Genomic DNA, 72,089 nt, shown 5'->3' with positions numbered 1-72,089 from the left:
TTTCCTTCTGTGTTCATAGCTCGTAGCACAGTGACTACTCCACAGTAGGTGTCCTATAAATACTATTGAATAGAAAAATAATCAGAAACGGTGACTGCTGTCCAGTCCTCCACATCCACTGCTCACATGAAAGGCTGCTACCAAAATGAATTTGTCCAACCCTGAAGCCACAGAGGCACTGTACATGTTGGAAGGAGTCTGGTTTAGGTAAATTTCCTATCTAAACCAAAGAAAGCATTCCCATCTTTCAAATCATGCATGCCCCATTATCCTCAACTCCTGCAATGATTTTCTGGACTGGTGCTGTTGGAGGACCTGACAACAATACTAAAGAAGGCCAAACCTACTGATTGATTGTTATTGTGCCAGGCACTATGTGGAAGCTCATAGGCATTATCTCATCTCCCCATTACATTGATATGAGCTGAATTTGGAGAATTCCGTGTTACCTACAAGGAAATAAGATTTAGAGAGTCTGAATTTTTGCTGAATATCATACCAGTGATGATTGTCAGAGCCAGCACTGAAAGGATGATTGTGGGAGCATTGATGAACTAGAGCCTGTGGAAAGCACCTTGTAAAACAACCCATAGAACTCAAACATAATTCCGCCATTGTGGACTCTCAGGTAACATCTCTTCCATATAATTGAATTAGTCTTAGCACTACCCATTTTATTACAAAAGCTCAGCATTTCTTTTTTATTTTTTTTAATATTCTGTCATTTATTTGAGACAGAGAGAGAACATGAGCAGTGGGAGTGGGCAGAGGGAGAGCAAGAAGCCCACTCCCAGCTGATTAAGGAGCCCAACTCTCAGCTCAAACCCACACTCTGGAATCATGATTTGAGCCAATGGCAGGCACTTAACTAATCAAGCTACCATGCAACCCTAAAAGCTCAGCATTTCATTGAGCATGTTTGCAGGGATAGAATGAAAGGTCACATCACACTGATAATTGTCTGAATACATAAACCTGTTAGAGTTGTATTTATCTACAGTGTAGAAAAACAAATCAAAACAAAAAACCACCCAACATACATACAAACACAAAAAATCAATAATGATGATTGACTGTTGGATGCAGGAAGGGGAAGTTGCAAGTTTCCTTTGATTTATCCTTTTTCTGTTCATGTGTCATTGTCCACACAAACATGGCTCTGGTGTGTAATTTTACCCACTCCAGTCTTATGTTGGTGTGCTCTTGAAGAAATGGGTGTGAAGTATAGACTTTTGGTTACATATCAAGAAGGACAATGTTAGTATAACTAGGTCAAATGATAAAATATCCTAAAGGGCTTACTTTACAGTGCCTTAATGGTCTCTTTTTTATCCATACAGTGATTTTATTCATCATATTTGTACCTGAAACTGCAGAGCAGAGGGAGTCAATCAGTAAACATCCTAGTGCTGACCAGGAAATATCCATGTCCACTGGCTAAAGGTTACAGTTCTGGGCACTGTAACTGCAGTGTGGTAGCTATGAAGACTTGGTTTACTGACTCGTGGCCTTAAGCTAAATGAGTACATTGTGAGCCTGTGGTTTCCTTTATGACAACCTTCCCTTTTGATCTGATCTCAGCTTAGCTCAGAGATGGGATCAAAATTGAAGATATTAATATGGGTCTCAGCAACAGCGCTGAAGTTCTCAGTTTGTGTTGTTCCTCTGGGTGATATTTATGGGTCTTGACCTTTATGCTCAATCCTTGTAATATTCAAGGATTAACACTTCAGCTGTATAATATTTAAATTGGACATTCTGTCATTCTTTGGTGATGTTCCAGTTTTATAAAGATCATTTGTTTATAGGTTTCTGGCTTAGAACATGCATGTAAAGTTTTTGAGAGAACAAAATCCACCAGGCAGATTATTATGATGTCTGTAGCAGGATAATTCCCCATGTTTGGAGTGCTTTCAGATGTCATTGTCCCAATATTCAAAGCAATTAGAATCAAATAAGTAGGAAAGACCCTGCTGAAAGAGTTACTGAGTTTTACCTTCCCCAGTAGTGTTCATCTGGGTATAGCAAGTGAGGTGGCCTACAGCACAGATTCAGCCTTTCTCAGCGAAGAGATAATCGAGGGCTATCTTAACTTCAAGAACTGCTTTGGACAGAAAGTACATTTGGGTGCTGCCCTGGTTTTCCCTTAGGCCTGACTCTTTGTTTAATATGCTCCCATTGTTTATCCACCTTCATTTCTCTGTCAGAAGCAGACTGGTGCCATATTACAAGGACATCAGGGCAGCCAACGTCTGGCAATGAGGGGCCATTTTTTGTAGAATTGGAATGGACTTTATCTACACGTACCACAATCTTACAAATACAATATCTAGAAAACTTAGTGTGAACTTGTTTGACAAGGCGTCCATGTAATCTGACATGCCAAATAAAACAACTAGTTTTACAAAACCATTGGAATGCTCCAAGTCAAAGAGATTTAAGCAGACCAAAACTCCAAAGAAAGTAAACTAAGACACCTGCCCACCCGGGTCCCACCAAAGCATTCATTCTTTTGGCAGGAGAAAACCAACTCATCAACTTACTTTTGATTTGAAAATTCTTCATTCCAACGTTAGTCCTGCCCACATGTAACATTCCTTCCCAAACATCCCCTTTTGCAAACCTCTACAACTTTCTCTTTTACATTCATGTATTGTCCTGAGTTTACCTTCTTTAGATAACCAGCCTCCCTTTAAGACAAAAATCCCTCTTTCCCCCTCAAAAAACATATTTCCATTCCTCATACTTTTTCTTACTAAAAACGTACCTCTTACTTTCTTTGCTTTCCAAATGTTTCTTTTTATTTCCAGTAGTCTGCATTACATATGCTAGAATTTTTAACCTGTAGAAACCTTCATATTTAAAGCAAGCTAGTCAGAAAGCAGTTGTGAGCTGTTCATTAGCTGCATTCTTTAGATTGCTGAATTTATGAATACATTTCATAATTTCTAGAAATGTGTTCTGCTTCAAAAAACAATCTTTCAGTAAAGCACCAAATATGACTATGAACAGGCCCGACTTTATCCTTGCTTTCCTAAAGCCAATCATTTACAAGCCCTTTTCCATAAATAGAGGAATAAGAAGGAAGGTTCAAGAAACAGGAGTACTTTGTTTTCTTTTTTTTTATATAAATTTATTTTTTATTGGTGTTTAATTTGCCAACATATAGAATAACACCCAGTGCTCATCCCATCAAGTGCCCACCTCAGTGCCCGTCACCCAGTCACCCCCAATCCCCCGCCCACCTCCCCTTCCACCACCCCTAGTTCATTTCCCAGAGTTAGGAATCTTTCATACTCTATCTCCCTTTCTGAAATTTCGCACTCATTTTTTCTCCTTTCCCCTTTGTTCCCTTTCACTATTTTTTATATTCCCCAAATGAATGAGACCATATAATGTTTGTCCTTCTCCAATTGACTTATTTCACTCAGCATAATACCCTCCAGTTCCATCCACGTTGAAGCAAATGGTGGGTATTTGTCGTTTCTAATGGCTGAGTAATATTCCATTGTATACATAGACCACATCCTCTTTATCCATTCATCTTTCAATGGGCACCGAGGCTCCTTCCACAGTTTGGCTATTGTGGACATTGCTGCTAGAAACATCGGGGTGCAGGTTAAAAATTCAGGGTTAAAAAATTTAAAAAATTAAAAATTTACTGATTATTTTCAAAAATGTTCTTATAGTATCTTAATCAAGTAATTTTGATTAGGGAATTTTGTTCTGCTTTAGGAAATGTTCACTAAAAGTACTTTTTATATTGGAATTTCATTTGAAATTGAAGCCTGAGTGAGAAGACACTGTGGTGTGAGTCTAAGCATCCCCTCCTCAAATTTGAACATGCCCTACAAACCTGCTGAACTTGTCGTAGTACCCCTAAATTTTCATTCATTTAACATGCTGAGTAAAATTCTATATCAAAAGTTATCGTCAGAGTTTCTTGCAGATAGGATCATAACTTCCTTTACTAATAGGAATAAAGTGTTGGGTATAGCAATTGGACTATGTCAATCAAGCATCGAGATTCATTCTTTCATTTGATCCTCATTGAAAATACGCCTTTCACATATCAGTTAATAGGGAATCACTTGTCTTATTTTATCCAATGCCTCTTCAGTGTTCAGAAAACCAAAGGAAACCTAGTAAAGCCTAGTAATATGGGGTCAGTTCATGGAACTGTTTCACCTGTCTTGCCCATAACAAATGGCATTTTTTTTCCCACTAACATCACAATCTATGAGCATTCTAAGATCTCATCAGTAATTTCTACCTCAAACCGACTTCCATCCAGATCATGTCCAAAGTTTGGCTTCAAACTCCTACAGTTTTCCTTCATGATGGAATGGCAAGATCAATGGCTGGTTGCCTGGTCCTCCAAACTTCCCTATTGTCACATGTGATCACTAGGCTGTTACCTTCGTGACTGGGTCTGCTGAAGGTCACCATCTATAAGTAACATTAAATGTCATTATGTCCATAGTAATGATGCAGTAATAGCATGAATTGCATTTGTTTAATGACTCAATTTGAATGTCTGAACTTTGACAACAGCAAATTTGAACCCTGATAACATTGCAACAAACTTCTAATGCAGTCTATCTCCTGATAAAATATAAAATAAATAAAATAATAAATAAAATAAAATAAAATAAAATAAAATAAAATAAAATAAAATAAAATAAGACATGCTCATCTCTTACTCTAGAAAATGATATTTCCGGTTGTTCCATCTTTATCTGCCCAAGGCCAACTACAAGCAACGAAGAGAAATTCACATGAACAAATGAAATGGAAAAGGCAACAAGAAAGAATTTCTTGAGTCTCTTCTGTAGACTGAAGTGCCTGGGGGAAAACTCACAAGCCCAGAGGGTTGAGAAGATGACTACTTCCAGAAGTAGCATTTTTTTGGCTTGGCAGGCTCCCCAGCAAAAAGGTAAGAAGTGAAGTGCCTGTAGCAGGACTTGTCAGGACAAAGTCAGGAGGGTGGGACTGGTTCTGGGTTCTTAGAAGAAGTGGTGGCTTAGATAGTTGCCTGGCATTCTTCACAATCTGTCACAGATCTGAGCGAGTCTAGGGCTTTCTGTGTCCCATGAGTGCTGGGCAGATGCGGTAAGAGGATTCTCAATCTGAAAATAAATTCCTGGGATCCCTGGGTGGCGCAGCGGTTTGGCGCCTGCCTTTGGCCCGGGGCGCGATCCTGGAGACCCAGGATCGAATCCCACGTCGGGCTCCCGGTGCATGGAGCCTGCTTCTCCCTCTGCCTATGTCTCTGCTTCTCTCTCTCTCACTGTGTGCCTATCATAAAATAAATAAAATTAAAAAAAATTTTTTGAAAATAAATTCCTGGTAAACGTATCTGTATGGGGTGAGTCAGAACGTTTCTCACACCCACTCACACATTCACATACTACAGGAATCCCACACTACAGAAACACTGCTCAGTAATATGAGGACAGGTCTGCTGGACTCAGCCCATATGTCTATGTGTCTCTGATTTGCTGTTATTGGGAACTCAGATGGGAAACCTGACTCTACTCTTTTGTCAACAGCACAACAGAACAAAATCAGACCCTGAAATATCTCTTTGACATTACTGAATATGCCATGTGCACAAGAACTGGAGGTTTTTTGTTTTGTTTTGTTTTTTAAAAATAGATTGAAATGTCATAAAGCAAATAGGGCTCAAAGATCAAATTTCATTTATAATCAGGTTCTTCCAAGAAGGGAGTAGGCCACAGCTGCTAGGGATACATGGGTCAGAGCAGTCTCTGGAAACCGGCTTCTATTCACCCTGAGCCTTGCAACTGCCTCATAAGCATGATGTCACATGTAGGATCAATTTCAAAGCAATGTTATGAGTATTATGTAATGATTCACTTTACAATTATTAGACATCTAATGTGCATTGTGGACTTGAATTATTTTTTACTCCTCTCACAGTCTCATGTGATAGCTGTTATGATAAATCTCCATTTTACAAATGAGGATGGTGGCAGTGAGACATAACTCATGAAAAGACACCCATTCGGTAAATATGACAACATGTATAAATAATATAAAGAAAATCCACGTAAAATGAGATATAAAAATGATGATGCAAGACACCTATCTTTTACTTTTACTTTGAAATTTCTCTATGTATTTGTGACTAGAATTAGGATTGCTTGGTATATTATATATAGGTTTCAAGTGAGATTTGCATATTTGAAACTTTCTCTTCTTTTGGTTAAATTATTACTGTGAGCAATATTCTAGGTATTTAAATGATCTATGAGAATAGTATTTTCTTGAGTATGTGTAATAATCAGCCTCCTCTACCATTTAGCCCATTTATTTAACTTTATATATTGAAAATTTATCAGGATCTTACCAACTTTTCATGAAAATCGTTACCAGTGGCCTATGAAAATCAACACCTCCTTATCTTACTTACCCCTTTGGATGTGAACTGAGGTATTTAATCTTTTTGTCTCAGTTTCTACATCTATGATTGCTGAAATATCTATCAAAATTGACAAAGTTACATTATCAGTTCAAAAATGAGAATGAACATAAAATATATGCGCCTGATAAATGATAATAAACATAAATTAGATATTGTGGATAGCAATATTATGCCCTTTCTAAAATTTTCAAGGTGTATTTTTATTATTATTGAAAAGGAAGAAAAAATGACTTTCTGAAATACTTTCATTGTAAAAATTCTTGTTCCTACTTTTATTTTAAATGTATAAAATCAATAAATAAGTAAGGAAGAAAAACCCATCCTGTCTATCTGACAAATGGTATCTTAAAACTTGAATATTTATTTTCATATTCTTTCTTCCACTAAGAAAGACATGGATGTAGCTGAGATATAATGTAGGAGTATTAACTTTAATATTTTTTCATTTTTGAGGTAAGCATTTTCCCTTTTATTAATCAATCTTAAAATGCTGATTTAAAGGCCTCATGTATTCTGACTTTTGAATGAAGAATAAAACATTTGCCTCTTTTCATTATTTTAATATTAAACTTTTCACTAACTTTTCTAAGTCTTATACTGAAAAGCTGATTTAACTTGTCTCATCAGGACTGTTATCAGAAGACACTATGGTACGAAGTACATTTCTCTTCCATTCATGACACAAGACAATGCAGTTAGCAAAGATATTTTGAGAACCAAAATAGTAATGTAGCAAAGATGTCTTCAGAAGCAGAATCCACACTTGCCATGCATTCCTTTCAGAAAGGGTTGGTTCTTTCTCATTCAGGTGTTCCACTCAGATTCTGGCCTCCAATTTTCCTCCATAAAAAAAAATATAAAGGACTAGGAAGGTTCTGATCAGGCTCAAGAAAGCAAGGGTCTCCCCACAGAGAAACAGCCAAGGTCATGAACAGTGTAGGTTAAAATGACCATAAAGAACATGAGCCCAGTTGAGGTGGGAGAAGGGCTGAAGGATCCCATGGAATTCCATCTCTTGTATGTACCTGGTCTGCAAATCCTTCTTTCCTCTGAGGAGATCTCAAAGTTGAACACTAGACTGTGGGGCCTTCAAATAGGGGACAGAGTTAATGAATATGTTGATGTTCGTTGGGGAATTTATCCTTAAGGTGAATAGCTCATACAGGAAAGTTGCAAGGAGAGATCTGTATTCCCACAGATGCCCACTGCAGATTCTATGGTTAGAAATGGACTTTTCACTGTTTTATGCTGAAAAGTCAATGAATAATTTATTGGCAGTTTACTTATTCTTTGAAATCAGGTCCTGCACTTGTGTTTGAGCACATGGTAAGGATTTGTGTCACTTAATGCTCACTATCTGTTCTGTCTCCGTTGTGGGGAACAGTGCCTTTTTCCTTGTAATGTCCTGTAGTGAAGAAGTGGTTTAGTCGTTTAGTCTTGATTTCTGTGGAAATGAGAATGGTCTCTACTTGTCATAAGCTGCTTTATAAACATACTTTCTCAGTATAATAGTTTAAAATACTACATATTCTATAAATATTAAGTTTCAGAAGAGCAAATAATTGGGGTGCCTGGGTACCTCAGCTAGTTAAGCATCTGACTCTTGATTTCTGCTCAGATTATGATCTCAGGGTCATGTTATTGAGCCCCACATCAGGCTTGTGCGGAGGTGGATCCTGATTAAGATTCTCTTTCTGCATATGCCTCTCCCCTTCCCTTCCCCCTCCAAAAAATGACCTAATATTAATGAGTACTTTGTTATTGATAGACTTTTTTTCCCCCTAAACGTTGATTACCTTTTCCATCTTCACAGCAATCACATGATACAGTGGCTTTAAATTTTCACTTACTAGATCAGGAGAGTGAGGTACAGAGGAGTGATGAGGGACTGAAGGAATGTCACAGGTCTGCTAAGCAGGACAAGTGGATAAGGTCTTACTTGAAGATAATTAGAGAAAAAGGACAAAGATGAAGATAAAAATCCCCATGAGCAGCTCACCATGAACAGCAACTGTCTCTATGAAGGAAGGACTGAAAAGATAGATCAATTCTAACAAATGTGACAGGCTGGATTTTAATTGACCTTATAAAAGTTGCAGGCATTTCTGTGGTCTCCTTTATTAAGAGTTGGAATGTCGGTGTATCATTTAAAGCTCTCGTTTCTTTGGAGATGTTGTGCTTAGAAGACCTATCCAGGGTAGAAAGAGCTAGTTTGAAGTCACCAAGTATAAGTCAATCGGAGAAGGAAAAACAGTGTATGTTCTCATTCATTTGGGGAATATGAATAATAGTGAAAGGGAATATAAAGGAAGGGAAAAGAAATGTTGGGAAATATCAGGAAGGGAGACAGAACATAAAGACTCCTAACTCGGGGAAACGAACTAGGGGTGGTGGAAGGGGAGGAGGGTGGGTGTTGGAGGGGAATGGGTGACGGGCACTGAGGTGGACACTTGACGGGATGAGCACTGGGTGTTTTTCTGTATGTTGGTAAATTGAACACCAATAAAAATTAATTAAAAAAAAAAAAAAGAGTTGGAATGTCGGGAATTCCTGGGTGGCTCAGTGGTTTAGCACCTGCTTTTGGCCCAGGGCAGGATCCTGGAGTCCCGGGATCGAGTCCCACGTCAGGCTCCTGGCATGGAGCCTGCTTCTCCCTCCTCCTGTGTCTCTGCCTCTCTCTCTCTCTCTCTCTCTCTCTCTATCACGAATAAATAGATAAATAAATCTTAGAAAAAAGAGTTGGAATGTCAACAATGTACCCTTGTGTATTACATTAAAGAACATCAAGAACACAGAATTGGATTCATCATAATACTGGTTCATAAAGCACTATCATCATTTATCTCCACAGAGATCTCATTATTTTATTCTACTTTGGTGACATAGAAATAACTCAACAAATACCTCAGAATCCCTGACTTAACCGAAAAACAAAAGCATTGGAAATAATCTGCATGTCTTTTTTATGCTAAGTGTATCAACTAGAAAAGCACAAAGTTAATGATAATGACTCAACACGTGTCCAGATTCCTGTTTTGTTACTGAAGGAACAGGGCACATTCTGTTCTGTTAGGTATGGGAACTTGGTGGCTTTGTGGAAAGTGAAGTGAAAGGAACTAGACAAAATCTCCCAACTCAGGGGGGCACTTGACGGGATGAGCACTGGGTGATATGCTATATGTTTGCAAATTGAACTCCAATGAAAAAAAATAATAAATCTCCCAACTCTTCAACTTGCTTTACTACTTTGGGGGAAAATGCAATCCATTTATTTGACTGCTTAATTGTATACTTTTGCTCCTCTAGATGGAGAGTCTACCTTTCTTACTTTTCCCTGGGCATTAGGAGGTGGACCCTCTTGGAGCGCACAGATGGTTTTTATTCTCTGGTTGCTGTTTGGAAGCAGCCAATGGAAGCATCAGCAAGAAACTGGGAAGTAGGAGCAGCCTGAATGTAGGGTTCTTTCCCTGAAGGGGGCCTACCTCCTCCCAGGGCCAACCTATAGTGCCATCTTCCCCATACCCAGAAGCTTATGCTCAGGAACGCAGAAGTGCAAGTGAGAGAGGCCCTTTATACCACTCTATCCACTGGAGAAGTTTGTTTCTTTATTTCAGGGCCCTGGACCCATAGGCTTGGAAATCTAGTGTCCATGAAGAAATGCTTCGGTAGGTGACATGATGATGGTTCCTTGAACTTCAATTTCCATTGGCTAACTTTCCATTGGAAATCAGAGCAGAGATTCCCATTACTGTAATCCACAGGAGTGAGGTTCCTGGGGCAAAGAGCAATGGGAAGAAAAGTGGAGCATTGATCCTGAGGAGGAAACAGAAGTTTTCCCAGAATCCAGTCTTTGTGTCCCTCCATATCCATGCTTGTTCTTTCCCTGGAGGAGAAATCCGTGTCTCCAAAGGCAGGGAAAAATGCGAGGTCCTGCTTAAAAGTCTATCTTCTCAGTTTCCAGATGAATATTTGAGGCTGAACATCTAGCAACCTTCACTGAGCAGATCATGTTTTCAGAAATTGGAAGTGAAACAACTTTGTTGTATGTTTGTTGTATGTTGAACATAACAGTGTTTACATGCAATTCTGCTTGATATGATCTCATTCCTGCATCTAGACGAAGGAGATGTAAAGAACCCTGTAAAGAATTTACAGTAATGTTAACAAGAGGACTATTTGTAGTACCTGACACTTATCCTATACAGGGGAAAGACATAAGCAGCTCAAGAAGGTCCTCTCAGCTCTCCAAGCATGAACTTTGTCTCTAACTTGGCTGATGGAATCCGTGAGAATCAGCAGAGAAAACTAGATTTTTGTTTTGTAAATGAAGCTAAGATTGTGAAGAGGGGAGAAGTAGTGGTCAAGAGAGAGATTATTACACACATTTCTAAACATCAGATTTCATATATTGTATCTAGGTGCTCATTAATAATCAAGAACTTTAACATTATATGGTCTCATTCATTTGGGGAATATAAATAATAGTGAAAGGGAATAGAGGGGAAGGGAGAAGAAATGGGTAGGAAATATCAGAAAGGGAGACAGAACATGGAAGACTCCTAACTCTGGGAAACGAACTAGGAGTGGTGGAAGGGGAGGAGGGCGGGGTTGGGGGTGACTGGGTGGCGGGCACTGAGGGGGGCACTTGACGGGGTGAGCACTGGGTGTTATTCTGTATGTTGGCAAATTGAACACCAATAAAAAATAAATTTATTATTTAAAAAAAGAACTTTAATATTAAGACATGTGGATTCTTTTAGAAATAAATTTTAAAATATAATTCAAAAGCCATACAGGTTTTCTATGAGACAATAAGGGTATGGAAGTGACATAGTAAAAGGTCTCTGATCCCAATGTTTAGAAGTGACCTCGCCCAGTTGTGGCCTTTCCTCTATACAAAACTGCGACCCTGTACCCATTCTGGGCATGGAACATAAAGAGCTCCCAACACAAACAAACAGTCAACATGGATTTCCAGGTTTGCCAAGAAATGTTTAGATTTGTGATTTTTAGAAGGTGACTCTGAGGTAACAGGCATGACTTTTTCCACAGTACTAGCATGTGTGTGATCAGTTGGTAATGGATAATATAACTATGAAAACAATGATTTTTAAATAAGTTCTTAGTCTTGCTCCGCATTATTTTCATAATATAATGCTGCATCTGTTACTCAAAATCACTGTGTTTCACCCACCTCAGGAGTGAAATAAATGAGTGGAGCCCAAACCATCAGACTATTTCAAGTATCCATCTGTACAAAATCCCCTACCCATGAGGTAATGTGAACCCTTCTCTAATAGTAAAAATATAAATCTCACTTCAATACACATTAGTAGGTCTGCCACTGGAATCATTGCTGTGCATTCTGGGATGATGCCTTTAGGGGCATCTTGGTGGGTTAGGGGTTAAGCATCTACTTTTGGTGCAGGTTATGATCCTGGGGTCCTGAGATCCAGCCTGACATCAGGCTCCCCACAGGAAGCCTGCTTCTCCCTCTATGTCTCTGCTCTTCTCCCTGTGTCTCTCATTAATAACTAATTAAAATCTTTTAAAAAATAGAATATGTTTTTAGTGTTTTTATGCATCAGCCATTTAAACAATCATTTAATTAGCAGACATTTCCTTAGGACAGGAGGGCTGTGTGTGCCCTGGGGGTCTTTGGTGAGGTTCACCTTATCCATGAGGAGAAAGGCAGTGGGAGGAAGTGACTCCAAATACTGATTTGTTTCACCCTCCACTTAGGGGTTGTTTGCTCCATGCACTAGGCCACTGTCCTCTCAGGATGTAACTCAAAGGTACTATGGAGCCATGTTAAAAACTAAGATTTGCATTGATTTTAGATGACTTCTCATGACAGTGTCTTCATATTTGGCTACTTTCTCTCTAAATAAAGTGTAATAGTCACGTCTCAGATTCACTGCCCTATGAAGTCAGGCACTTAGAAGGAAAGGGGTCAGTTATATAGGAAATGGGGAAGATAAATGAAAGAACATCCCCAGAACAGAACAAAGGTAAATTTCTGCCCATCCACCCTCATCTCTTCCTATACATACTAGAGGGCTTGGCCTTGACCCAGGCCTTCAGTAGAGTGTTGGGTTGTTGGTTGGGATCTTTCACAGTCATGCCTGTCTTAAATATAAATCTCTCACCAAAAAAAGCAGAAGTTCAGAGAGATAGATGAGGAGTTAGTGAATCTGAGGGACCAGTTTCCTTCAGATGATGTAGACTTTCCTTCCAGTAATCATTTTCACCAATGCAATTACGTTTTACATGTAATTTGAATTTTCAATTGAAAATACATTCATTTCAGCTTAGACCTCCTCAGAGACCTTTTTCTTCTTCCCCACAACAGCCATAGGAATTTTCCTCTTTGGAGCTAGAGAATCAGTGATATACCTCTTCTTTTCTTTTGCTTTCTTTCTTTCTTTCTTTTTTTTGGCAAAAATTTAACTACCTTTATAAGAAGTTAGTAAATATAGTGATATCTTATTGGTAAAATTTTTGTTTAACACAAAAATCAGCCACATTTCTGTAAGCTAAAGTACTTCATTTTATAGAGGAGGGAACAGAGGTCTAGGGAATCTGATCTCCAAATCCCATATACGGTAGCATTTAAGCATAAGCAGAAGGTGGAGGATTCCTGGTCTCCTTTAGGGCTGATGGATCTACCTGCATGAGGATCATGTCCCTCCACAGGAGCTAAGCCCCAGACATGCCAGTGCACGAGGTGCTGAGAAGTAGGCCCTCAGCTTCCTGAGCCTCTGCTCCCTGACTCTCCACTGTAAGTAACTAGCAGGGGGCGGGGCAGCAACATAGAAACTGGAATCAGGAGGTGACTCCCAGTCTCAGCTTTCAAACATTTTGTGGTAAATCTCCAGAGTGTCCTTCACTCTTGAAATGATTTGCACCATGTTTTATTACCACATTCTTCATGGAAGTGGTCAGATTCTTTAATCCCCAGTCTGTCACAGCTCTGTTAAGTAGAAATAAATAAGAATCACAATTGGAGACACAAATATTTTCATACTGCTGCATTTTAAAAAGCTAAAGAATCAAATAAGATTCTAGGATTGCTTTTATTTACTGTGAGATATCCAAAATAGTATTTTGACATCTAATCAATATAGAAATTACTAAGAAGATATTTCATTTTTTTAGGCTCCAGAATAGGAAGTGTATGTTACACAAGCAGCCATCTCAGCTTGGACTAGTGCACTATCTACATTTCAAGTGTTCAACACCCACTTGTGCCAAGTGGCTAGTGGCTACTACATTGAGTAGCACAGATTCTGCTCCAAATGCCTCAGAAACACTACCTGACAATCTTTAGAAAAGTCCCTCCAGGCTGGACAGCTCCCTGGGTCTGAGCCAACCTGAGCATCAGGGGCTGCTTAGCTTCCAGGGTTATGTAGAGTGACCCCAAGGAGGAGACACCCACCAGAAGACAGGGTGCTGAGGACTGTCCCCAGGACAACCTCAGACACCTAGAGCCAGAGGAAGTTGCCAGGCATGAATCGCCCTGGGAGATAGAGACCTATTTGTGCAGAGGCCAGGGCAGCAGGAGTGGCTGTGTTCTTCCCAGGCAGCACAGTAGTACACGCCTTCGTCGCTCTTCTCCAGCTTCTGCACCAACAGGTTACAGCTGTATCTGTTCTTGCCCATCTTGGCATTGACTTTGTCCATGTTCACAGATGCATCCCTCTGCACAGATGAGCTGTATGTGTTTATGTAAAGGAGTCTCTTAGGGGCAATACCCTCCCTCTGGAAGTACCAGTGGATGTAGTAGACCGAGCTATCCACTGTGCACGGTAGGGTGGCCGAGGTGCCCAAGCGCCCCACGACCACAGGAGTCTGCTCAAGCTTGAGTCCTGCTCCGCCACCTGAGAGAGGAATAGTGAGACAGCAGTGAGACAGGGATGGTCAGGAACTTCAGGGGGTCCTCCATCCCCCGCACTGTGGAGGGAGTCAGGACTTACCGGGAAACAGGAGGGCACACAGGACAGCAAGAGGACCCAGCATGGTTCAGCTTCCTGCCTGGTGGAAAGAAGCCCAGAGAGATCTCGTGGCTGTATCTGTTGGCAGGAGCTACCTTGGTGCGTGACAGAGAGCCAGTTAAGTTCTGAGCCTCTGCTTCCACGAGGCACCTGAAAGTACTGGTGAGAGAGAGGTCGTAAAGAGGTGCCAGAGGGCAGGGACAGATCTGACCACAATGGGGGTGGGAACATAGTGCGCAGGGTGCTGAGAAACACTGAGCAACGTTGATGCATGGCAGCACCTGTGAGAACAGCAATCCTTGATTGGACATCCACTACATCTGAGCACCACACTAATTGATTGCTGCTCATTGTTTGATCAAATCCAGGAATGATCCCTTGGGATGAATTCACCCTTGGGATGAATGCTACTTCCCTCACTTTAGAAATGGAGAAAGCCTGGTTGATCATTTAAGTAAACCTTTCCAAGACTGCATGTCTACAGGGTATTGGGTGAGGATGTTCCCAGGTCTGGCTGGAGATGACACTCAAGCCTCAAATGGCCACTTGTTACTAACAAGGGGAATGTGTGTGCAGCTTGCTTGGGAGGCAGGCACAAGTGCAGAGCTCTCTGCTGAAAAGGCAGCAGGTTCCTTGAGCTAGCATTGGAGTATTTCTCCAGAGATCTCATTGGATGATTTAAATGTCCTAACATAACATGATAGCTGTGTAGTCTTGGGCAAGCTGTTTCTACTCCTTTTCCTCCTTTGTCAAAACAGACCTCATTAGGTTGCATGCAGTGTGAACAGGGAAGGAGAGCAAAGCATGTAGTTTGTCCCAGATGCATAGAAAATGCTCAAGAAGTGGTGGGGTTCTGGATTGGTTGCAGGAGATGATTTCAGGAGTCCTCATAGTGTAGAGTTATAGGGAATATTATAATTTGTAAAATCAGGGATGTTTGTGTGTGTGTGGGAGGGGGGTGGGTGTGCGGCCAAAGGAAGAAAACTGCATTGGGCCAAGGTGTAGTGCAGGCTTTGGGTAGGACCAGGTGCTGCAGTTCCAGGGTCAGGTCTTCAGATATGTACGATAAGGCAGGGCCTCAGGAAGGGTCAGCTGAGGACTGCATCTGAAATGAAGCTTTGAGAAGTTAAGGTAGCATTGTCTTCCATCTGAAATGAAGGTTCCATTTCTCTTATTCCAAGTATAGGAGGGACTCCTTGGTGTAGTTTTGGCAATTAGTTATGTTAATGATAACCTGTCAGCCTGGAAGGAGATGGTAGTGGGGGTGGCCCAGAAGGGACTTGGCTAGGCCAGGGAGGCTTGGGCCCTTCAGTGCTCAATACCAAACCCAGCTCCTGAGCTCCTCCTCTTGGTAAAAATTGAAAGGCGGATATGCTGAGCTATAACCAAGATTGAAAGCTCATGTGTTCCCAAATGCAGGCTTTGAGGTTTTGCTGAGCAGGTGAGGTGGTGACTAGAAAACTCTGCTAAAAGAATATTCCAGGCTCATCATTCAGGCCCTCAGCAGATATCTAGGGCAGCTGGATTAAAATGTTAAGTAGGAAACAGAGTGACAATGGGGGTTAAATCTGCACAGCAATAGGACATGTAGAAAGAATCTCAGTATCAAAGGTGAGCAATGTGGGTGATGAGAAATATAGTGAACTCTTTTGTTCCTACTTTCTTCCTTTTCTAGATTTTCACCAATTAGTTTATCTTATTTTCAGGAAGAAAATTCACCACATTTGTCTTCTTTTAAGGAAATAAATTATATTTCTTATTGTCAGCACTCAATATGCTGTTTCTCTCATTGCTGTTACCATTTGTTTCTAAACACTGATGACATTAAAGGCTCAACACCTGTTGGCCATGAACACCTTAGTGTGTATTGAAGTCTGTCCCATACCTCCACCCAAAAACTCTCCTAGGTGTGTCAAACAAGATAGTGAAACAATTTAGTCTGTAGAGTGTGGTGTGCTTTATCCAAAGGAAACAATCCACGGAATGGGCAATTCAAGGCCACAAGTGCAATGGAGCACTCTGCTCCAGGGATGCAAGGCAACTGGTAGTATTATGAACATTAGAAGCAGCCCAGAGGGAACAAGTAGGATGAGCTGGGAGGTCAGGGATTTCCTCACAAGGCTGGCAGGTCAGGCAGCTGTATGGAGATAGTATTAGCTTAAATTTATTGGCTGTTGTGTATCTGGTCTTATGTACAACAGGGGAATCATTACACATATTTGGTGTTTGGACCTGATTAGCTGGGATAGACTGTGTTTCTGGTCAAGGGCAGCATTTAGGGCAGCCCAGGTGGCTCAGCAGTTTAGCGCCGCCTTCAGCCCAGGGCCTGATCCTGGAGACCTGGGATCAAGTCCCACGTTGTGCTCCTTGTATGGGGCCTGCTTCTCCCTCTGCCTGTGTCTCTGCCCTCTCTCTCTCTCTCTCTCTCTCTCTCTGTCTCTCTCTCTCTCTGTGTCGGTTGTGAGCCCAATATCCTGGGATCAGTTCTTGGATCAGGCTCCTCACAGGGAGCCTGCTTCTCCCTCTGCCTATATCTCTGCCTCTCTCTCTGTCTCTCTCATGAATAAACAAATAAAATCTTTAAAAAGAAAGTTTTAGGAAAAACCATTCGAATGCGACACAATAGTAGCCTCATAAGATGTTTGGGGGGTATCTGCGCAAGACCCCCTGGTCCCCAGGAAGAGAGAAATCAGGTGGCTCTTGAGGGAGCAGTACTTCCTGTCCTCCTAGATCATCCTCCTGCCATGAATACAACTGTTCTGATGGCCCCTGACCTCAGCCCCAGGGGAGAGGCAGGTGGGTCAGAGCAGGTGTGGACTCAGGCTGATCTGGTGCAAAGAGCCAGGTGATGAAGCTTCAACCTTTTCATTTAAACTCTGAGATGCTGGCCTGCTCTCCCTGACCTAGGACAGCTCCCTTCTGACCATGGGAGAGTCTGAGATCTAATCCAGTTTGACTTCTTCACTAGGTCACAAGGAATAAATTGGATGTACATGTGATGTCAATGCTTAGAGAACTAGACAAGCCCAGAAAACCCGAAATGGGAAAGTCATTTGTATAATTTGATGAGAGGATTGTAGGTAAAATATTATTTCTTTCATCCTCAATTTACATGTTTGTAACACTTTGTGTTTGAATACATACTTTTTCTTAAAAATATTTCTCATTTGGGGGGATCCCTGGGTGGCGCAGCGGTTTGGCGCCTGCCTTTGGCCCAGGGCGCGATCCTGGAGCCCCGGGATCGAATCCCACGTCGGGCTCCCGGTGCATGGAGCCTGCTTCTCCCTCTGCCTGTGTCTCTGCCTCTCTCTCTCTCTCTGTGACTATCATAAATAAATAAAAATTTAAAAAAAAATATTTCTCATTTGTTAGATTAGTAACCCCATTTTTTGAACTTAAATTCAGTTTGCTAGCATATAATATAACACCTAGTGCTCAATCCATCAAGTACCCTCCTCAGTGCCCATCACGTAGTTACCCCATCTGCCCACCCACCTCCCCTTCTGCAACCCTTTGTTTTTTTTCCTTAGTTATGAGTCTCTCATGGATTGTCTCCCGCTCTAATTTTTCCCCACTCAGTTTCCCTCCTTTCCCTTATAACCTCTTTCACTATTTCTTATATTCCACATATGAGTGAGACCATATGATAATTGTCCTTCTCCTATTGACTTATTTCACTCAGCATAATACCCTCCAGGTCCATCCACGTTGAAGCAAATGGTCTTTTCTGATGGCTGTGTAATATTCCATTGTATATATAGACCACATCTTCTTTATCCATCCATTGTCAAAGGACATGGTGGCTCCTTCCACCGCTTGGCTACTGTGGACATTGCTGCTATGAACATTGGCGTGCAGGTGTCCTGATGTGTCACTACATCAGTATCTTTGGGGTAAGTACCCAGTAGTGCAATAGCTGGTAACCCTATTTTAAAATCAGTTTGTAGGCAATATATTCATATTCCATATCCTATGGAACCACAGAAACTTAGACACTTAAAGATGAAACCATGAGCTGCTGCAGTAGGATTAGAACCCCCACTCCATCCTCTCTACTGCGGGCACCTCTCATTGAATGGATGTGGTATTTCAAATTCAGTCACTACATGCAGACCACATGTCAGGTATGGGGCCATGCTCTTCTTCGAACAGAAACTTATTTGGAATCCTTGAAAATAAGAAAATTCTGTGATACACATTAGTATTCTCTAGGAACAGAGGATGACAGGCTAAACATGCCTCACATTGGACTTTTTAATATAGTGTAACAAATCTGATCATTTTTAAATGGGTTTTATTAGAAGAAATTAGGATCAGTTGTGTTGGTCCACATTTGATTCTCCACATTTGATTCTCCTCCAAAGATACGTGGAAATGTGTCTGAGTGTGTGTAAGTGTATGTGGTCGTAGAAAATTAATTTGCTAGATAATATCTTTTGCTCCTCAAGGAAAAAGGCAGCCTCACATAGGGTTGCCAGATTTCATGGGAAAACAAGTGTAAAATATTATGCTGTAAAGTGTAAAATGTAAAAGTGAGAATGTAAAATGTAAAAGTGTAAAATGTAAAATTGTAAAATATTATGCTGTAAAGTGTAAAGTGTAAAATATTATGCTTTCATAAACTATGAAATTGTGTGTGTGAGTGGGGGGAGAGAATTTCTTTTAACACCTAAAGATAATGAGGGCAGTGAGGAAATTTTCAGACAGGTTGCTGAACTCAGGAATCTCTCTCACATGCCAGGAACAAGGAGCAGAAGCTGTTCTTGAGGAGCCGTCATTCAGGTAACTCATTACCTGAATTCAGGTAGCCAGCATTCAGGTGCTGGACTCAGGTAACTCATTACCTGAATTCAGGTAGCCAGCATTCAGGTGCTGGACTCAGAACATAGAGAGACTCTTCTAGCCTTTGTGAATTAGCAGTTGCTTCCTTTTGTGAGGCTAATTTTTTTCAAAAGTCGTAACAGTAATCATTGACCCATTAAATAATAACAAATGCATTGAGTGTCACACGCTGTACCTACCAATTCCCTCCCTGCAAGCCTCAAGCAGGTGTCATTCACCCCATTCTGCAGATGAGACAGAGGCTTAGGGAGGTGGAGTCACCCACCTGAGATTGCCCAGCTAGGAAAGACACACGGAGAACCTCCAGTCTGTCAGGCTCTGAGGCCTGTGCCCTACGTAACCCGCGTGGATGTTTGTGATTCAGGGATTAATTTTGTCCTCACTGGGCTGTTGCTTTGAATGCGAATTGTGGTCCTGTCTTCAGTACTGAGATTCTGGGTTAAAAGCTGCAGTAGTTGGCTTGCTCCTTCCTCTGTCTTCTGACCCCCCCTGCTGGGCGCTGCAGGCAGGTCCTACAGGGACAGTCCACAGGGTGGAGCCCAGGGAAGTGGCGTCTGGAAGAGCCCAGGAGGAAACACAATGTAGGAAACCTGTTTTGTCACCTGTGGACTCAGAGTGCTTGGTAATTTTAGGTAAATGGCTTCTCCTTGCTGATTTCCTTTGTCCCCAGCCTCAAATGAGAGGGTTGTGTTATGTTTGGTGTCCTCTGTACCTGTGAAAACTGTAGAGATTTGCCCGTGAATAGTGCACATTTACGTGTATATAAATGGCCTAGCATCCCTGTCAGCCCATGTCTGTCCATGAGTCTGTCCCCACAGTTCACTGCTCCCTTGTGCTGCTCCTGGTACCACTGCCTGCAGCCAAGGCACTGATTCATCCCCCGACAGTGACGGGCACTTGTACTGCACCCAGACTGGCTGTCACAGCAAGGCTGTCCCCCACCCCTCAGGGCTCTGCTGCTGGGAGTCAGCATTTCCCTGGGAATCTGATCCCCCAGTTCCTGACCTGGGAAATACACATGCATGTTCTGTATAAACACTGCCTGTGCTGTCACCTGACGTTTAAAGTTTCATCAACCTGAGGGCGACCACGCAGGGTCAGGTTGTTTGAGGAGGTGACAGGCACCTGTCTGATGATGAGGAAGCTGAGGGGCTCTCTTCATACCTGGTGCCCATGAAGGTTCTCCCTCAGAGACCAGCTTTCCGTGTCCTTTAGGTGCCGGCAAGGGGAGGCTGGGTTGCAGAGGCTCCAGCATCCAGCAGAGCCAGGCCACCTGCGCTGTTCCCGGGCCCCCTGTCCTGGCTGTGAGCCCTGGAGTCCATGCTCACACCGCTGTTTCTCAGCTCCTCATCTGCAGAAAGGAAAATCAGCAACTACCCCATAGGTTTATGACGATTAAATAATGCACTACATGCAGAACAGTAAGGAGGGTGTCCGGCAAATGAAGACTGTTAGTTATGATTATATTTAGTATCAAGTATAATATAACAATCTTATAAATGCAAAAAACTGCAAATGGAGATAATTCAAGTATTATTATAATACATCATTGCAAATACATTTTAAAGTAAGGGTAAAATGATACATAAGTTGAATTATTAAAGTTAATTAAGATTAGTGGAATTGTTATTAACTATTTTTTAACTTGAATGATTTAAATCTCTTGCATATTTAACCTTTGTGTGTTTTAGCTGATAAATTTCCTCAGCTAATTTATCTTCTGTCTAAGCTAATTTATCTTCGTCTAAAGCAATTTCATTAAGTAGAGATTCTCAATTCTGTGCTCAATCTCTTTTGGTCACAGACTTTGCATACTTTGGAGTCCTACTTAAGAAAACCTGTCCCTCTCCAGCACCATGAACGCATTTTATCATTTCCTGTGATATTCAGTTAGAGATTTGTGTCCGTGCTGAGCCTGGTGTTAGCGTGTCTGGACTTCTGTGAACTCATCACCCCTCAGTCTCTCCTTTATTGGCTCCTTGCACTCGTACATATGATCCCTGTAGAGGGCTCAGAGCATAGAGAAGGTCATGGCTTTACCAGGCATTGGGGAAATGAAGAAGTAAGTGGTATTTTATACCAAATTCAGTAAGAAACCCAAGTGGTGTTGGCGGAGACTTGAACCGGTAGAGAATGCTAATGATGTTCATTAATAACATTTTGTATATCTATAAAGGGCTATCCATTTATTAGCTTTACAATGGACCTTTCTCCAACAAAATGCTTCCTATGAGCTATTTGTCCAACCTGATCAGGGTGTTTGATTTGCTTTGTGCTTTGGTTTTTGTGATTTTGTTGATTTCTGCAGGGAGGAAGTTATTTCCCAAGGGAAGATGCCATAAATACAGAGTCAAAATCACTGAGTTACCCTAATTCATAGAATTATTGAATTATTATATTGTATACCTGAAACTGATATAACACTATATATTAATTATACTTATTTAAAAAAAACCAGCTTGTTTCTCCTTCTTGTCACTGACACATGCTAGAGGTTGTCTGTTGGATGACAGACATTTTAGCAGGTGAGAACTGGTATCTCCTTGGGCTTTTCATTTGTCCCTAGGGACTAAATTATGAAAATATTTTCATTGTGCTTATTAGAGCACAATGAGAAATTCTTCAGAGAAATATATATTTTAACCCTTTTATTATTTTTTGGAGTGATGTCAAGATTTACTGAGTTGTGGAAATTCTTTATTCATTCTAGATAAAAGTCCCTTATAAGATGCACAAATTTTTTTTGTAGGTTGTAGTCTTTTCATTTTCTTCATGAGGACTTTTGAAACCCATGTTTTCAGTTTTGATGAAATCCAGTTTATCAAAACGTATTCTTTTATGGGTAATGTGCTTGGGGTCATATCTAAGAACTCCTTGCCTTCATCCTGTATCACAAAGATTCTCTCCTGTGTTTTCATCTAGATTTTATAGTGTTCGCTCTACCGTAAGTTTGTGGTCCATCATGAATTAATTTTCATGCATAGAGGAAAGAAATTTATGCTTCTGCCTTGGGATATCCATTTGTAGCTGAGCCAGTTGTTGAAAAGACTGTCTCATCTTGCACTGAATTAACTCAACACGTTTATCAAAATCCAGTGGACCATAGACATGAGATATTATTTCTGTAATCTCAGGTCTCTTCCTGTGAACTCTATATTCTTTAAACCAGCAGCACATGGGCTAAATTATGAAACTTAATCTTTCTGTAAGCTCTGAAATCAGGTGCCACCAGGCCTTGCTTGAAAGGCTTTTCTGCTGTCCCCAGGACCTCATTTGTCAATAATAAAGCTTTCCACGCCTTCTCTGTGTGGGGCATCATCAGTTTCATCATCCAAATCAAATCTTGGATGAGCCTTTCCTCCCACTGCCTCTGCAGGGTGACCATGTCCATCCCCCCAACTTTGTTCTCTTTCAATATTATCATTATGTCTATTCAAGGTCTTTTTGGTTTTCATGTTGATTTTAGTGCAAGTTTGTTCATTTGTGCCCACAAAACCTACTGCTTTGAATCTTTAATCAATTTGGTAAGAATTGTCATCATGGCAATATTGAAGCTTCTAATCCATGAACATGGATCATCTCTGCATTTATTTAGAAGTTCTTAAATCTTCTTCTGTATTGTTTTGTAATTTTCAACATGCAAGATTTGCTCTTCTTGTGTTAAATTAATTCCTAAATGTTTTCTTCTTTTTGGTTCTATTGTAAATGGAATTTTCATTTTCAAACTGTTCATGCTAGTATACAGAAATCCAACTGACATTTTGTACATTGAATGTGTACTTTGTGATGATGCCGACTTGTTTCTGAGTTTCTCTTTTGGTTTCACGTACATGTAGATTCTCTCTAATTATCTACATGCAGGATCATGTCAGCTGTGGTTGAAGACACTTCCAATTTCCTTTTCAGTCTGCTAGACATATTTACATTTTTCTAGTTTCACTGTCTGTAACCTTTAATACCATGCTGAACAGAAGTGTCATGAGCAGGCATCCCTGTCTTGTTCCTGGTCTTTGAGGAAAAGCATTTAGTCTTTCAATATTAAGTGTGATGTCAGCTATACATTTTATAGTTGCCCTTTATCAGTTTGGAAAAGTTCCTTGTTTCGAGATTGTTTCTTTCATCTGCCAACTGGAATATTCTCTTGAAGTCCTCTATGACTATACCACTTCAAGTTACAACTTTTCTAATCTAGATTTTATTTCTTTTATATAAATATTCTGTTTTGTAATTTTGGTATCCTTCATTAGAATATCTATTTGTTGATTTTTGTTGTCATAGTTTCCTTTAGTATTTTATACATGGTTTTCTGTATTTATTGAACACATTTCTTATACCTACTTCAAAGTATTTGTCTGCTAAAGAGACTATCTGCACACACTGAAGGACAGTTTATATTGAATTGTAAGGGTTTTTTCCCCCTAAGAATAGTCACACTTTTGTGATTCTATTCCTGACTGTATTTTTTTTTATTGAAAAATATTTTATTGAAAACATATTATAGCAACTCTAGATTATGACTTTTCCCCAAAAGGTTACTTTCATTGCTGGTTGTACCCTGAGAAATTGCTTGTATTTTATCTGTGATATATCCCTTGCAGTATGTGCCTGCTCATGCCACTGACGTTTTCTTTTTAAATTATCTTATTTTTCAGCCTTGTTTTCTGGGGATCACCCATCTCTACATAGCTTCATGGTCACCAAAATTACTTAGGGCAAGACTTCAACTCTGGCAAATGGTTTTGCTGTAGGTATTGGGCAGCACATGAATATTTTAGGCAATTAGCACATAGACTGTATGGACTAAAATATAAGTAATCCCAGATTATACTTTTTCTGAGTCTTTCCATGTCACCTCTGCATATACCAATCACCTCAAGGTCCAATAGCAGTACTTGGCTGGCTTGGGCTCTCTTGAGTCTCTGCTAAGCATGCACATAGCTGTAGCTGCACACATGCTTGCTAGAGCTGTGACCACAACATCAGACCAGAAGTGACCCAGGCCTTCCTGCTTGCACAGGACACAGATTGTCAGTTCACCATCACATCACTCCCCACCCCAAATTAACTGAGCTCCCTTACACTGTGTAATTTTGTTACCAGTCCTCATGGCCTTCTCTATTTTGGAAGAACCTTTATGTCTATGGTGCTGGGTGAAGGGAACTGGGAAAGAATGGGAGCTGCTATACACAAGTGCCCTGCTGTTCCCTGGATTCTGCAGCTTTTCATTACATTTTTTCTTTTGCTTGATAGTTTAAACATTTACTGTTGTGTTGCAAACTACATAAATATAATTTTAAGTGGATGAAAATATTTTGTGGAATATAATAATTTTTTAACTTTTCTTCCATACTCAGATATTTATAATTTTTTATGATTTTAGAGAAAAAATGTAGATAATGGAAAACAAGTATTATTTTGTCAGGATATTTGCTGAAGAAATAATTATAGAATGTAATGACAGTGCCAAATGTGCATTTCTACGAGTCAATTCAGCTCCACCTTGCTCTGCTGAGAATGGAACAAATGATGGAAGTGCCACCAGGAGGGGTGTGGGAGGTAGAGGCATAAACTGAGTTTCTTAAGGTGGAGAAAGAGGTAAGGCAGGTCTGCAGATTTTGGCCTTTAGATCTAAATCTCAAGAACTCAGTGATGGGGCCACAGTTAGACTATCCTATCTGAGGAGTGGAGTTGCATTTACACCAGGCTCACAGATGATGCCTAAGATGGATGTGACTGTATAATTTACCCTGAGAAAGTTATGCTGGGCTGAAGCATGTGTGGAGTGATGCCTATGGTGAGAAACTGCTGTAAAGTTAGACTGTGAAAGCCTAGGGTGGCGATCTCAGCAATAGATGTTTGTTTCCCCAAAGATTGGACAGATTTGGTTCTGGGACTGGGCACCCTCTGTGTACTGTACTTGGGTGGGGGGGGGGGTAGGTACACTTGCTCTTTGTGCACACATTTCTGAACAGCCCTCCTCTGTTCCACCCTCAGCACACTTACCTGATGTGCATGTCTCTATTAAGCCTTGTGTAACCTGACTCTGTATTCACTTGTCCCTTTAAAGGAGCTGAGATGATTCAGTTTATGACATCCAATTACATAGTTGAACTGTGGGCTTCCATATGTCTGTGTCCTTGTGAGGAAGAAGCATCCTACTGTTGTGACGTCTACAGACTGCCTGTGCTAATTGCTTCATGGGCAAGGATCTCGTGTCACCCTGCCTACACTGACAAAATGAGACCAAATGTAGGAGCCTCAAAATCACATGCCATGGAAAAGCACAGATCCTGATGAAATGTCAGGGATCACCTAGTACTACAACAAATCTGCGTGCAGCTTCCTTCAGAACAGTGTCATCGGAGTGGAGTAAAGGAGAAGTATCTCAACAGTCCTGGTCAAAGGATACCAATTCACATAGCAGCTACTTGGAATGAACTTGGTATAAAATAGGAGAACCCATCACTCATAGCCTAAGTTTGACAGCAGGAACATGTGTGTGCAGATGGATGTTTTCTTTCCATTAGTTGTGTCTTTTGAAAGTGAGCAATGTTGGCTGTGGTTTAACTGTCCTTATTTCATCTTAGAACACCCAATACACCTCTTGCACTCCCCCAAGCAGTAGGGGCTGGTTTGACTTCAAGTATTTTCCACAAATCAACCGCATTTGAAAGAGCACATACACAAAAATAAACCTGAGAAAATAAACATCATCGCCACACCAGCGCCCTCATCCCACCCCACAATCTCCTGTATTAACACCTCCAACCCCACTCTCTGTACCTTCCAAGTCCAGGGCAGCCCCAGTTGGGTTGGGCTAAGGAGTTGGAAGCCACAGGACATGCTGCCTAGGAGCCCCAGCAGGAACATCAGCCATACAGCTCTACGTCATTTGTTACTTTTCTCTTTGTGCCTCCATGCTTTCCACATCCAGAAACAGTTCCAGATCCCTAAGCAGAAACCCAGGAATTGGTCCAAGGAGATCTTCACAAATTTTTGAGAATCGGGGAGTAGATCAAAATTAAACTTCCTCTTCCTTTACCTGCTGGGCCTTATGTTGTTTCCACATGGGAATCTCTACTTGGTTTCTAAATCACTCATTTCACAGAAACTGAAGCTGATTGTAATAAAACACAGAAAGCTTCCCAATTTTAAATAAGACATTGTTTCAATTCCAATATATAAAAGTTATTACTCTAAATGCATTTATTAGTGAAAATATAAAAGCATACAACTACTAATTTTTTCCACAACTTACCACACATTAACATTTTGTTGTACATCTATGTTTGTAGAATTACAAACACACATATGAATGAGTGGACACCCTCGTTAGTGTTTGTATGCATGTGCAGGTGTGTTATCTATTTCCAAAGTGCCAACAGTAGCTAATACTCTTGAGGATTTGCATGTACCCAGCGTAATTAATGCATCTCATCCACACAAGTCCAGAAGACAGGGCACACTGTATTTTCATTTTACACATGAGAAAATTATGTCGCAGACAGTTCAAATAGCTAAATATTTAAACCGAGGCACTTGGGGATCAGAGTCCAAGCCCTTACCCTCTCCATCTCCCTACATTTCTAGTGCTAGGCTGCTTTCATGGGATTCATGTGAGATCAGAAAACCTAGCGCCTGTGAAACACTGCTATAGCTCTGAGCACAAACACCAGCCATGCCACATGTTAAACAGTCATCACCAGAGTGTCTGAAACCAAATGGGTCTGAATCAGTTAACCTTTGAAAGAGAAATAACCTGGGCAACTTCACTGGCTGTGGCTCTCCTGTGTCCAGTGTCCCCAAAGAAAGTATCATAAGGACCATCTCAGCATAAGAATTAAAAATGTGGAGTTGGCCAATATTACAACCAACACTGTGTTGGAAGGCTCAGCTCTCATGCTGCCTCTTACCTCTGACTCTCAGTTAGATTGGACCAAATAAAAGTACACATAGGCCCAAGTAGATTTTTGATCACTTTTATTATGAAAAACAGTACAAAAGTAAGTCAGTAAGGAGGTGATCTTCTAGGTATGTACAATAAGGGGCTTCCAAGAAATCATATGGTAAAAGAGTTCAAGGACACAGCTGGAAGCTGCATGCAGGCTGTACACAGAGGCATGGGTACTGCGTGGCTGAGGAGTGGGTGGGCATTAAAGAGAGAGAAGTGATGAAGTCCCTGGAGATGGACCCCTGTCCCCACCCCTGAGTCATAACAGAATTTGTTCTTGCTGCAGAGTGAAAGTTTGTGTTTGCCCAGGGGTTTATAAACCCATTCTGCATTGTGACCCTACAAAGAAAGACACACGTGAAAGGAAATAACCCAATCATAGAAACAAAGCCTGACTAGATCCTCAGCAGACACTTAGAGGGACAAAAGACAATGGGAAAAAGTGGACCCTGGTGGCACCATGTGTTAGGAACTCTTCCCATTGCCATCAAGCGCTGGTCTCCCAAGTAAACAGATGGTGATGATGATGGAATACATCAGGCTCTTCAGGAGGAGGAGGAGGTAGGTGTAGTAGGCAGAGGTGTTCATGAGCTGCAGCTGCAGGGTGTCTAAAAGATGTATTTTATTAATTTCACAGTTTTTAGAAAGGCCAAGACGTATTCTTTGGAGAGGGGTGACTGTATACATTTCTGATAACTTAGGTTGAAGTGACACTCTCACATCAGCACCACTGGGTAATAAATACCTACATCACCATCACCACCACAGAGACAATTCAGGATGGAGTTTGCAGGTCAAGTCAGTAAAAAATCTATGAAATTCCTCTAGCACATTCCAAAGTATTAAAAATTAAGGTTGTCTTTATAATGAGTGAATCCAATGGGAATAAATGCATTGGTGATAAGTGACTTTTTTCACATTCATCCCCATCATGTCTTAAGAAGGAATAAGTGGCAATACCCATTAAGTACAAATTAAATGTCACTTATTTGATAACTTTGCATGCAAAACTTAAATCTTATTTAATTTTTCAATAACTTCTGAGATAATTACTTTCATTCCAATTTACAAATAAAGTGAGTTCAGAGAGAGGAGCCATTTGCCTGATTTCATACAACTAGTAAGTACTAGAATCCAGATTTCAATCCCAGCAACACAGCATTGAAGAACACTTTCTCAGTTGCTCTATAATTCTGCATCTCCACATGCAAGAAACAAAATAATTAAGCAAAAATATAAAGTCAGATGCTGCTGCTGCTGAAGATGATAATGATGTTGGTAATGGTCAGAGTCCAGAAGTCCCCTAATATTGGCCTTGGAGGGTGTATCAGCAGGGCTATAACCAATGCTCCTCATCATTTCCTTTGTTCATTATGTGGGGAGAAAGAGCCAGGAGCTAGTACTTATGATGTAGCAGCTAAAAGGAATGCCTAAGCTAGATATGATACGTGTGCCACGTTATATCTTCTATAACTGTTATTTGTGTCTATTTGGTATGTTCAGAAAATGCAAATAGTTTACCCATACTTATGCACTGGATAATTAAAAGGTTAGAATCTAAGTCCAGTCTATGACACTTGAAGCCCTGCACTCACAAACTCTCCCCATGTGCGCACCTGTCTCAGGGCCTTGGCCTTGGGATATAGAGGAAGAATAAAAACTGACTAAGTGTATAGACATGATTCATCTTGATTCAGATGGTCTGGGTTTCAGCCTCAGCTATTTCTCTATGGCATGGTGAAAAATTCATTTTAGCTCATTTCCTCATGTGTAAAACAGGAATGAAATCTTTCAAAGTATTAAGAGAATTAAAGAAAACACACTCCCAGTGCAGCACAATGCCTTCTGTACAAGAACCTTTTTAGTGTCAGTTCAGGTAATTAACTACCAGCAAAAACAAGGCTTAAAAATATAGAAGCAACATGAAAACATGTTTTTCTCAGTCAGTAGAAACACTGGGCACAAAAGTGAATGAAATCCATTGTTGAAAGAATTCAGGGCACAACACTGCACCCCTAATTCATGGTCCTCTCACACCCAAACCAGAGTTTACTGTGTGAAGATGATCTGAGAAATGATGGATTGACATAAATATCGCTCAGTCTATTTTGCAAGACCCAGCCATTCTGGAGTTTCTCCCTGAAGCCAGGGGAATTTGAAGTCTAAGTTGAAGGAAGGAAAGGAAAGGAAGGAAGGAAAGGAAAATCAGGAAGGAAAAATGCTACAGCATAACATAAAGGCAAACACAGACAAAAACTTACGATTTTCATCATCCAGGAAAGCCTCTGTAGAGTTAATAGCAGTGAGTTCTAAAAGAAATGAGGACAAATATTATTCAGTAGTTCATATCTATTGTTTACCTTTGTTTTGTTGTGGATAGATGACAGATAGATGATAGAAAGATAGATAGATAGATAGATAATAGAATTTGTTGGCAGAGAGGAAGAGCCAATACAAATATGATTATCCCAATTCCAGAAATTTTTTGTTTGATTTTACATAATTTAGTAGATCAATTCACATATTGTATTTCTGCACATAAAGATGTTGCAGTTTGTGATTGATGCATTTTCCCTTTGTTTCCTCACAACTGTAATGCCTAGCATTATCTTGTTTTCCTTCTGTGCTCATAGCTCATACTACAGTGACTGCTCCACAGTATTTTTTCTATAAATACTATTGAATAGAAAAATAACCAGAAACGGTGGCTGTGGTCCAGTCCTCCACACTCACTGCTCACATGAAGGGTTGCTACCAAAATAAATTTGTCCAACCCTAGAAGCCACAGTAGCACCTTACCTGTTGGAAGGAGTCTGGTTTAGGTAAATTTCCTATCTAAGGTAAGAAGCAGCCCTGTCTTTTAAATCATGTGTGCCCCAACTCCTGCACGTGTTTTTCTGGACTGATGGTGTTGGAGGACCTGACCACAATACTAATGAAAGCCAATACCTATTGATTGATTGTTATTGTGCCAGGGACTATGTGGAAGTTCACAGGCATTATCTCATCTCACCTCCCCATTATATTTATATGAGCTGAATTTGGAGGGTTTTGTGTTACCCAGAAAGAAATAAGATTTAGAGAGTCTATGTCCCTTGCTGAATAGCATACCAGTGATTATTGTCAGACAGCACTGAAAGGATGGCTGTGGGGGTATTGATGAGCTAGAGCCTGTGGAAAGCATCTTGTAAAACAATCCATATAAGAAATAGTGAAAGGGAATAAAGGGGAAAGGAGAGAAAATGAATGGGAAATATCACTGAGGGTGACAGCACATGAGAGACTCCTAACTCTGGGAAACAAACAAGGGGTAGTGGAAAGGGAGATGGGCAGGGGGATTGGGGTAACTGGGTGATGGGCACTGAGGGGGGCACTTGATGGATGAGCACTGGGTGTTATGCTATATGTTGGCAAATTGAACTCCAATAAATAAACAAATAAACCATAGAAATCAAACATAATTCCACCGTTGTGACTTCTCAGACATCATCTCTGCCATATAATTGAATTAGTCTTAGCAAATGACCATTTTATCAAAGAATCTCAGCCTTTCTTTTTAATTTTTTAAAGTTTTGTTTATTTATTTGAGAGAGAGTGAGCATCAGCAGTGGAAATGGGCAGAGGGAGAACTAGAAACTGATTTGCAGCTGAGTAGGGAGCCCAACACATGGCTCAATCCCAGGACTTTGGAAACATGATCTGGGCCAAAGGCAGGCACTTAACTGACTAAGCTACTGATGCACCCCTAAAAGCTCAGCATTTCAGTGCACTTGTTTGCAGGAATAGGTTGAAAGGCCTTATATTTTCTCATTCATTTGGGGAATATAAATAATAGTGAAAGGGAATATAAGGGAAGGGAGAAGAAATGGGTAGGAAATAGCAGAAAGGGAGACAGAACATAAAGACTCCTAGACTCTGGGAAACGAACTAGGGGTGGTGGAAGAGGAGGAGGGCGGGGGGTGGGGGTGAATGGGTGACGGGCACTGAGGGGGGCACTTGACGGGATGAGCACTGGGTGTTATTCTATATGTTGCAAATTGAACACTAATAAAAAATAAATTTATTATTAAAAAAAGAAAAGAAAAATCAGAAACAAAAAAAAATACCTAACACACATACAAATGCAAAAATCCTTAATGATGATTAACGATGGATGCAGGAAGAGAAAGCTGTAAGGTTTTTTGGTTTATCCTTTTTCACCTCCTGTTATGTTGTCCATACAGACATGATTCTGGTGTGCAATTTTATCCACTCCACACAATCTTATGTTGGTGTGCTCTTGAAAAATGGGTATGAGGTATAGTCTTTTGGGTAAATCCCAAGAAAGATAATGTTAATATAATTATGTTAAATGTTAAAATATCCTAAAGAGCTCACATTAAATTGCCCTAAGCATATCTTTCTTTTCCATACAGTGATTTTATTCATGATATTTGTACCTGAAACTGATATAACACTGTAGGTTAATTAACTAAAAGTAAAATAGAAACTTCAAAAAGGTACATAAAAATCTCTTATCACCATGCATTGATCGATAAAAAGACAACAAAGTAACAATTTTCATAATACAACTTGTATGTGTGTCCATGGTGCCCTTTTTCTGTCAAAGTTGGTCAAAAAGTTTGAGGAGATGAGTTTATCTCTGTTCAGAATCACTCACTGTTCTGTGCATTCATATATATATATATATATATATATATATATATATATATATAAGCTTTTACAAAAAAATTAAAACTTCCATGGACCAGCACTAGGTATCTGCTGTAGAATTGCAATAACAGAAGTGCCCTGTTTATTGTTATGAGAAGACCTTGGAAGACATTCCTTTCAGAAGTAACTGCGAAGTGAGGCACATCATGAACAGGAACACCTCCCTTATCACAATCATCGCCATGGAACTTACTATACTTTTTACTTTTCTTGTCACACTGGAAAAATCAAAACCTAAGCCCAGTGGTTTCATTACATTTATGCCATGCCCATTTGTCTCTCTCTGTTAGCTGTAGAAGTAAACATTAAGGCTCTCTGTATAATTTGATTTAAGCTAGTTTTAGGAAAGAAAATAAATAAATACAATAAATATAGGAATAAATTCATCCATGTCATGTTTTCAACAGCATGTATTTTCACTGATGTAATTTCATTTGCTTTGCATCACATTTCTGGGGAAAGTAAAAGTAAATATTTAATCCTAATCTGATCATTGGACAAACTGAGAATCTATGAAATAAGAAAAATTCAACTGAGTATATTTTGGCTGTATTTTCAACCTGTTCATGAATTGGGCATCATCCCATCTAGCAAGTAGGAGGCAACTCCTAAGGGCTACAGGACAGAGGTATTTCAAGGTAGAGAGGGAGAGAAAAAGAAATTATTAGCAAAGAATCCATTGTTTGAGGCAGGGTCGCTCTCATAAGGGGAGCAGAGGGGCCATAGTGCTGACCAGAAAACTCCCATGTCCACTGGCTAAAGGTTCCAGTTCTGGCTGTTGAAACTGCAGTTGGGTAGCTATGAAGAGTTGGTTTACTGACTTGTGGCCTTAAGCTAAATGAGTACATTGTGACCCTGAGGTTTCCTTTACAACTACCCTGCCTTTTGATCACATTCTCAGCTTAACCTAGAAAAGGGATCAAAATTGAAGGCATTAACACTACTGTCAGAAACTGCTCTGAAGTTTTCAGCAGTTCCTGTTGTTCCTTTGGGTGATATACACAGGTCTTGACCTTTTGCATAAGCCTTGTGATATTCAAGGATTATCACTTTAACATTATAGTTTTTAGAGCTGGTCATATTTTTCATTCTTTTGTAGTACCCCAGTCTAAAAAAATCATTTGCTTAAAAGTTACTGACTTAGAACTTGTGTGTAAAGCTTTTGAGAGAACAAAATGCACCAGGAAGATTTTTATGATGCCTATAAACAGGATAATTCCCCATGTTGAGTGATGGGCACTGAGGGGGGCACTTGATGGGATGAGCACTGTTATATGTTGGCAAATCGAACTCCAATTGAAAAATATACATAGAAAAAAAATTCCCCATGTTGGGAGGTGCTTTCTGATGTCATTGCTCCCAATACTCAAAGCAGTTAAAATCAAATAAGTAAGAAAGACTCTGCTGAAGGAATCTTTCATTTAAGCCACATGGATTCCTGCCAAAGGTATTAATCCTGGTGGCTTCTTGGTAGTCCCTACTCCTTAGGATGTAAATTTAGAAGAATCAACCAATGAGATGTCTTATTTACCTTGAGAAAATTTTGAACCAGTGTTAGATTTTCTGCTATACTGAATAAAAGTTTCCTCTAAATTCCAGAGGTTACACCTATGGCAATGACATGGGAAATACAGGCCATTTCCAGAGTAAGGAAAGAAAAGAAGGAGAAAAGATTTAATATTTAGTTGAAGTATGAAGTCCTGAAACCCTGTTAAGGTGAAAGCAGTCAATTTGGATGTCTGCTATTTGTACTTCACTCAGTTGTTGCAGAATCTCCTGTGTCTGGGTAGGACCTGGTGTCAGGTGGAGACATTTATAGATGTGTGATGTGTACAAGGTTCAACCTTTAGTTTTACAGCAGGACCACTTGGTAACATCCCTCTTCTACTGAGATAGTCGAGGGCTATCTTCCTCTGATGTTTGGCTAAAACACCTAATCAGCAGGCGGTAAACTGTGACCTGTAGGATCCTTTTAACTGTAATCTAAGAACATTTCCATAACCTATTGATGACAGTCTTGAGCTGCAGATATTGGAGACTTATACCAGCTGGTCAGACTAGCAGGCAGCACAAAGGATCAGCAGAAGGTTATACACTGAGACAATTCCAAGAGATTGGCAAGATTTTCCTAAAGGCCCCTTTGATTTGCCTAGTGAAGGAGGAGCCTTGGTCACTGGAGGTCACAGAAAGTGGGCCTCAAGGGGGAAATCCATTTTTGACAATGTCTTTGCCAGAGTGAATGTATCATTCTCATAGCAGATAAAGGCTTTAAACCATCCAGAAAATATATAAATATTTTTGTGACAAGGGCACAGTGACAATGCACACTAAGTGGCAGTGGAACGAATTCCAGCTGCAGGTGTCCAAAGGGTCCAGAATGATGAGCCATACAGTCTCTGGAGGCAAAAATATTTTTTACAGAATTATGGACTTGACACACTAAACATTGATGGTAAACTGTTTTTGTACTATTACAGAAGTTTTCCCACTGATTTCCCCTTATATTTTGAGTCATTTAAAATATCCAAAGGAGGGCAAAGGAATGGTTAAAAAAAAAAAAAAAACTGAGAGAAATTAGTTTTGCCACGGAGCCTGGAAAAACCAAAGTGGCTGCACTGGTTTTCCCTCAGCCTTGACTCTTTGTTTAAAACACTGCCATGTTTACCCGCCTTCATTTTTCTGATTCAGAAGCAGATTGGTGCCATGTTACAAGGTCATCAGGATAACCAACTACTAACAATGGGGGGGAGTTTTCTTGTAGAACCAGAATGGATATTATCTGCACGTACCACATTTTTACAAATACAATATCTAGCAAACTTGGTGTGAAGTATTTTTTGGCAATGCATTCCACGTAATCTGACATACCAGATAAGCCACAGTTTAACCAATCCAGTGAAATGCTCTAAGTCGGAGAGACTTAAGCAGACCAAAACTACAAAGAGAATAAAGAAACATAAAAAGTCCAAAAAACCATTTATCCTTTTGGCAGGGAGAAAATAAAACTCCAATGCTGTACCAGCTTACTTTGGTTTAAAAATTCTTCATTCCTATCTTATTCAGTTCTCACCACACATGACATTCCTCCCCAAACATCCCCTTTGTACAAACCTCTGCAACTTTCTCCTTTACACGCACATTCTGTCCTGAGTTTACCATCTTCAGACAACCCACCTCCCTTTAGGACAAAAATCCTTTCACCCCTAAAAAAATATATTTCCATTCCTCATACATTTTCTTTTGAAAAAATACACATCTTAGTTTCTTTGCTTTCCAGGTTGTTTCTTTTATTATTTTAGTAGTCTACATTACATATACTAGAATTCTTAACCCCTAGAAACCTTTATTTAAAGAAAGCGTCAATAAGCAGTTGTTAACAGTTTGTTAATTAGCATTCTTTAGATTGGCAAATTTATGAATATATTTCATAATTTCTAGAAATGTGTGCTTCTTCATAAAACAATCTTTCAGTAAAGCACCAAGCTTGACTATGAGTAGGTGCGAACTTATCTTCTGTTTCTATGCAACAAGGAAACAAAAGAAGATAAACCTGTGTTTAGTCACTAATATATTAGTATTTTATCTTGCTTGGAAATGATCTCGATATTGAATGAATATAATGAATGTATCTTAACACGGAAAACACAATGATTTTAAGTTCCTCAAAAAAATTGGGAGATTATTTAAAACTTTAGCTAAAATTGTGTATTTTTTATATCTCGTTATCTGAGATTACCCACAAAAACATCATAGACAAGGGGTGAGAAGGGTGAAATAGATGATGGAGATTAAAGGGTGCACTTGTCCTGATGGGCACAGGTGATGTATCAAAGTGTTGAATCACCATATTGTGCACATGAAACTAATATAATGTGCTGTGTTAATTAATTGGAATTAAATAAAAAGCGTAAAATATCTTATGAAGCATCAAAGTCCATCATTCTCCCAAGTTTTTTCCTGTAACATTTTGTAATGGAGATCACATCTACTTACTTGATCTTTAGTAAACCAGGCACATGAAATTTCTGATTTTAGTGCTGAGAAGGCAATACCAACATACCTATTATGCTTAAACCCACCAGAGAATATGTGCCCAGATCATGTAAAGTTGAAACACATTCAACTTAGTTTCTATCTTCCTGAGAGTTGTAGAATGCCTGATCCTCATAAGTGCTTATATTCAAACCAAGGAAATAGAGCTCTTTACAAATTATTTTTGGCGAAACATCCAGGGTGAAAAATATCTCACATCGACAATATATATTTATGGACACACAGACTGGTGCAAGGACTGATGACCACTAATATTTATGCAGACAATTTTAAGATTTGTATTTGTCTCAGGATTATCAAGGAGAATAGACTAGAGTGTAGGCACAAGAGCCCTTTAGCAGTTTATATTTTAAAAAGGCCAAAAAAAAAAAAAAAAGGCCTGGTTCGTTTATTTCCCTCACTATCAAGCTTTTGTGTGCTGCATTTACGTTTTAAAGACATAATAAGATGTGTGACTTTAATGACAGAGAATGCATGTTCCTCCAAGAAGCACTTTGCTTTCCTAAAGCCAACCATTTATAAGCCCTTTTTCATAAATAGGAGAAGTTGGAGGATAGATAAAGCAACGGGAGAACTTTGAGTTGCCTCAAGAGCTGCCTTTCTGCTTCTGGTAAGATTGGTCAAGCCAGTTGCTCTCAAATTCTCAGACTTGTATTTACATGGAATGACATCATGGATTGATCCATCTAGCCAAGCGCATGAGCTTCAATTTGTTTCCTTCCCTCTGGGGGCATAGTTTTAGTTTTAAGAATTTCTGACATATAGAGTAACCCCTTGTGTATTACCTGGGTCCCCAAGAGGGTGCAAAGGATACTACCCTCCAAATACTCAGAGTCTCTCACAGTGAGAGCCAAAGGAAGGAGCCAACAATACACAAGTCACAGGCAGGCAGAAAGTTAAGAGCAATTAGGCAGGATGACACAGGCAGGAAGGCAGGAATAACATCTGGGAGAGAAAAGATCACTAGCAATGGGTCTAGATTTAGAAAGGATGGGATAATGAGAAATTTTACTATCCCTGTGGACAAGGACTTTAGATAGAGATTCCACTAATAATGTGGTTAAGATTTCCACTCTTCCCTCTCCTATACCAGCTTTTCTAGGATCCTTTGCACAGGACCCAGTATTTACCAGAATTCACATGGCTGTTTAAGAGAATAAAGTACATAGCAATTTGCCCCTCTGGACAGGGCTCATTTGGGGGCCCTCCTATGAAGGTAGATATGGAGGTGTCTGTAAAGCCATGAAATTGGCAGTCTTCTGTTTATGGCTGTGTAGTCTGTTCAGAGTGGAAAATCAATTCAGACTATAATGAGTGCTCAAAGGAGCCAAGAGGGGAGCAGAAGTTAGACCAGTTTTATACTCTTCTGTTTTAGGTACTTCCTCCAACGTTAATCTTTCTTTTTATTTTTATTTATTTATTTATTTATTTATTTATTTATTTATTTATTATTTTTTAATTGGTGTTGAATTTGCCAACATGTAGCATAACACCCAGTGCTCATCCCGTCAAGTGCCCCCCTCAGTGCCCATCCCCCAATCACCCCCACCCCCCGCCACCTCTCCTTCCACCACCTCTTGTTCCTTTCCCAGAGTTAGGAGTCTCTCATGTTCTGTCTCCCTTTCTCATATTTACCACTCATTTTTTCTCCTTTCCCCTTTATTCCCTTTCACTATTTTTCATATTCCCTAAATGAATGAGACTATATACTGTTTGTCCATTGTTAATCTTTCGTTAGCCTTTTGCAGTGAGTCTTTCAATGAAAGGACCTTGGAATTGTCAACATTTTACAGGATTCTGTTTAATTAGGGAACCCTTGCTTTTAAGTGCACATCTTAATGATCTTATCTAATTCACAAATTCCCCATTATGGACATATATTTCTAGGTTATTGTTGCCCTGAGGGCTCACACCAGTTTGGTGGGGCACTAGCCTCAAATGGAGTTAATCCACACTCCAGCCATATCTGGCTGCAAATGAGTGGTACCCCACTTTCCGGTCTGGTATTTTTGGGTCTCCAACCTGATTGTTACCAAGTTAATTCCTCAGGACACCAAAGAAGTTTTTAAGAGTTTGCATTTTGCTAGGTATCTTTAATCTGGGACTATAATTCTTAGATGAAAAATAAACAAGTATAACAGAAGTAGTGCACTTGACTCTTTAAGGATTCCATCAACTAAGACACTGGGATTCTTGATCAGAAAACTAACACCTAAAAGGGTTGTTTCCTGGAATTGGGGATTGTGTGTATTTTGCAGTGTAGCTCCTTGCACAGAGGTTTTCTTGAGGTTGATGAGTGATCTAGTACTGATCCATCCCATTTCCTGACAACCTGTACTATCAGTGGCGTGTTCCTGAGGTAGTAAGTGCTCTAGCGGCCTCTAAATGCTTGACTCTTGCACGCCAATTTTTGTGTTTTTTCTACCTTTCCCTGTTAGCTGTAGGCTTTATCTACAGGAATGGTGACAATCAATTAGGTGCACATTAGTGTATGAGCTGTAAGAGATGTTTCTGAGTTCTGATACAAGAAGACTCTGCGTGCACCACCAATTCTCCTGGAAACTTGCTGAGATTTCTATCTTGGGCACTTAGTCTGAAAGGTTAGTTGCTTGTCTCTGGGCAGACCCTTCAGCCAGTTCAGTTGGACTCTGTGCAAATATCCAGCTTATTGGGGCTGAGAAGAAACATGCTAGTTTAACTTAACATGGGCATAACACTCTGGCAGCCTAAGCTGCCATGCCCTGCCAAGCAAAACCAATTAGATTAGGAGGCAGAACACAAAGTGACTGGAGCTGAGAGCAGGAAGAACTCACCCACAGTGCTTGGGACAGGCCTGAAAGATCTTGAACTGGAAGGGTTCAAAGTTACCACCTCTGTGTTTTGCTTTGCCTCTGAATGCCCCGCGGGGTCCACATTGGATTCCATCCTTGCCAACAAATCTGTTAAGGATCAAAAATTCAACCAAGTAAATTTAAAGATTTAATGGCTCTATTAATTAATCAATTTAGGAGCAAAAGTTTTTAACAATTGAGAGAGCCTGGGAAAAAGGGAATTCTTAGCAAGCAATCCGTTGTTTTAGGCAAGGTTACTCTCCCAAGGGGAAGGGAATGGGTCAGTCAGGAAGCTTCCTGGGGCTGACCAGGAAATTCCCATGTTGATTAGTTAAAGGTTACTCTTCTTCTTGTGGTGGGAAGGTGAAATTGCCCTTAGGTTAGGTATTAAGTCCTGGTTTAGTAACTTGGGCCATAAGCCAAGTGTTGCCATTTTGGAATGTGGGGTGTTTTCAACACTCCAAGAACACAAACTCACTTCAGAAAGTTAGACTTGATATAGCAAAGCTCTTCACAGGTCTTGTTATGTGCTTGTTCCCCACTGCTTAGAATGATGTTAATCACAAGTAAAATCCAAAGTGATTCCTTCTTATGGTCTCTCTGGGGCCCTGGTCTGTGATGTCAAAGCCAGGACTTGACTTCCGAGTGTAGTGAGTTAGTAGATCACAGCAAGGCCAGGCACATTCAGCCATCTGCCCACACTGTCTAAATATGACCAGCGTCTCCCCCAGTGAGGCTTCTTTGGGACACCATGCTTGAATCACAAGTGACCCTGAATGATTTGGAAAAGTATATTCACTTGACTGTAGTGACCCTCCTTGAGACCATAGTTCATCCTGCATCCTTTCCAGTCTGGCACATACTAGAATTGAAATAAATGTTTGCTGAGCACTTTTACCAATAAGAATACATTCATCATGTAGAAAGGATGAATGTTTTTAGACCTTAGCATCACTCAGTCTTTACTTACTAAACTTCACCTTTATTCTTGTATATAAAATACAAATCTAAAAAACCCACGATCATACTAAAATTTCAGTAGTCAAATTATTATTCCTGGTTGAGCTGCGATCTGGCTCCAGCAAATGAAGAGCATTTTCTCTCCGACAACTCATTGTTGATGGGTGATACTTTGAATAGAGCAATAATTGTTCTTATTTCCTGATCAAGTAAAATCCTCAACAGTACACTCTGAGCATTTCTTGTGCACCAGGTAGCTAGGTGCTTTCACAGGTATTGTTTCATTTAATCCATGAAATGACTGCAAAAATAGTCAGTTTTATTAATATTTTGGATGTTAAACTGAGGCTTGAAAGGCTAAGTGAATTTGTCATAAGCAGACTCCATGTTGAGTGCAGAGCCCAATACTGTGATCATTCTCAGTACCCTGAGTCATGACTTGAGCTGAATGAAGAGTCAGATGCTCAGTTTACTGAGTCTCCCAGGTGCCCCCCAAACCCATACTATTTGCAGTCTATGGGAGAAATAGCAGGACATTCATGCTACCATGAAAGGCAACAACATTAGAAAAAAATTTTTTAATTGCTTATTTTCATTAAAACTTAACAGAAGAGGTAGGGTTTTCTCTTTGAAACCCAGGGTTCTGGGAGCTTGTATTCATGTTTATATGCACATACCTTTGTTTATTGAAGGAAAATCAATCTCTTGATTAATCCTTTTTTTATTCCTCTCATCTTTGACAATGCATTGGTGTTCTTTATCCAATGATTCCTCAGTCACGATCACCCAGCTGAATTTCATGTATGTGTCCTCAGTCTTCACGGTGTTTCCCTGCTGGGATTGCAGAATTGTTTTGCTGTTCTTTTCTTTCCAATCTATCTTAAAAACATCAGGAATATTTTCCTCAAGATGACAAAGATATGTTCCAGCCTTATGGACTTTTATTTCAGCAATCGAAGGAAGAAAAATTGTGGGCTTGGGGGAAATTTCTTCAGGACTTTTATCTGTTGGAGACAATGGAATAACAAATAAAAGTTAAATAAAGAAACAGAAACATTTTATGGTTGGGAAATACCCAGCACATACTAAATTAAAGGAAAAGTTGCAATAGGATTAGTAGGGTATCATGGCCTTTCATCCACAGTGGGTTTTGAGGTGCTTATTTCCAGTTTCCATGTGAAAAAAGGTTGTAGAAGTTATGTAACTTGCCCAAAGTCATAGCTATTAAGTGAAGGGTCCTGGATCAAAAAGTGGAATATTTTGACACAATACACAGTCACTTGTTTGAATGGGAATCTATCAAGTTTATCTTTAATTACAAATATGGATCTCATGTCCACTTGTGATACTGGAATTCTTCTCCTTGATTTCTGATTTTATAGAACATCTCATTATCACAATTATACCACTGCAGGACTTTGTAGAAGGCAATGTGTAATGTTGCACCTCCAAATTACTTACAGTGACTTAAATTTAGAAACAAATGGCAATATTTCCAAAACTCCTATTTAAAAAATTTAAATGTTCAGAAATGTTCCTACAGTACCCTAATCAAGAAATACACTGGTCAGAGTTTTGTCTTGCTTTAGGAAATGTTAATTAAAAGTACGTTTTATGTTGGAATTTTATTTGAAGTTGAAGCATAATTAAGATGACACCATATTATGAGTCTTAGCATCCCTCCTCAAAGTTGAATCTGCCCTACAAGCCTGCTAAACTTGCTATGGTATCCTTCCATTTTCTTACATTTCACCTGCTGAATAAATTTATATAGAATGGCGTAATGTTACCAGTTATGGTCAGAGTTTCTTGAAGACATAATGTCAAATTATATAGTGAAACATCGTGGTTTTCAAGGGCATGTCTCTTGAAGTCTGGAGTATTCCTTGGTTATACTAATGAATCATATCATAAATAGTAGGACCCATTCCAATTTGAGTTCCCACTGAAATACAAGTGCTTTACTGATTTCTTTCTTTCAACTAGTATGGAGTTAGAATAATAATTTCATGGGTAACATCCTAAGAAAAGAACTGAATTCCTCCTTTGAGAAGAAAGGGTAAAAAATTCTTCAGAAATTTTGCCTATCTCCAATGCTCCTGATTTTTATACTAAATTGGTAAGCAAACGATGATGACTTTTTTTACTTATGCTCTAATTACTTATCAGGCCATAATGTGCTTGTTTTAATTGTGTACATCTTGCCTGTCGTACAAATAGTATTTTACCGATCAAAATAATAAGACACTGTATCGTTCCCCAACCATATACTTTGTTTTCAATTTAAAAAGCATATTATATAAAGCAAAATTTATTTCTCAAAGTACATGGTAGTCACATAATTTTTGCCTCTAGTCAATACATTAAAGAATCTAGCTAAAAAGTTGGTTTTTCATAGGAACATTTCTGATTCATCATAGTAAAGAATTTGAAAATCAAATGATGAACTTGGAGGGGTGCATGAGTGGCTCAGTGGTTGAAATTCTGCCTTCGGCTCAGGTCGAGATCCTGGGGTCTGGGATCGAGTCCCCCATCGAGTGCCAGGTGGGGAGCCTGCTTCTCACTCTGCCTCTCTCTGTGTGTCTCTCATAAATAAATACATAAAATCTTTTAAAAAACGAAAAACAAATGATGAATTTGGAAAATTAAGACATTATGCTGAGCTCCTGTCACCTTTTCTTGCTAGATTCCTAAAGTTTCATTCTTTTCAGGATAGAAGGTATCTTGAATCTTCCATAACTTTCTCAACGTGATAGTTAACTAAGCATTAAATATATTCTTGATTATAAATGGTTAGTGCCTATATTTTATGTAATTATTTTACATGGTTTTTCTTTTAGCATTCTTTTAAAAAAAGATTTTATTTATTTCTTTTAAAGAGAAAGAGTGTGTGCTGGATTGAGGGGCAGAGTGAGAGGGAGAGAGAGAATCTGAAGCAGACTCCACACTCAGTCTTGGAGCCCAACACCATGGTCAGGTCTCAATCCCACAACCCTGAGATCATAACTAGATATTTAACAGAATGAGATACCCAAGTGCCACTCAACATTCTTTATTAAACTTATTAAGAGTGTTTTCTATGGCCACAATAATTTCATTGATGTATAAAATAGACACCAGTTTTAAAAATAAATCTTTCTAATACATTTATATATATTCATAATCAAAAATTTTTCAGGTAAATTGCCTTAATGGTATATATATGATGAACACAAGGCAGTAGGAATTCTATATAAATTAACCAAATGCAATCACATTTTAATTACGTATGGCATTAATACCTATTGATATTGTATTCATTAAATTAATATTGCATATCAATATTGATTCAAAATTCCTCTATTTTATTCCTCTCTTATTTCTTTTATTAAATAAATAATTACAAGTATCTCATATGTGATTATGAATTACAAATTTTTTTAAAGATTTTTTTATTTATTTATTAGAGATACAGAGAGAGAGAGAGAGAGAGAGAGAGAGAGAGAGAGAAGCAGGCTCCATGCTGGGAGCCTGACATGGGACTCGATCCCGGGTCTCCAGGATCACACCCTGGGCTGAAGACAGCTCTAAACCGCTGGGCCCCAGGGGCTGCCCATGAATTACAAATTAATGACATTTCTATGTATATTTAAAAGTACTAAGTATCACTAACTATATTCCTATGTATTTTCCTTTTTTTATGATTTTATTTATTTATTTAAGAGTCTATGCTATCTTCTCATTATCATTCCAATTTTAGTATATCTGTTGCCAAAACAAATATTTCCTAATTTTTCTGAATAAAATTTAAAATTTTATTTTATTTATTTATTTTTTTTAATTAATTTTTATTGGTGTTCAATTTACCAACATACAGAAAAACACCCAGTGCTCATCCCGTCAAGTGTCCACCTCAGTGCCCGTCACCCCTTCCCCTCCAACACCCGCCCTCCTCCCCTTCCACCACCCCTAGTTCGTTTCCCCGAGTTAGGAGTTGTTTATCTACTAAATACCAGTATGAAGGCCAAGCTTGTTGGTGTTAGACATATAATGTAAGATAAAATATTAAGATTTAAGTACATACAACAACAAAATACAACCCCCCACACACATTTTAATTTTATTTTTGCCAAGTATGGGAAAAGTCCATTACAGAAATACCTCTAAATTTAAGTGTTTTGTATATTAATGGAGAGTCAGGTAACTTTTCACTGGAATGGTGAGAAGTAGAGCTAAATCCCCTGGAGAATTTCGGCTTTGTCAATGTGATTGGCTACTAACCACTCTCCCATCTGGATACAATTCTCCCTTTAGGTTTTAAATGGGGCAAGATCTATGCGGCACTTATTGTGCTTTAGACAACATGCCAAGTACCTTACTCACAACCTCTCACTGAATTTTCATAACCCTGCTCATACATCCTGTTATCTCATCTTGTGTATTATAAAACTGAGGCCAGAGAATAATCACCCAAGTTCACATCAGCAGCAAGTGGTGGAGTCAGAGCTCCAGATAGCCTGACTCCAAAACCCAGGCTCTCTGAAAACCCCCTTTCACCATTAGAAAAGGAAGTGAGTCAAATCAGTCAAATCACACAGTTTATGTCATGAGCAAATTCATTCTTGGGACAAACACTTTCAAGACAACTACATATGTTGTGCATGACCACTTTAAGCAAGTCTACATGGACACGAAGTCAGATCCTATTACATATTTGCACACTGCTGTCTATGCTGACCTTTACTGGAGGGATTGATATTAAAATATCTCCTAAGATTTCTACATCTAGACGTGTTATGAAAATGAGAGATTAAATTAACATTATCATTAGTATTAGAAATTTAATTGTGATGATTGTATCCTCCAACAACATTTTAATCTCCTGGGACCGAATCTTCTTTTACTGATGAGACTGCAGTATTTAGGGATAGCAATTGGACCTATGTCAATCAGATATCAAGATTCATTCCTTCATTTGCACCCCACGTTGCTCTACTATATCTAGAATTCTTTGAACCATCATCACTGAAAATGTGCCCTATGCACACCAGTTATTAGTAAGTCACTTGTCTTATTTTATCCAATGCCTTTCTAGTGTTAAGGAAATGAAGAGGAATATAAATACAGCAAAGCCTAGTAATGTGGGGTCAGTTCATGGAACTGCTTTCACCTCTGTTGTCCAATGCAAATGGCATTTTTTTCCTACCAAGAGCACAATCTATGAGCATTCCAAGCTCTCATCAGAAATTTCTACCTCAAACTGACTTCCTTCTAGCTCATGTCCATAGCTTGGCTTCAAACTCCTACAGTGGTCCTTCGTGGTGGAATGAAAAGATCAATGTCTCGTTGCCTGGTCTTCTAGGCCTCCTATTGTCATGTTAGATCACTAGATTGCCACCTGCCTGACAAGATTGGTTGAAGGTCACTATCTATGAATGACATTATATGTCCTGGTGCCTATGATAATGATGCAGTGGCAGTGTGAAATGCATTTGTTTAAAGACCTTTTCATCCACTTTACAAATTGGATGTGGAAGGCAATGCCCACTGTTTCACTTCATGTTCCTCTTAAAGGACTCATGCATTGAAGTCTTTTTCTCATTTTATGATGAGAAAAATGTAACATATTTGAAAATTTGGTGTGTGTCACTAAATAAGTTAATAAAAGGTATGTACTCCACTACATTTTTCCCTTGAACATAGAATTTTACCCTATATTTCTTGCTGGACAATCACAGGCCTTTTTTCTTCCACTTTCCTTAGTGATTTTTTGTCTTCTACTTATTTGTATTTCCTGACCTATCTGTACTTTCACATTTTATTTTAGGTCTTCTCAAATAGATTTTGGAAATAGGCGGTATAAATGGATGAGAAATATGTTGCCCATTAGAACTTGTTTCTTTTCCTGCCCCTGATCTTAATAGGTCTACCTTGAAGGTGACATGGAAAATGGCAGAAGATATTTGCAAATCCCACTCTGGTATATAGACACAAAACATTCAGAATTCAAATATGCTGAAATGCCAGAGCATAAGGTAAAGCTTTCATTGTCAGAATTATGTGTCATAAAACAGAGGTTACCTTATATTTCATTTTGAGAAAATTCTCATTTTAAAAGAGGCTTTTCTAATACTCTACTTAGACAAGCAATAGACTTAGACAATATATCAACCTGAAATACAGTCCATTAAAGCTAGTTTAGACATAGTGCTGGTAAAAAACAACAAAGAAGTTTAACATGGATTGATAAATATTACTTGGAACTGAAGTCTCTATACTTTGTGCTTATATTGTACATATATAGAATGCCAGTATAAATGAAAAAATGCTTTTATTTTGGAAGTGGATAAGTGTTTCTTTCAATAAAATATCCAGTGGTATCATCATAAAGGTATCTCCAAACAGACACTCAGATCCTAAGATGACTTAGAAATTTACTCTAAAATATACATTTTAGGGGATCCCTGCGTGGCTCAGCAGTTTAGTGCCTGCCTTCGGCCCGGGGCGTGATCCTGGAGACCCGGATCGAGTTCCACATCAGGCTCCCTGCATGGAGCCTGCTTCTCCCTCCTGTGTCTCTGCCTCTCTCTCTCTCTCTCTCTCTCTCTCTCTCTCTGTGTGTGTGTGTGTGTGTGTGTGTGTGTCTCATGAATAAATAAAATCTTAAAAATAAAATAAAATGTATATTTTAGATGCCTATGAAGAGTGTGAATAATATTTTTAATGAAATATGAGGGCAAAAAAAGCAGTATTTCTCAAGTGATATTTGTAGTAGTATAAATTGGTTTTGTAGGTGTAAAATATTAAAAGTGAGTATTATAAGGGAAGGGAGAAGAAATGTGTGGGAAATATCAGAAAGGGAGGCAGAACATAAAGACTCCTAACTCTGGGAAACGAACTAGGGGTGGTGGAAGAGGAGGAGGGTGGGGGGTGGGGGTGAATGGGTGACGGGCACTGAGGGGGGCACTTGACGGGATGAGCACTGGGTGTTATTCTGTATGTTGGTAAATTGAACACCAATAAAAAATAAATTTATTAAAAAAAATAAAGTGATTCTGATAACAGGGAAAAAAAGTGAGTATTTGAGGGGCACCTGTGTGGCTCAGTAGGTTAAGCATCTTCCTTGGGCTCATGTCATGATCCCAGAATCCAGGGATGGTGCCCAGTGCACTGGGATCCCTGCTCAGCAGGGACTCTGCTTCTCTCTCTGCTCCTCCCCCCAGCTTATGCATAGACTCTCTCTCTCTCTCTTTCTCTCTCTCTTTCTCAAATAAATAAAAAATAAAACTTTTTAAAAAAAACATGAGTGTTTGACTTTATATATATATATATATATGTATATGTATATATGTAATTGTATATATTCAACTATAAAACTTCTCCCTATTTACATTCAGACATTTCCACTGAAAAGTGAGAGATCAACTTAAGTTGAGGCTAAAAATATATATAAGGTAATACTTACTACATCTACTCATTTTTAGAAACATATAACAATGAGTCATAGAAATAGAAATTATTCTGCAAATACTGACCAATTGTTCTAAAGTGATCTGTAGATGAGATCATAATTAATATATTTTCCTGTATTCTTGATTGAAAAACAACTCCATTGTGTGATAATTGGAATTTGTAGAACTGACTTCTTTACTGAAAGGCCATGTACCAACCTATGCAGTAGCTATTTCCATATTTAATTTCATTTATCTCCACAACGTCCACTGGAAATGGTTGTTACCCTGACAGAATGAATGGATGGAAATATAACAAATGTTAACAGAATAAGTGTCAGTATAAATTTTTAATACTTTATTTTTTCTTTTTTCAAATTATCCTCTAACAGGCATTATTATCTTTATACCTTTAAGAAAGCAATAATCAGTATAATCAAAATTTATTTGCTGAATGATGATTATACAGAAAGGGATAGATCCAAAATCACAGTCTGCATTTCTCTCTGTACCACACCTAAATTTTTTTCAACCTTGTGAACCTGTGTCACCATTATTTAATTAGATTGTTAGAATTCTTTTTAAATATTTATTTATTTATTTATTTATGTATTCATTTATTCATGACAGACACAGAGAGAAAGAGGCAGAGACACAGGCAGTGGGAGAAGCAGGCTCCATGCAGGGAGCCCGACATGAGACTCGATCCTGGGACTCCAGGATCACACCCTGAGCCAAAGGCAGGTGCTTAGCCACTGAGCCACCCAGGTATCCCAGACCGTTAGAATTTATATTGCAGTCAGTTGGAAAAAAGAGGATCAGAAAGATGCTTTTCAACTTATGAATTCATGTGTGCCTATGATCATAACCACTAAAATCATCAAAATAAATAATTTCTTTCACTTTTCTATTGTTTCACTGTGGGAGAGCAGGACCTCAGCTGGTAAAAGATACAATAAGAACAGGGACGCACATACATGGGAACAGCATTATGTGTGTGGGAAAAACCAATTATTCCTGCCATTGGTCAGTACTGAACAACAATGATGGTGGACAGATAGCCAGGCCTGCTGGGGTCAGTTCTCTCATCCCCCACTGCTCTCTAGTTAATGCTCCTCAGAGACCTGTCCAGATAGTCACGTCCACAGTTCTCTGCTGCCCTTCCCATGATTGGTTTCTTGAGTTGTTTCTCCTTCCTTGTTTCCACATACTTAAAATCTATGGTAATAAAATCAATAGCCAGTCAGGACTGGGGACTTCCTCTCAGTACCTTCCTTCACTTCTTGGCAGTGGCTGCCTGTGTAACCCTTTGGGCCTCTCTTTGTTCCAAAATATTGGACTTTGAGTAATCATTTCATCTCTCACCAGAACACACCACATAATTTCACCAGCCTTGTGAAAATTCTTTGAAAGCATTTATTTGAATAGATCCTATCAGGTAGAAACAGCCCAGTGAAATATTATCCCTCATCCTGGCAAAATTTCATCCCTAAGGCTAATGAGGATGAACAAATTTACTGGACTGAATTTGGACAAAACAAACCCAGCTTATGACACTCTTGGAGATGTTTGTGCAGTTAAATATATCGATGCCTTATACGAATCTGCTATAGACAAAATGGCAAGTTTATCATTTTTTGGCTTATTTTTTTCATTAGTTATTTTTGGAATCAAATAAATAAGACACACAAATTTTCATACAAATCTTTCAAGGCAGACATTGCTATCGGACCTAAAATTTCCACCTCTTAGTGGACCCCCCCCCTTGCTCTAGCTACTTAGCTCCCTGTTAATACCCTCCAAGCTAGCTCAGTCAGCAACTACCCCTAGGATTAAGGCAGAGTCAACCACCTCTCCAAGCATCTCGCTGCTACTGATGACCAAACTGGGACCAAATCCTAGAATTCAGAGCCAGCACCAACACCTCGTATCCTTCCCCTCCCTACCTCATACTGAAGGATTTCTAAAAATTTTACCTGTAACCCTGAGCGTTGTGCCGGGACCAAACACTTTGTTCCTCCAACTATTCCAGGAACACTGTCTGAAAAGCTTTTACAAAAATCTCCCTTTGTACCTCTTTTACGATTTACCCATATTTTTCAATATTTATATGAATATATATAAACAGGCCCTGCTAGAACTAAAGAAAAATGAATCTCAAGCAAAATCACATTAGATATGAATGTAGTCAAGACTGGATGAACTGACCTCTCCCTGCTTGGGCAGTTTGGGTCTGTCTTTCTCATCACATTCACAAGCAACTGAGAGTCTGATTTTACCTTTTCTTGCCATTTTCCTGAAACTTATAAATCTTTTTTCTTAAAAGGTTTTCATGTATCATATCAGTTCTTTTCCTAGAGTGTAATTTACACTTACTACTTCTATGCCAGATGAGTTGTTAGAGTATGTGAAATATTAATGAAAATCCTTAACATATTTATTCCTGAAAGACTGTTCCCTTGAACTTGAAATTACCCTAACAAGTTCCAGGACATTGATTTAAAATCCTGCGCTGCTCATCAGAGGACCCTATTTGTTTTGGCCTTTCTGCAGCTGCCCAGCATGAGTGGGAAGGCTGCTCTGAGTTATGCAGTTGAGTCCTGCATGTAGTACAACCGCTCCCATTCTCTGCGAGCTTTGATATTTCCAGCATTTTTTTTAATTAATTTTTATTGGTGTTCAATTTACCAACATACAGAAAAACACCCAGTGCTCATCCCATCAAGTGTCCACCTCAGTGCCCGTCACCCCTTCCCCTCCAACACCCGCCCTCCTCCCCTTCCACCACCCCTAGTTCGTTTCCCCGAGTTAGGAGTCTTTATGTTCTGTCTCCCTTCCTGATATTTCCCAACATTTCTTCTCCCTTCCTTTATATTCCCTTTCACCATTATTCATATTCCCCAAATGAATGAGAACATACACTGTTTGTCCCTCTCCGATTGACTTATTTCACTCAGCATAATACCCTCCAGTTCCATCCACGTTGAAGCAAATGGTGGGTATTTGTCGTTTCTAATTGCTGAGTAATATTCCATTGTATACATAAACCACATCTTCTTTATCCATTCATCTTTCGATGGACACCGAGGCTCCTTCCACAGTTTGGCTATTGTGGCCATTGCTGATAGAAACATCGGGGTGCAGGTGTCCCGACGTTTCATTGCATCTGAATCTTTGGGGTAAATCCCCAACAGTGCAATTGCTGGGTCATAGGGCAGCATTTTGATGCCGATACTGAAAGTTTGAATGAAATGGTATCAAAAGGACTGGACCTTTAACAGAAATGCCCTAAATTATGAGAATTTAGCAAACACAATTCAACATGACTTAAATGATATCTTGAAGCGAAAGAGGGAATTTTAGTGCCATGATTAAAAGCAGAAGCATTGTTTTCTGCATGAGGAGTAATGCCAATTATGAGCTATAACTAGTTAAACATTCAACTACATAGGCTATTTGAAAGGTCAGACTACAAAAAAGTATATGTTCTGAATAAAAAGATGGCTGAATGTTTCCAAAAGCATATAATGGTATACACTATGCCCTTTGGAACAAACCAGTATCTATTGGGTCCTAATCTTTGCCATAGTAACTAGCCATGTAAATTTAGGAAAATCACTGAACTCTCTAAGCCTCAATTTCTCCATCAGTAAAATTGGAATAAGAAAATTTCCTGTACAGCACTCTTAAGGATTGAGAATTGGCACAGAAACAGGTATCTGACTCTCAGTAAACATTAGCCTTAGTATTGTTGTCTTTAATAGGATGGTGTGAAGCCCTTTATCAAATTTTCCACAAAACCAATATATAGATTTTATAAGCAATGATTATTTATTATATAAATTAAGAAAGCAAAAGAGCTCATGAATCCCACATTCTGTGTCTCTGGCAGTCACAGGCCAAAACACATGGGACTCAATCAAGCCACAATCTAGAATATTTACCCAGAAGGCTACAAGCTTATGAGTGTTGGGACTGTGTCTTGTGCCTCCACTTAGGTATCTCTAGTGTCTAGCAAAGAAACTGTCTTCAATGACTGTTTATTGAGACAATAAATGAACAAATGAGGATGTAAAATGCAGACAGACTCTTTTCATGGATTCTAGAGCTGAAATGGTTTACTGAGCTCACAAATTACATTAAACTGGACCCTTCTCTAGGCAATAGCACAAGACTCACAATAGCACAAATTTTGACTAATCTCAGCCAACCTACTAAGAAGCTAGAGTCATAAGAATGTGTTCATTTCTTGATGTTCTATAGTCATCCACTGTAAGAGTTAATTTTTTTCACTGCCTATAAAGGTAAGATCAAAAGCAATCATACCTGTTTTACAGGCTATTAGAGAAAGGAGCACTATCTGCCAAAAAAGGAGCACTATTAATACTAGAGCTACTTCATCAAAGTGTTTCTCACTTAAAAGACCATCTACAAGATAACCAACCTGAACCAAGAACTTACACAAATAGTTCACAGACACAGTCCTAGAAAGATTTTAATTTCAAGACTCCGTTTACCCTTTTGTGTGTATATTTTCTAAAAGTAGAATTTCAATCTGCTTGCAAGCAAGGAAGTAAAAAACCAGTTTATGGAGTAGTTTTGTACCCTTATATAGAGACCAGTTCCTGCATAATTGTTGTCCATATGCCTGAGGTGATCATACATTGTTTTTTCTAAAAAGCATCTCTCAGTTTTTCATTCACAGGATCAAAAAAGAACAAAGTTACTTACCAGGAGGAGTTACTATAAGCCTAGTACCTTCTGCAAATATCTTGACCCAGCCTGGTTAGAGGTTATCACACTGGTTAGAGCTTCTACAAAAATGTCAGCCTTCTCCTGATCTTCATGGCATGGCCAGTAGGGAGAAACCTTGTATTGGCAAATTTGGTCTTTTGAGTTCATTAAAAGTCCTTCAATATAGGCTTAATGTCATTGGATGTTTTCTAAGTTTTCTTCAGATTAATTGACCCAAATGTCTGCTTTGATGGAGACAATAAACATAGAAAATGTTGATAGAAAATGGAGACAAAGGGAGCAAATAAAAAGAAAGAAAGAGAAAAAGAGGGCAGCCCTGGTGGCTCAGCAGTTTAGCGCCACCTTCAACCCAGGGTGTGATCCAGGAGGCCTGGGATCAAGTCCCACATCAGGCTCCCCACAAGGAGCCTGCTTCTCCCTCTGCCTGTGTGTCTGTGTATCTATTTTATAAATAATTAAAATCTTTTTAAAAAAGGAAATAGAGAAAGAGAGAGAGAAAGAAAAAAGAAAGAGGAGAAAGGAAAGGAAAGAGAAGCAAAGAAAGAAAAGGAAGAAAAGAAAGAAAAAGAAGGGATAGGGACTAAGTGGTCAACAAATGACTTTTCTAAATTACCAGGAAAGGTGTTCAGAGAATTAAGATATTTTGATTTCCAGGTGTTCAAGTGTGTGAAACTGCTCAGAAATGCATCAAAGGAAAAGCCCTTCTGTTCTCACAAACACCAGGCCTGCTATGTCAGCAATGTGGGATTACATTTCTGAAAGAGGATATGCTTCGTAACTGAAATAGTGACCATGCCAACAGAAATATACTTGAGAAATGAGAATAGTGGTCTCTATCTCCATTTTTCAGTATGCCACCTTTACCATTTGGATACCCTAATCTATACAAGGCAAAGCAAAAATGAGAAAATGATTCCTTGATGAAAATATTTTCCTGGAATGCTGATAGAAACATCGGGGTGCAGGTGTCCCGACGTTTCATTGCATCTGAATCTTTGGGGTAAATCCCCAACAGTGCAATTGCTGGGTCGTAGGGCAGGTCTATTTTTAACTCTTTGAGGAACCTCCACACAGTTTTCCAGAGTGGCTGCACCAGTTCACATTCCCACCAACAGTGTAAGAGGGTTCCCTTTTCTCCGCATCCTCTCCAACATTTGTTGTTTCCTGCCTTGTTAATTTTCCCCATTCTCACTGGTGTGAGGTGGTATCTCATTGTGGTTTTGATTTGTATTTCCCTGATGGCAAGTGATGCAGAGCATTTTCTCATGTGCATGTTGGCCTGGAATGAAAAGAAATTTGTAGAGGTCTAACTCTCATAGAAAAATAGATTTGTTATTAAAACTAAAATTAGAAAAAAAACCCAGTTCTCTGATTTGTTGAAAGAAGAAGCCTCTTGGAAGCTATTCTGTGAGCTTTGGAAATGTAAAGATGGTCTTGGATGGAGTCTCGCATCGGGTTCCCCACAGGAAGCCTGCTTCTCCCTCTACCTATGTCTCTGCCTCTCTCTCCATGACTCTCATGAATAAATAAATAAAATCTTTTAAAAAAGAAAAGAAAAGGACTGGAGAGGCAATGGTGGTCCTTGTTCCTCACAGGCAAAGACAAGAGAGGAAGTCTTGCAATAGAACTAAGGAAAGAACATTCCATGTTATTTTTAGCATGTTCCTGCTATAAAGAACTATCAGATCCTAGAAGATCTCACCAACCACCTATATTATAATAACTTAGTCTTGTCTTCTTTGGGGGACAACACCTTCACAGTTTTCATTTATGTTTTCTTTCAAACACACCTATCTTTAAACTCTTTTTCTCTCTGAGATACAGGTTTTTCACCATATTTGGCAAGAGTGTAGTGAGCTATAATGCTATCATGAAAATTGGAAGAAAGACTTATTACAGTATATATAACAACGAGATAATAATCCCACAACTTTATGCAGAAATATATACATTTTATAGATCAGTAGTTTGAAGAAAGTTCACAAATTTGGGGGGTTGTTAGCAATTACTGTAGTTTAGATGCTGTGATTTTATGATACTTTGCTGTGAATGAAGAAAACACTTGGAGAAAAACAATCCTTTGTTTTATTACCCTGGACTCTTTCCTACTCACTATTCTTAGGTTTGCAAAATACAGCAAATCCTACTGTTATTTGGAGGAAAATGTAAGATGTGACTTATGAAGAGTCCCTGAGTTAGCTGAGATGGCTCAGGAAGGCAGTTTTTTTTTTTTAAATTGGAGTTCAATTTGCCAACATATATCATATCACCCAGTGCTCATCCAGCCAAGGAAGGCAGTTTCCTTGTAATCGGAAAGGACAGTGTGATGTATTGACCCAGTGCTAGAACTGTCCTGTATGGAACCGCCTTCAGTTCCCAGCAACCTTATGAGAAAGATTTAGTTACTTTCCTGGATCGTGGTGCCAGTTAAGTGGCTGAGCAGATATTCAAACGTAGGTTTATGTCACTCCAAAGGCCTTGTAGTTTCCATCATTCATTCATTCGCTGAAAGTCAGCACCTCATTGCGCACACTGATATGGCTTCCTTCCCAGGAAGCTTTTTTTTGGTGGAAAGGCATAGAAAATTCACATCTCCAAGCCAGGCTAGTCCTCAGAGTGGTAAAGATAGAAGATAAAGTTACTTTGGGTCACTTGGACTTGGATTAAGGAGTCAGGAGTTATCTTGGGTTTCAAGTTTGTTGTTGCAATGTGATCAGAGTTGAAATTTGTTGTATCAACTTCAGACACTTAAAAAATCTCTGGTTCTACTTTGTCTTTGTCTCTTTAGTTGTCTTTGAATCCTCTCCTTTTGTTCCCCAGAGGAAGTCTGCCTCTTGAAGCTCTCTTAGATTTATTCTACTGTTACTTTTATTCTAGTTTTGCTAGCGGGGTGGTAAAAGGCCAGGAAAGGAGACATTCTCTGATATATTTATTAAGGCTCTATTTTATCAGATACAGTGAAACAGGTCTCCAACATATGCCCTTCAAAGGTACTCCCTCCTCTTTTCCAGAGGTGGAATATGTTCAATACTTGTCTCCCTCTCCCACCTACTCCAGGCCATGGTTTTCATGCCCACCCTTCTGCAGAGGGAAACCTTGTTACTTTTGGACAGAGGAGAGATGTTCCTTGCAAAGTCTCGGTGGTCCCCACCTTTGCCTTCCCTCAGCTGCAGTGAGATTCCACCAGCACCTTTCCCTGCAATGAAGTCACTTTTTTCCTACAGTAGCGATGGGGTAGATGAGGTCTGGGTGAGTTTTAGCAGTAGATGTTGTTCTTCTGCAGTACCAAAGGGGAAGCTCCCTCTCGATTGTTCCTTATCTTAACCGCAAGAATTTTGTGGAGCTCACGGAGAAGATGCTTAAAAGGCGCTAGGAAATATGATTGATATGGTCCCAAGGGTTCTCACTCTACTACTAGTCAACCGAGTTCTTGTTATTTAGTTAACAAATTCAACTTTCATCTGTGACCAGGTGTGTTTGACAACATACGTGCAAGGTGAGCAAATGCTCACCTCCTGTTTCTCCCTACAAATGCTTGTTTGTCTCCAGTTTTTGTGTATAATCACATACCCAGCAACTTGTTGTCTGATGGACTCAAAGTATTACATTTCATTCCTGCTGTTTGGGATATTATTGTAAAATGACAACAATCCCATTTCCAGTTCTGTCCATCTCTGAGCACATTCAGGTCCTCTGCCTTTTTGTTTGTTTGTTTGTTTTGTTTTTGTTTTTTCCTTACATTAAAATCCTACAAAAAACAAAAGAGAAGTAAATTCCAGGTGACTTCTGCCTAAATTCTACTATCTTCCTTTCCCATTTTTTAACCAGGTTTCTTTTCTTATTACTGAGTTATAATGTTTCTCTCAATACTCTGAACACCAGCCTTTTCTCTACTTTGGCTTTTACAAATATTTTCTTCTAACCTCTGGCTTTTCCTTCCATTTTCCTGAAATTTTCCAGTTTTCTCTTTTTTAGTCTTGCAAGAGCAGAAATGCTAATTTTGAGGAAGTGCGGTTTATCAAATATTTTTTAATGATCTTACTTTTCAGTGCCCTATGTGAGCAATCTTTGCCTAACCTAATCTTTTGTATTTTCATCTGGATGTTTTATTTTTTAGGTTATACACATAACCTAGAAAACATTTTTAATGAGTTAGTGTAATTGGTGTTTTGTATTATTGTGTTGTTCTTGTTTTGTTTTTCACATAGAGAAACAATTGTTCCAATAACATTTGTTGAAAAGTCCACTCTTTTTTCATTAACAATGTTAGAAATTAGTTACCCATTTATATGTTTCTCTATTTCCGAATTTTTCCTCTTATCCCTGCATCCACGAATTCACCAATACTTTACTGTCCTGATAAGACAAGCTTAACTCTAACTGTTAATACTCTTTTCTTTGGGGGAATTTTTGATGTCTTAAATATATTGAGTCTTACAATCTATGAGCATGGTATAACTCTACATTTATGTAGTTCTTCAGCTTCTGTCTTTAAAGTTGTATTGTTTCCAGCATACAAATCCTTCATAATATTGAATTAATTTTTCACTAAGTATTCTATTGGTTTTTTGCTATTGTTGTTGCTATTGTAAATGGTACTATTTTTACAATTCAATTTCCAGTTGTGTCTTGCTGTCATATGAATTATAGTTGATTTTGCATCTCACAACTATTTTACAGTATATAGGCCTCATTGTGTCAAGTGCCAACATTTATTCAACCAATATCCTTAGTCTGGTAGTTTATGTAATTTCACATTTTGCAGTCATCCAATGAATACCTTTGTGTCTATGTATTTTCAAAGTGTCAAAATTATGCCTTAAGAGTAAATTTCTGAAGGTAGTTTTGCCAACATGAAAAGTAAATATATATGAGCTTTCATTAGATATTTCCAAATCCCACCACAAAATTGTATATTTTGCATCCTTACAAGAAATGTATGAGTGCTTGTTTTCTCTCACAGCATTGCCAACATAGAATATTGTCAAACTTATATTCTTGCCAGCTTAGGAGTGAAAATGGGATCTCAGTAGTTTCAATTGAACTTTACGTTATTATAAGTGAAGTTTATCAACCTTGTATAAGTTTAAGAGCTATTTGTATATTTTTTTCATGAATTAAATTTGATGTTTTTTAACATTTTCCTATAGGATATTTGAAATGCTTTACCTCCATTTTTAAAATGTATTTTTCTATTAGGCATAGTTGACCATTATGTGCTAAACAGGTTGTAATATTTCCTCATGGTTTGTCATGTGTGCTATAACTTAGGCTACTTTTTACCGTGCAAATTTTGTTTTCATTTTCATGGAGTAAACTTTATCATTATTTTCTCTTATTACATCTTGAATTTTAATTATAGATACAGACTCATTCCCTTACTCTTTTTGCACAGGACAGGCTGTCCAATTTTTTCTGCAGGGTCAAATAACATATATTTTATTTAGGCTTTTAGCACTAATGTCTCTGTTGTGAATCCTCACATCTGCCATTGTAAAACAAAACCAGTCATAGATATTTAGGAAATGATATGCATGGTTACATTCCAGTAATGTCAGCAGGTGTTCTATTAAAAATGTTTGAAATGATAAGTTGTCAATTTTCACTTATTTCTATTATTTAAAATAAAAGAGAAAAGAATAGTTCATGGGTTTTGTTTCACATGTCATATTATGTCCAAAATGCCATAATAACCCATACAAGTAATGTGAAGCTTCAGTATAGTGAGCATTAAGAACTTGTAAGAATTATATATGTATTATTTAAGTTCTTACTCTCAACAGTTCTTTTAGGTAAACTAAATTATATTTTCCATTTTCAAATGAGGTGAATGAATCAGATATATTCAGGAATTTATCCAGAGTAAGATGGTTAGTATGGGGACAATGGATATGTAACAAAGGGTCATTTAGGGCACATTGCAAAACAAGGAAACATAAACTAAAAATAAATGTCACTCACAGTATATCATTCTAGGGCAAAATTGACAAACATGTTCTTTAAAGGGCCAAGTGGTCAACATTTTTGGCTTTGAGGGTCTCTGATTCAACTACTCAAAGCTGTCTTTGAAGTGCAAACCAACTACAGGCAATTTGTAAGCATATGGTCAAGATTGTGTTTCAATAAAACTTAAAAAACTGGGGCTTACCTGGCATGGGCAGAGTTTCCAGACCCCCTGTTCTATGGTAACTACCATTACCATTATGGTTGATTGTAGCTTTTTGTTTTCCTTTTTTTTTTTTTTTTCAGGGAGCCACAGACTAGTAATACTATATAAATATATTACCATTTTAAGTGTCTTATATACAGTTATATTTACATTGTTCTAAAATAATCTCATTATTAAATCCAAAAACTATTGGCTAACTCCACTGCTGGACTTCCATCTTGATCAAGCCTTATCTTGGGAAGACCCCTTGGTGTCTAGGCCCCTTGGGGTTTAATATTCACATCTAAGAAATGCCTACCAAGGCCCAAATCTGAGAAAATTTGCTCTGACCCTCACTAAATTTGTAAAATGTATATATAATTTTTCCAAAAACAGGTTTTTAATGGCTACATAGTATCTTCTCACTTCAAAGCCACACAGATAATGTACCTCTTTCCATACTACCCACCACTGTATTGTTTCATGACTGTTGCATGTTGAAAAGTCAGAGTGGCTCCATCTCCCTATGTGGCCAATCCATCCCATTCTGCATTGCTCTTTGAGGATTAAATAAAATAATCTGTGTAAAATATTTAGCACAGATACTGTGAGAAACTTTATTCCTCTTTCCATTCACATCTTTCTAGAGAGGGTTCATTGTTCTCTGATCCCAATAGTTCATTCAGGGATCTACTTAACTTTGTTTCTGTACACATATTGGGGGACAGGTGAGGCCCTGTTGAAACTCAGGTCCTCAGGTTCCTCATGCTAGGAACCATCCCAATTAGGAATCATGATGGTTAGGGTATGGGACACAAGAACCTGCGTTTGCCCCTGGGAAGGTTCTGACACTGCTGTGGCAGGAATTCATTCTGTTTTCATAGCATCTCTGCACTTGACAGCTCCACCTGATTCTTGGAATGAGAAACAGAATGAAGGTTATTGTCATGATCTCAGGAACCAGAGTGAAACTGTAGGCATGGTGATTATGTAATTTCACACGTTACTTGTGTGTCTCACTATTTGTTGAAAACGGGTGACTATCCAGATACTAATTACAGAATTTTATTCTCCATCACAATTTTTAATTTTAGTTCTTTGTGAAAGAACTTTGCCATCTTTTCTTTATGGATAAGCATATATTACCCTTCTTTTAACCAACTGAAACTTATTCAGGTTTTTTGCAGTCTTCTTTGAGGAGCCCTGGAAGACATGGTCTTAGAAGCATATCCACCATTTTTCAGCCTGATATGCTCAGGGTCTTGTTCCAATGCAGTAGTGTTCCTTTTGTGCTAGTGTTGACCCTGAATGTGGAATGAGGTACTGCTTTGACTCTAATATACAGGATTTCTACCTTGGTTTCTCCATTATCTCATTAGCTGCCATTTACATAGGGATAAAACAATCTGTATATTCCTTCATTATGGCCACAGAATGGTAATCAATGCATGAACTTTTTATGTTTGACAGGTCATTTTACCTCTAAAAAACTGCAATGCCCATGAATAAAGTTGCAGAGTAACGATAAGAAATATTTGTGTAATCTGTATATTCTTTTACTCTTCACTTTGAACCATTCAGATACTAGAAATCTATCTATATAGTACATTAACAGACAAATGGATTTTCCTTTAAACCATTCACTCTGTGATTTCAAAGTTCCCAGACAACCTAATTTAGTGGGAAATCGGTCAAACTGCTTTAATTTGGACCATAATTGCTAATATCTCATGGGGCTCCCTGTGTGAGTAGAATCTATAATGTCTCCTTATAAAGCTAAGGAAATGCTACAGAGGGAGAGGCTCAGGTGGGGACCCAGCTGTGTAGCCTCTGTGGTTGCCCATATTGAGTAGAATATGGGTGGACCAGACCTGAAGATGGTTCTTGTGTAGCTTCTATGAGCAACTCTAATGCTGTGGATACAAATCCAGCAGCCACAGTAGTACACAGCCTCATGTTGTTTCCTTAAGAAATCTATTGTCAGGGTTGAAGTGGAAGCTTGTTGTTCTCCTCACTTAATTGGGAAGCTTTGTTGAGACAAATGTTAGATATTCTATCCCTGATCAAGTTTCTGTCAGTACCAGTGTAAGACTCCTTTGTTAATGTCCTAAGGGAAATCTTGCATGATACATGGGCACACTTATCTCTTGTTCTAGAAAATGGTATTTCAGGTTGCTCCACCTTTATCTGCCTAAGGCCAACTGCAAGCAATGAAGAGAAATATCTATAAACAAATGATATGTAAAAGGACAACAAAAAAGAATTTCTCGAGTCTTTTCTGTAGACTGGAGTGCCTGAGGGACAATTCACAAGCCCAGAGGGTTGAGAAGATGACTGCTTCCAGAAGTGGCATCCTACTGTCCTGGCAGGCTCCCCAGCAAAAAGGTAAGAAGTGAGGTGCCCGTTAACAGGATTTGTCAGGGCAGAGACAGGAGGGTGGGACTGGTTCTGGGTTCTCAGAAGTGGTGGCTTAGATAGTTCCCTGGGGTTCTTCATGATCTGTCACAGATGTGAACAGTTCTGGGGCTTTCTGTGCCCCACGAGTGCTGAGCAGATGGGGTAAGAGGGTTCCAGACTTCAAAATAAATTCCTGGTGAATGTGTCTATGTGGGGTGAACCAGGATGTTTCTTAGACCTACTCACACATTCACATGCAGGAATCCCATACTTCAGAAACACTGCTCAGTGACATGAGGGCAGGTCTGCTGGATTCATCCTGTATGTCTAACTGTCTGTGATTTGCTGTTATTGGGGACTCAGATGGGAAACTTGACCTTACTCTTCTGTCACACAGCACAACAGAACAACAATCAGACCCTGAAATATCTCATTGGTATTATCGATTATGCATGTATGCTAGCACTGGAGGGTTTTTGTGTTTTTTAAAAGTAGATTGAAATGTCACGAGGAAGATTAGGACTCAGAGAAAGCAAACTTGATTTATCATTTGGATTCCTCCAAAAAGGGACTAGACCACGACTGCTGGGGATACCTGGGTCAAAGCAATCTCTATTCACTCTGGTCTTGCAACTGTCTCATGAGCATGACGTCACAGGCAGAATCATTTTCAAAGCAATGTTATGTGTATTATGTAATGATTCACTTTGCAATTACTAGACATCTAATGAGAAATGTGGAATTGTTATATTTCAGACAAAGTTCTAAAAGCTTTCTTATACTATTTTATTTACTCCTCTCTGCAGTCCCATGTGATAGCTGTTATGATTAATCTCCTGAATAATTACTGTGAGCAATATTCCAGGTCTTAAATAATCTATGAAACTAGTACTTTTCATGACTATAATATGTATAATTAAACAGGATCCTCTACCATTTAACCCATTTAGCTAACTTCATATATTGAAAATTTATCAGGGCCTTACCAACTTTTCGTGAATATCATTATTAATGGCCTATGAAATTCAGCAACCCCCTTTATTACGTACCTCCTTGCATGTGGACCTAGGTATTTAATCTCTTTTTGTCTCAGTTTCTACATCTATAATTGCTGAAAGAAATATCTCTCAAACTGAGAAAGCTACATTATCATTCTAACAATGAGAATGAACTTAAAGTATATGCACCTGATAAATGATAATAAACATAAATTATATTTTGTGCATAGCAATATTAATGTCCCTTCTTAAGTTTTTAAGGTGTACTTATTTGTTATTGAAAAAGAAGAAAAAATAATCTTCTGAAATAATATTTTCATTGTAAAATTCTCCTTCTTACATTTAAGTGTATAAAATCAATAAATGAGTAAGGGAGAAAAACCCATCCTATCAGGCAAAATGATATCTTAAAACTTAAATATTTCTTTTCATTTTCTTTCTTCCACCAAGAGAGACATTGATGTATATGAGATGTAATTATCAGTATGAAATTTATGTAGTTCTTTTGTTTTTGAGGTAAACATTTTCACTTTTAATAATCAATATTGAAAGGCCATTTTTAATGACTAAACTATTCCGTCTTCTGAATGCAACATAAGTTATTTGCCTTTCTTCATTATTTTAACATTAAACTTTTCTGTAACTTTTCTAGAGCTCTCTGATATAATTTTTGTCTCCAGAAGGCTGTTATCTGAAGACATTATAGTATGAAGTACACTGCTGTTCTATACATAACATGAGAAAATACATTTAGCAAAGACATTTTGAGAAGCAAAATAGTAATGTAGCAAGGATGTCTTCAGAAGCAGATTCCACACTTCTCATGCATTCCTTTTGGAAAGGGTTGGTCTTCCCCATTCACGTGTTCCACTCAGTTCTGGCTTTCAATTCTCTTCCATAAAAAAATAAAAGGGACTAGGAAGGTTCTGATCAAACTCAAGAAAGCAATGGTCTCCCCATTAAGATACTGTTGTGGTCATAAACAGCATGGGTTAAAACGACCAACAAAGAACATGAACCCAGCTGAGGTGGGAGAAGGGCTGAAGGATCCCATGGAGTTCCATCTCTTGTATGTACCTGGCCTGCAAATCCCTCTTTCCCCTGAGGAGATCTCAAAGTTGAACACTAGACTGTGGGGCCTTCAAATAGGGGACAGAGGGAATGAATATGTTGATGTTTGTTGGGGAATTTATCCTTAAGGTGAGTAGCTCCTATAGGAAAGTTACAAGGAAAGATCTGTATTCCCACAGAAGCCCACTGCAGATTCTACAGTAAGAAATATATTTTTCACTGTTTTATGTTGGAAAGTCAATGAATAAATTATTGGCATTTACTTATTCTCTGAAATCAGGTCCTATACTTGTGCTTGAGCACATTGTAAGGATTTGTCAGTTAATGCTCACCATCCGTTCTGTCTCCACTTAGGGGACAATATCTTGTTCCTTGTATTGTCCTTCAGTAAAGAAATGGTTTAGTCTTGATTTCTGTGGAAATTAGAATTATTTCTGTCAGAAAGTGTTTTATCAACATACTTTCTTAGTATAATATTTTAAAATACTGCATGTTCAATAGACATTAGCTTTCAGGAAAGCAAATATTTGGGATGCCTTGTCTGGTTAAGCGTCTGTCTCTTGATTTCTGCTCAGTTTATGATCTCAGGGTCATGAGATTTAGTCTAACATGGGGCTTGTGCAGAGCATGGATTCTGCTTAAGATTCTCTCTCCCTGTCTGCCTCTCCACTCCCCCCTCCAAAAAATCAGATAATGTTAATGAGTATTTTTTTGTTGACAGACATTTTTTCCTAAATATTCCTCTACTTTTCCATCTTCACAGCAATCACATGATATGGAGGCTTGCAGTTCTCATTTCATAGATCAGGACAGTGAGGTACAGAGAAGTGACATGTGACTCAAGGAATATCACAGGGCTGCTAAGCAGGACATGTAGACAAAGGTCTTCCTTGAAGAAACTTAGAGAAAAAGGATAAAGATGAAGATAAAAGTCCCCATGATCAGCTCACCATGAACAGTAACTGTCTCCAGGAAGGAAGGACTGAAAAGATAGATAAATTCTAATAAACATGAAAGGCTGGATTTTGGTTGACCTTATGAAAGTGGCAAGCATATCTCTTTGTTTTAATAAGTGTTAATAAGATTGTTTTACTACCGTACCCTTGTTTATTGTATTATGGAACATCATGAACACAGAATTGGGTTCAGCATAATACTGGTACTATAATAATTTATCTACACAGAGATCTCTTTACTTTTCTACTTAGGTGATGATTACTTATTTAATAATTCGATGAATACCTCAGAATCCAATATTTAACTGAAGAATTAAAAAATTAGAAATAATCTACATGATTTTTCTACCAAGTGTATCATCTAGAAAATTACAGAAGTTAATGGTAATCCCTCAACACTTGTCCAGTTTCCTGTTTTGTGACTGACAGAATAGGGCACATCCTATACCATTCAAAATGGAACCTTGGTGGCTTTGTGGAAAGTGAAATGAAAGAAACTAGATAAAATCTCCCAACTCTTCAATTGCTCTACTTATTGGGGGGAAGGGGCAAATGCAACCCATTTATTTGACTGTCTTCCCAATTTCATTCTTTTGCTCCTCCATGGATAGTCTACCTCTCTTATCCTCCCCTGGGCAAAAGGAGGTAGACCCTCATGGAGTGCACATATGGTTTTCCTTATTCTCTGGTTCCTGTTTGGGAGCAGCTAATGGAAACATCAGCAAGAGACTGGGAAGTAGGAGCAGCATGAGCTTAGGGTTCTATCCCTAAAAGGGGACCTGCATCCTCCCAGGGCCAACCTATAGTACCATCTGCCCCCATACCCAGAGGCTTATGCTCAGGGACCCAGAGATGCAGGTGAGAGAGGACATTCTCTTTTATACCACTCAACCTACTGGAGGAATTTGTTTCTTTATTCCAGGGCCCTGGACCCACAGGCTTGGCAATCTAGTGTCCTAGAAGAAATATTTCTGTAGGTGACATGGTGATTGTTCTTTGAACCTCAATTTCCATTGGCCAACTTTCCATTGGAAATCAGAGCAGAGATTCCTATTACTATAATCCACAGGGGTTAGGTGCCTGGGGCAAAGAGCAATGGGGATAAAAGTGGAGCATCAATACTGAGCACAAAACAGATTTCCCCAAATCCAGCCTGTGTGCCCCTCAGCATCTGAGCTGGATCTTTGCCTGGTGGAGAAACTATGCCCCCAAAGCAGGGGACACACAGGTTCCTATGTGAAGGTCTATCTTCTTCTCAGTTTCCAGATGAATATTTGAGGCTAATATTCTATCAACCTTCCTGAATGTTAGCATATCATGTTTTCAGGAAACAGAAGTGACAACTTTTTTGAATAAAATTATAGTTGCGTGCAATTCTGCTTGACATGATGTCATTCCTTCTTCTGCATCTGGACAAAAGAGATGTGAAGAACCAAAAATCTTACAGTATAATGTTAATAAGAGGACTGAATATTTGTAGTATCTGGTATCTGTCCTACACAGGGGAAAAGACATACCCAGCCCAAAAAGTTACTCTGAGCTCTTCAGGCATGAACTTTGTATCTAACTGGCAATGGAGTTCCTGGGAATCCACAGAGAAAACTAGATTTTGTTTTGTAAATGAAGCTAAGGTTGTTGGAGTAGAGGGGAGAAATGATGGTCAAGAGAGAGGTTATTACACACATTTCTAAACATCAGATTTCGCATGTTATATCTAAGTGATCATTAGTAATCAAGAAATTTAATACTAAGTAACATGTGAATTCTTTTTAAAAATACATTTTAAAATAAAATTCATAAGTCATGTAGGTTTTCTATGAGAAAATAAGTGTGTGAAAGTGACATAGTAGAAGGTCTCCTGATCCCAGTGTTTAGAAGAAACCTGTCCAAGTTGTGCCCTTTCCTTACCCAAGACTGTGTCCCTGAACCCATTCTGGGTGGAACATAAATAGTTCCCAACACAAAACAGTCAACATGGATTTCCAGGTTTCCAAGAAATTCTAATATTTGTGAGTTTTAGAAGGTGACTCTGAGGCAACAGACATGACATTTGATGTCTTTGGTTAAGCTCACCTTACCTACAAGGAGAAAGGCAGGGGAAGGAAATGACTCCAATATGGACTTGTTTTTCCTTCCACATAGGAGTTGTTTGCTCCATGCACAAGGCCACTGTCCTCTCAGAAGGTAACTCAAAGGCACTATGGAACCATGTTAAAAACCGAGATTTGCATTGACTTAGCATGACTTCTCATGACAGTGTCTTCATATTTGGCTAATTTGTCTCTAACCAAATGGCAATAGTCAGGTCTCAGATCACTGCTCTGTGGAGTCAGGCACTGAGAGGAAAGGGTTCAGTGGTATCGGGACAGTGGGGAAGATAAATAAAGGAACATCTTCAGAATAGATCAAAGGTAAATTTCTACTCCTCCCCCTAATCCCTTCCTACACATGCTGGACGTCTTGGCCTTGACCCAGGCCTTCAGTAGAAGGTTGAAGTGTTGGTTGGGCTCTTTCATGCCTATCTTAAATATAAATCTTTCACCACAAAAGGAGAAGCTCAAAGAGATAGATGAGGAGTTAGTGAATCTGAAGACAATTTACTTCAGATGATGTAGACTTTCCTTACAGTAATCATTTTCACCAATGCGATTACGATTCACATAAAATTTGATTTTCAATAGAAAATGCACTTATTTCAGCTTAGACCTCCTCAGAGAGCTTTTTCTTTTCCCCACATTCCGTGGCAGAGGTTTCCTTCTTTGAGGCTGGAGAAGCAGTAATATAGCTCTTCTTTTTTTTTTTTTTTTTTGTTCAATAAGTTGCATAACTTTAAGAAGTTTGGTTAACAATTTAAATAAACAATTTTGGTTTATTACAGAAATCAGTCACATTTCTGTGTCAGCTAAAGTACTTCATTTTACAGAAGAGAGAACAGAGGTGCAGGGAATCTGATCTCCAAATCCCATATACAGTAGCATTTAAGCAGAAGCAGAAGGTGCAGGACCCCGGGTCTCCTTTAGGGCTGATGGATGCACCTGCCTGAGGATCATGTCCCCCCACAGGAGCTGAGCCCCAGACATGCCAGTGCACGAGGGTACTGAGAGCTTCCTGAGCTTCTGCTCCCTGACCCTCCACTGCAAGTAACTAGCAGGAGGCGGGGCAGCAACATAGAAAGTGGAATCAAGTGGTGATTTCTACTCTCAGCTTTCAACTATTTGGTGGTAAATCTCCAGAGAGTCCTTATTCTTAAAATGATTTGCACCATATTTTATTACCACATTCTTCGCAGACGTGGTCAGATTCTTCAATCACCAATCTGTCACAGCTCTGTTCAGTAGAAAATAAATACAAATCACAATTGGAGACACAAATATTTTCAGACAGCTGCATTTAAAAGGTTAAAGAAACAAATACAATTCTAGCATTACTTTTACTGTGAGATATCCAAAATAATATTTCAACATCTGACTATATATAAATTACTAAGAAGATATTTTATCTTTTTTTATAGATACCAGAATATGGCTTATATGTTACACAAGCAGCCCATCTCAGCTTGGACTAGTGGACTAGCTACATTTCAAGAGCTCAGTACCCACATGTGGCTAGCAGCACACATTCTACTCCAAATTCTTCAAAAATGCTGCCCCTGACAACCTGTAGAAAAATCCCTCCAGGCTGAACAGCGCCCTGGGGCTGAGCCAGCCAGAGCCCCAAGGGCTCCTTAGTCTTCAGGGTTCTGTGCAGTGGACTCACAGAGGTGACGCCCGCAGGAGTTCTAGAAGCTGAGGGTTGACCCCGGGACAACCCCAGAGTTCTAGAGCCAGTGGAACGTGCCAGGTGTGGAGTGCCCTAGGATACGGAGACCTTTTTGCACGGAGACCAGGGCAGCAGGAGTAGCTGTGCGGTTCCCAGGCAGCACAGTAGTACACGCCCTCGTCGCTCTTCCTCAGCCTCTGTACCAACAAGGCGCAGCTGTAACTGTCCTTGCCCTTTTGGGCACTGACTTTGTCTGCATTCACAAGTGCATCCCTCTGCACTTTCCCGGTGGACATGTCTAGGTATAGGAGCCACTTGGGGGCTGTACCTTCCTGATGGAAGTACCAGTTGATATACCAGACCCAGGTATCCACTTGACATTTTAGGATGGCCAAAGTGTCCAAGCGCTCCACAGCCACAGGATTCTGCTCCAGGTTGAGCCCTGCTCCACCACCTGAGAGAGGGAGAGGAGGACAGCAGTGAGACAGAGATGGCCAGGAACCTCAGGCTGTCCCCCATACCCTGCACAAGGGATGGAGTCGGGACTTACCGGGAAACAGGAGGGCACACAGGACAGCAAGGGGACCCAGCATGGTTCAGCTTTCCTCCTGGTGGGAAGAACCCCAGGGGGACCTCGGGGATGCACCTGTTGGGAGGAGACTACCTTGGTGGGTGACAGAGGGCCAGTTAAGTTCTGAGCCTCTGCTTCCTTGATGCACCTGCAGGTAATGATGAGAAGCTGTAGGGAGGTGCCAGAGTGCAGGGACAGATCTGACCACAATGGGGGAGGGAACATAATGCTCAAGGTGCTGAGAAACACTGAGCAACATTGGTGCATGACAGCACCAGTGAGAACAGCATTCCGTAATTGGACACCCACTACATCTGAGCACCACACTAAATGATTTCTGTTCATTGTTGATCAAATCCTGAAATTCACCCTGTGGGATAACTGCGACTTCCCTCAATTTAGAAATGGGGAAATTCAGGTTGGTATTTTAAGTAACCTTTCCAAGACTGCATGCCTACTGGGTATTGGGTCTGGATGTTCCCAGGTCTGGCTGGAGACAAAGCTCAAGCCTCAAATGGCCACTTGTTCCTAATAGAGGATTGTGTGTGTAGCTTGCTAGGGAGGCATGGACAAGCACAGAAATCTCTGCTGAAAGGGCAGCAGGTTCCTTGAGCTAGCATTGGAGAATTTCTCCCAGAGATCTCAATGGAGGATTTAAATGTCCTAACATAACATGATAGCTGTGTAGTCTTGGGCAAGCTGTTTCTACTCCTTTTCCTCATATGTCAAAAGGGACCTCATTAGGTTGCATACAGAGTAAAGAGGGAATGCAGGCAATGCATGTAGCCTTTCCAGTTGCATAGAAAATGCTAAAGAAATGTTGAGATTTAATCTAAAACTGGATGGGTTGCAGTAGATGATTTCTTGGGTTCTCATAGTGTAGCATTATAGGGAATATTACAATTATGGAAAATCAGGGATGTTTGTGTGAATGTGTGAGTGTGTGTGTGTGGGGGGGGGGGGGGGAGGTGGCTAAAGGAAGAAAACTGCATGAAGCCAGGGTTAGTGCATGCTGGGGGCAGGACCGCTTGCTGCAGTTCCAGTGTCAGATCCTCAGAAATGGTAAAGACTGGGCTTCAGGAAGGGTCAGCTGAGGAATGCATCTGAAATGAAGCTTTGAGAAGTAAAGATAGCATCGACTTCCATCTGAAAAGAAATATGCTTTTTTCTTATCCCAAGTAGGAGAAACCCACCCCTTGGTGTGGCTATGGTAATTAGGTATGCTAATGATAGCCCTTCAGCATGCCACCAGCCTGGAATGAAAAGGCAGTGGGGATGGTCAGGAAGGGGACTTGGCTGGGGCAGGGAGGCTTGGGTCCTTCAGTGCTCAGTACCAGATCCAGTTCCTGAGCTCCTCCTCTTGATAAAAACTGAAAGGTAGATATGCTGAGCTATAACCAAGATTCAAGCCTCAAGTGTCTTCAAATGCAGGCTTTGAAGTTGTGCTGAGCTGGTGAACTGGTGACTAGAACACTCTGCTAAAAAAATATTCCAGGCTCATCATTCAGAATCTCAGCAAGTGTTTAGGGCAGCTGTGCTAAAATGTTAAATGGAGAAGAGAGTGAAAATGGGGGTGACGTTGGCACGGCAAAACGACGTGTGGAAAGAGTTTCAGTATAAAAGGTGAGCAATGAGGGTGGTGAGAAATTGGGTGAACTCTATTCTTCCCACTTTCTCCCTTTTCTAGATTTTCTCCAAATTGATTATCTTGCTATCAGGAGGAGAATCCACAACCTTTTTTTTTTCTTTTATGAAAATAAATTTTACTAATCATTCTCAGTATTCAAAACTCTTTTTCTCTCGTTGCTGTTACCGTTTGTCTTCCAACACTGCTTAAATTCAAAGCTCAACGCCTATTGGCCATGACCCTCCCCAGTGTGTAATGAAGCCTTCCCAAACCTTCAGCCAAACACTCTCATGAATATGTCAAATGACAAAACTAAAACAATTTAGTTTGTAGACTGTAATGTCCTTTTTTCAAATAAGAACAATCTGTGGATTGGGGAGTTTAGGACCTCACAAGCAGTGGAGCACTCTGCCCCAGGGATTCAGGGCAAATGGGATTTTTATACAGCCTTAGAAGTAGCTGAAGAAAAACAGACAGGATGAGGTGGCGGGTCAGGATAGTGCATTGACATAATATTTAGCTTAAGTTTATTGGCTAAGGTTGCACATCTAATCTTAGAACAGGGGAATCATTGCGCATTCTTAGTGTTTGGGGCCTGGTTGGCTGGGATATACTGTGTCTCTCTGGTAAAGGACACGAGAGTTGCTAAAGTTTCAGTTTGCTAACTTAGCACCTCAGAGTATAAAGGGTCCATCCTGGGCCTGGGAAATTCATTTCAACAGGTGACAATTGTTTTCCTGTCCTCTACTTTTCTTCCTGCTGTGGTACATCCGTACTCTTCCCTACCTGGCACTAAAAGATCATATTTGTTAAAACATGCACACATTTTAAAAACTAGTATGAAAAGCCTTTCAATGGGACAGGATAGTAGCCTTGTGTGATTATTTGGGGGGGGGTCTGAGCAAAATCCTACTAGTGCTCAGGAAGAGAGAAATCAGGTGGCTGTGGAGGGAGCAGTACTTCCTGTCCTCCCAGGTCATCCTGCTGCTGCCATGAATACAACTGCTCTGGTGGCTCCAGACCTCAGCCCCAGGGGGAGAGGCAGGTGAGTCAGAGCAGGTGTGGACTCAGGCAGACCCTATGCAAAGAGCCAGGTGATGAAGCTTGGATCTATTCCTTTAATTTCTGAGAGGCTGGCCTGCTCTCCCTGACCTGGCACAGCTCCCTTCTGACCATGGGAGAGTCTGAGATCTAATGTGACTTCACTTAGTCACATGGAATGAATTAGATGTACATGAGATACCAACACTTAGTGAACTAGACAAGCTCAGAAAATCCAGACAGGAGTCCTTTTTATAATTTGATTTGAGGACTGTAGTTAAAAGATTCTCTCTTTCAACTTCAATATATATGTTTATAACACTTTGTACTGAATACACACTTTTTCTTAAAAATATTTCTCATTTGTTAAATTAGTAACCCCATTTTTCAAGCTGGTCATAGGTAATATCCTGGACATTCACACTTTGCTACACAATTACAGAAGCTTAGACACTTAAAGATGAAACCATGAGCTGCTGCAGTAGGATTAGAACCCCCATTCCCTCTTCTCTACCGTGTGTACCTCTCATTGAGTGGACCTGGCATTTCAAATTCAGTCACTACATGCAGAGCACCCACCACATGTCAGGGATGGGGCCAGGCCCTTTTTCCAACAGAAGCTTCGTTTTTGGAATCCTTGAAAATAAGAAAATTCTGTGAGACACATTAGTATTCTCCAGTAATGGATGATGACTGGCTACTTAAACATTCCTCCATTGGACTTTTTAAAATAGCTTAACAAAACTCATAATCATTAAATTGGCTTTATTTTAAGGAATTCAGATCAGTTATGTTGGTCTACATTTGGTTCTCCTCAAAAGATATCGGAAATATATATATGAGAGTGTGTATGTGCTCATAAAAATTTAGTTAGATGATGTCTTTTGCTACTCAAGGCAGCCTCACATAGGGTTGCCAGATTTCATGGAAAGAAAAGTGCAAAGTGCTATGCAATATTTGGGCATAAACTATAAAACTATTTGTTATTTATCTGAGATTTAGGGAAATGCAAATCAAATCCACAATAAGATATCAACCCCTACCAGATAGAATGGCTATGATCAAAAAGAGTAGAGATATCAAGTGTCATCACAGAAGCTGGAAGTGAGGAAGGGCAGGGACTCTGGCTGACTGTCCTGTGCTCAGGGACCCCTGTGCAGGGGACAGGAGGCTGCCCCAGGAGCAGCTCTGAGAGCAGACTATCCCAGGCAACCTCACTGTCTTGGAGTCCCAGGAAATCCTTGCTTGGCCAGAGGTCTCATGTTAAGGATGTATAAATTGCCATCACAATAGAATGGAAAGAATATTCATAAATAAACAAATAACAAGAGAAATTTCTCCCAACAGAATGTTGGTACAGCACTGAGACAGGTGCATGCACTGTTGAGCTAGACTTTATTTATGGAGCTCAGAGTGCACTAGAGACGGTGTGGGAAGAGAGAGAAAGAGAGAGAGAGAGAAATCTTACATTTCACCCTCTTTGCCCAGTATTGTTACTGGTAATTATAATTTATTTATACTTATATTTTTAAATTCATCTTAAT

The 72,089-nt window shown here is 39.4% G+C and overlaps 2 gene segments (V, D, J or C); both read right to left on the bottom strand.

The window, feature by feature from the left end:
• Positions 1-13,924: 13,924 nt before the first annotated feature.
• On the bottom strand, positions 13,925-14,560 carry LOC121501687. The segment is given in 2 exon segments: positions 13,925-14,328; positions 14,425-14,560. Coding segments are annotated over 2 exon segments (447 nt in total).
• A 13,140-nt stretch (positions 14,561-27,700) lies between these two features.
• On the bottom strand, positions 27,701-67,970 carry LOC121471990. The segment is given in 7 exon segments: positions 27,701-27,843; positions 29,497-29,544; positions 38,815-38,927; positions 40,466-40,796; positions 49,199-49,245; positions 67,415-67,760; positions 67,857-67,970. Coding segments are annotated over 7 exon segments (1,071 nt in total).
• Positions 67,971-72,089: the final 4,119 nt, after the last annotated feature.

The sequence above is a fragment of the Vulpes lagopus genome, chromosome 11, assembly GCF_018345385.1.
Source record: "Vulpes lagopus strain Blue_001 chromosome 11, ASM1834538v1, whole genome shotgun sequence".
NCBI classification, from domain to species: Eukaryota; Metazoa; Chordata; class Mammalia; order Carnivora; family Canidae; genus Vulpes; species Vulpes lagopus.
The sequence above is the reverse complement of the archived record's forward strand: the minus strand, read 5'-3'. Positions and strand labels throughout refer to the sequence as shown.